Source organism: Tachypleus tridentatus, chromosome 11 (genome assembly GCF_004210375.1).
Source record: "Tachypleus tridentatus isolate NWPU-2018 chromosome 11, ASM421037v1, whole genome shotgun sequence".
Lineage (NCBI taxonomy): Eukaryota > Metazoa > Arthropoda > Merostomata > Xiphosura > Limulidae > Tachypleus > Tachypleus tridentatus.
Genome location: NC_134835.1, coordinates 86453819 through 86514766, shown reverse-complemented (window position 1 = coordinate 86514766; position 60948 = coordinate 86453819). Strand labels below are relative to the sequence as shown.

The 60948-nt window shown below is 33.1% G+C and overlaps 1 long non-coding RNA gene across 1 annotated transcript; it reads right to left on the bottom strand.

The window, feature by feature from the left end:
• Positions 1 to 7463: 7463 nt before the first annotated feature.
• On the bottom strand, positions 7464 to 28463 carry LOC143232681 (uncharacterized). Its single transcript, XR_013017659.1, has 2 exons — positions 28233 to 28463; positions 7464 to 9454 (listed from the first exon to the last, which is right to left on the bottom strand). It is a non-coding gene; the product is annotated as an uncharacterized LOC143232681 (long non-coding RNA).
• Positions 28464 to 60948: the final 32485 nt, after the last annotated feature.

Here is a 60948-nt window from a genome sequence, read left to right as displayed (position 1 = left end):
ATAAGCCTTATCTGACGTTTATTAGCATTAGTCATCACTATAACAACGTATATCTAATTCCAACGATTTCAAGCAGACGCACGGAGATACTTTTCAATTGTGAATAATTGTCTTTACCAATAGAGATCTCTGCCAGTCTATTTGGTGTTTGAATGTCACAAGTCAATGGTGGCCCTTCCACTCACAAGTTCGAATTTAAAGGGATAAGCAATCGAATGAACCTTTCAAGTTTGTCAGATGTTCTTAACTTTTACTAAATGAGAAAGACACTAAACAAAAGTAACTTTTCGTGTAGCACATAATTCTGGTACCTCTGCTGACAGTTGGCGTTCGGTAGATCTGCATGGCCAATAACGCATGCGCATACCATGCCTCACGACGCGTGGATATTTTCACAAGTTGTCTCTATTACAACGTTTTATGCTGATATTTTGTGAAAATTTATGGAGATAAAGTATTGTCAGGAATCTAGATTAAAAAATGTTTACTATGATTGAAAATTTCATATAAACTTCAACAGAAAAACACGAATGTTTAATTTTATGTGGTTTTGCAAAACCCGAAAAATAGATAATAAAAAAGTAAATGAAATTCATTTTATTTATTTCTACGTTAAATGCACAGGTACAGGGGCATTTAAATATCTATTTTATCAAAAATATTAAAGGAATAATAGTCTTTGTCTTTAATGACACTTAACAAACTAAATTAATCTAGCAATAAAGTAAGTGGGCGACTGTATTTCACAAATTATTCTCAATGTGTTATTTATCATAATATTTGTACAAAGGCTACCTGCCCATAGTCGTTTCTAATTTTAAATTGATAGACTAGAGGGAATCTACCTAGTCAACCCTCACAAGTTCTTGGTTTATTCTTATTTGACCGAATAGTAGGATTTGACAGTCACTCTTGAAACTGTTTCACGATCATAAGGTTCAAAACACGATTTTGCAGCAACAATATGTAAACCATTGACTCTCAGATTTATAATATGGTATGTTAACCACTATCCAATCCCAGGTTTGGTTCATACTAGGCACATGACAGAAGGTGTCGCTACTCTTTATTTCTACAAATAATTCCACACATCGACGTGTACAAGGTTGTAGTACCAGGGTGAAGTAAATAATTTATAGCATACACACCACCTTAAGATTCATCCACAATGTAAGATTTGCAAGCTTTCTTGCTTACTAGTTTTCACTCTCCCTCTTATTACACTCAAAAGATAAAATATAACTGTGACACTATTAATTTCTTTCCACGTGTATATAAGTATATTGATACCTCTTTACCAACTTAATTTTTCCTTAAGTAATCACCGTCCTAAAGCTCACAAAATATCTGCCGCAGATATCTTAAAACAGGATAATATGTTTTGTTTAGAATTAAATAGTTTTCTGCTTATGGGTGAGAACACATTGTTTAGTGAAATAATTCATTGAAACAACTGTTTTTATGCTAGGAACTTTCCGACCCTCAGAAATGTACATAAAATTGGTAACGGTAAGCCACTATTGTTGTATTAGTACTTAACCGCAATTGTCTATTATATATAATTACAGTTCTTGTTCATGCAAATGATTATATAAATAAAACTAAACCATAACATTATCTGTCTTATTTCAGTCAGCCTGGTGAGTCCTGATATTGAACGAAAGGCCTTGTCAGCACTGGATATGGTACATTGTACTTGACGTATTATTACATATATTTGTTTACTTTCATACATAAGTTGTTACAAATACTTACTGTCCAAACTAAGATTGATTAAACATGACTTTATTTATTTATTAAGTTTCTATCAATAAAGAAGTGTTGTCGGGAAATAAATCTTTATCAAACGAATACAAAAAAAGTAAGTTTAAAATATTCTCACTTTACAGAACTATTTCTATCGAATTACACGAAAATACTTTGTGTGGTAGTTTCTTTTGGTGACATCAGCCTGATTCGTAAGTCACCCGTAGAAACGAGCTTCTGATATGTTTAATCTACAAAAGCCCAGATCTACAGGGCGAATTACGAATGACAGTTACAAAACTGGCTGCTTGCAATATCCTTCAGTTACACTTTCGTTGTTATTATGGGTAGTCTACCCGATCACTATCACTGTATCTTCTCCTTATTTCACTGTTATTGTGGATAATGTACCCGATCACCATCACTATATCTTCTCCTTATTTCATTGTTATTATGGGTAGGCTACCCGATCACCATCACTGTATGTTCTCCTTATTTCACTGTTATTGTGGGTAATATACCATATCTTCCTTCATGTACATGTGCATGAAGATAATTTTATAGACTGCGAAAATACGAATTTGTTTCGTATACCATTCATTGGAGCAAATGCGATAACATGTTTTAACGCTTATGCAAGCTGTTAAATTGCCTTCTTTATGTATACTAGGTGGATTTTGCCTGAATAATAATAGAAAACTGAACCTTATGAAATCGTTTCTATTAATAACCGAGTTATTTGACTCAAATAATAGATAGAAAAATTAAAGAGCATTCTAGAAATAGTCTCACAAACAACTTGAACTTTAATGAACCTACCTGTCAATACTTAGAAAATTCTAAACGGTCTCAGAAGAAACCTATGTTGTAAAGTGATTTATGTTGATTATAGTTAATCTTTTCACTAGTGACTGAAGCTTTATTAAATTGTATTTGCTAGTTGTTAGCAATTTTACAGTCTTTTAAAGAGAAGTTTGCTCTTAGAAAGATATTAAAGTAGTTGTTATATCTCATGTCATTTATTCTGTTTACAGAAGCAGTGAAGTATGTGTTACTGCTTTTTTATTCCTTTTGTTCTGTCCTAGATAACAAGCAATCTGTTTAAAACATAGCTTGTTGATTTTTCCTTCATTAATTTACGGATACAAAAAATGTGTTTTAAGTTTGTCTTTTTTTTCATACAATTTAACACTTTCGGTTTATATGCGTTGTTTTGTTAGAATCGTCAGAGGAGTACAAACCAAACATTCAAAACATCGCAAAATACATTTGTAGTGGCTATGATTCGTGCCACGAAAACTAACTTATTTTTAATAGAGCTGTAACATCTATAAGTTTACTGTTATCTAGTTATCCGTCTTTACTCCATGGAATTGAAGATTATTCAACAAGACAAGGACTTTCGTTAGTACTAATACATTACAAAGATGAGCATGCAACATTTAAACCGAATACAGAATATAAAGTTGTACATACAAAAGTCAAAAGACAAGGAGAGACTTTTGTTTTTAAAATATATTTTTAGGGTCTAACTAAAAAATAAAAATCTCTGAATTGGCCCAGATGATTCTCGATGTCCCAGAGATACGTCTACAGGCTAACAGTGCACGCAAAAAATTCGGTGGACAGAGTCCACATAGCCCATTAAGTAACATTGCACTAACAATCTAACAACAGTGTTCATCCTCACTGTGGAACGAAGAATAGCTTGTACATATATGGTAAATAAAATAGTTCACACGGATTACAAAGTTTTAAATTTATATTGTACGTTTGGGAAGTATTGAACTATTCACTCCCGTTATTAATACGGGTTGGGGCTTCCCTCAGTATCCTAAACAAAGATAATATTTTCTCGTTCACTCAATTAGTTAATATTATTGTTCGGATTAGAGCTGTAACGATTAATCTGATAATCAAATCCGATTTGGTTTCCCACGGAAACTGATTTTAAAAACATAAAATCAGTAATCGTTTCTACACAAAAAGAGAATGAATAATTTTGTTTGAATACTAAAACTTATCTCTGAATACACAAACAAACTTATAAATGATTGAAACGAGTAATAACAGTAGTTACTACTATATGTCATACATGTTAGATTGCATTTTTAAGCCATTCACATAACACAAGAAAAAATTAACCTGCCAAATCAAGAACAAAACCATAGAGACATTATTTGTAGAAGAGGGTACAATATGTTAATTTCATGAACTTTCCTTCTTAGTTTATCTATTTTCACACATTCTTTATGCTTTCTAATGTTGGACTCAAAATGGTTGACGATTACACTGAAGAACGTTCACACTGGAGAAAAATGAAGTGATTCAGGTTAATTTAACGATGGTGATTTCAACTATGCAGTTAGAAATTGTCTATGACATCTCTATCTTGAGTTATTTTAATAACACATTATTTTATCAACACTGTGTGAAACACCATTCAATCAAACTCAGTACAAAGATTTATGCTATGAAATTAAGTTTACTTGGATATTTTAATGGGTAAAAGGCATACATTTTTGGTAACTCCAAACATTGACTGTATTGTACAGTTATGAAATTTCAAATACATTGCTCATATATGCTATTATTCTCCATTATTTGTTTTTGAATTTCGCACAAAACTACACAAGGGCTATCTGCGTTAGCCATCCTTAATATAACACTGTAATGCTAGAGGGAAGGTAGCTAGTCATTACCACACACTGTCAACTCTTGGGCTATTATTTTACCAACGAATAATGGAATCGACCGTCGCATTATAACGCCCCCACTGCTGAACGGGCAGGCAAGTTTGGTGTGAATGGGATTCGAACCCTCCACTCTCATATTACGAGACGAACGCCCTAACCACCTGATCTCAAAAACCATCTAAATGATTGTTAGTTTGGCATGACTAATGTTTTTTGATATTTACGAAAAACTAAAAAAATACATCAAATATCCAGATATTTCATCTGCAATGAAACCAGTACCTCATAGGGATGGTCTTTCAGTACCTCATTCACTAGCGAATTGAGAAAAAGAAGAGTCATCCCTTAAAGAAGACAATGGATCATTTTGATCCTCTTCTTTTAGTAATTCTATTTCTAAAGCACATTAACGTAAACTACCTCATTTGATCATACAAGATGAGCTAGATAATCTGATTCGTGACTTATCTCTATCAAAGCAACATGATGAACTTGGCTTTCGTTTACAGCATTTGCCGACGACGTCCATAAGTTAACAAGGTTTCTAAATATGTTTTTTTTTCTGAGATATTTATGAATCAATTTACTACTGTAAACCTATGACCTCGTTTATCACAGAATACTTGATAACTCACGAGTTAAGATAAATCGTTTTACAAAAATAATATAAGTATTTCAGTTAAACTCATAGTTAATGCATAGTTTACACTACAAATTAAGAGATTTTACCCATTTGTTTTGTATGTTCTTTACCATAAAATTGTTCAATATTATGTAACATGTGATCACAATGGGTAGTGTATTGTATAGAAATAATTGGTCAAAAGTTCTGTTAATATGATCAATTAATTGGTCAAAAGTTCTGTTAATATGATCAATATGGCTACGGTTTGAGTCATAGCCATCACATATTTTCAATAGTCATTCTGCTGAGTTCGATTTGTTATATGTATGCTGTGCATTGTTTTATTTATGAAGAAGCATCTTCATCTTGTCCTCAACTTTCCTGTCCCAATTAGCCTAGTTGGTTTGCGCCAATAAACGCTAAGCAACCAACTAACCAACTTTTTTCCAACATGCTTAGATTATTTTCAGTTTTTGTAGGTTTAAAGGTGTTTAAATCTTACATGGGTATATAACTTAGAAAACCCACTAAGCAGTTTGATTGAGGTGCATCAAGAAAAGAGACTGGCCTTTTCCTAACAGTATTTCAAGGAGAAATAAATTAGTAATTCCACTAATAAGTAAATAAATTTATATAAGAATCTACTGTTTTCTGGTCGTAGACGAAGTTTTAATATATGAGAATCATCAATAAGACATGTTTAAAATATATAATCACCCGCTGGTACAGCGATAAATCTACGAACTTACAACGTAAAGGTCAGCGATTTGATTCCTCTCGGTGGGCTCAGCAGATATCTCGAAGTGGCTTTACTATAAGAAAACACACACAAAGCATATAAATTATCATTATTTGTTACCTTAAGGTTTATCAAACGTGTAATAAATAAGGAAACTTTAAATATTTTATCATACTATCTGAGCTATATATTTATTTAATTATAGTATATTGTCTGAAATTTTCAGCTTTAAAATATACTTTAAATTTACTAGTTAGGTTATTTAAGAGGAATTTCACTAATCGTAATTTCTTTTTATAATGCATATACATTTCTTAAGTTATCTAGTTCTTGACATTTTATTAAACATTTTTCATTATTGAGAGCCCCTTAAATCTTGCTCAATGTTTTTATGAACATTAAAAAATTATAACCTGTAGTTGTTTTAGACAAATAAAAAAATAAACACATCAACATACTGTTTTACATTTCAATGTATTTAGTATCTTTTCCTTAAATTAAAAACTCTTGTACACAACTCGCACAAAAGCGTATCCTCCGTACAGTTTAAATTTTATCCACTTGAAAATTATTTAAGTATTATAGTTTCTAATCTTTATTTCTGAAAGTTGCCTTTCACTCTAACTGGATTTGCATCAGTAGTCTTTTTCACGTTAATGCAGATAATACCAGTGTATTAGAATTTATTATTATTTTTATGTTACTACATGTTACTTGAGATACCAAATACTTCTGTTCTTGGCAATCAGTTCCTGTGTTAAGTAACCCAAGATAAATGTTTGGTTTGTTATTTTCAAGTGTACATTTTATTAGAGCCGCTTACGTTCTTATTCATATTCCGATCTTTCACACTTTATGTTAATTTACAGTTCATTTCTATTATTAATTGAGCATTTACGTTAATATTGGGGGCATAACTCCCTTCAAAATCCGTATAATTTTACAGATCTTTAAATCACTGATAAAAGGCTGCTTCTTGTTTTACTTTTATCAAGTTCAAATATCTCATTTAAATATCCATCACTAAAAAAATTATATAACATTTTGTTACAGAAAACTAACATTTACTGTTATCATTTATCATTTTCTACAACCATTTCTATCTTTATCATCTTAATAAAAACAACGAAACAAGAATAAAAACTCAGCTTTTATAATAAAAGTTTTTATTATTGGTACAACAGAAAATGTTGACCGGAGACTTCATTCACAATTATTTATTATGTACGTGTGTGGCCATTACATAAAAAACAAACAAAAAAACAACAACTAAACTTTTAATTTGAAAAATTAGTGCAAATATTTTCGGGCTATGCTTTGTTCCTTTAAACTAAAATATACATATATATATATTTCTTAGAGATCGGTTATCTTATTTTAGAGAAGACATTAATAAATAACTTATTGAAACTTGCCTTATTGTTACATCTTACAGAATTCTAAAATATTTTTAATACTGAGTGCCTTATTATTATTTTGATTTGATCAAATTTACATCACAATTAAATATTGTATCTGAGAACTTACTTTCATATTCTAGTAACATTTTACTATTTATAATAGATTTATCCAGCCTTTCTTATATTGTTTCAGATAATAACTTTATTTTACACTTCAGGTTGTAGCTATGGCTTCAGGTTGTACAATAGAATGTTTGTTTTTGAATTTCGCACAAAGCTACTCGAGGGCTAACTGTGCTAGCCGTCTCTAATTTAGCAGTGTAAGACTAGAGGGAAGGCAGCTAGTCATCACCATTCACCGCCAACTCTTGGGCTACTCTTTTACCAACGAATAGTAGGATTGACCGTCACATTATAACGCCCCCACGGCTGAAAGGACGAGCATGTTTGGCGCGACCGGGATGCGAACTCGCGACCCTCAGATTACGAGTCGCACGCCTTAACACGCTTGGTCATGGCGGGCCACAATAGAATGAATCACCTTTTGCTTCCACACGTGTACAGTCTTCTCTCTCTCTCTTAATTTGTTTTTTTCTGTAAGTCTTGCATATCACTTCCATCTGAAATTGTTGATGACTCCTGCTTTTTTTTAAATTATCTCAGTTCAACATTTTACCTGTTAAAAATCTGACGCTCTTAACTTTCTTTTCGTTTTATATAATATATAATAATAATCTTCAATTAAATAATTAAATTAATATACTGTAACAGTGTCTTAGTTTGTTATAGTGTAACTGGAAGGTTTGTTAGGAATTAAGCACAAAGCTATGCAATGGGTTATCTGAACTCTTTCCACGCAACCCGTTTTTTAGCGTTGTACGTCCGCAGACGTAACGCTGTGCCACTGGGGAGAAACTTTTATGGAGATGGGTGTTAGGTTACTGCTTTCCTCAAAGTTTGAGTGTATAATATTTAGAAAAAAGGATTCCTCAATCTTTATATAACTTTGAATAACATTAACCTTCACTAACTATTTATTTCCAAAGAAATATTATGCCAGTCTTAATGACTTGGAAGATAAACAATTAAAGCATTCATTTTGTAGATAAGTGTATCAGTTATGGTAAGTAGAACTCAGTTGTAGGAACACTATCTAGCACCTTGTGTTTCCAAATTGCGCTCTGAACATATGTCTACATACAGTCCCACCACTTAGGCATTTAGCACCTAAACTATATGTTTAGTTGGTTAACGTAGTATAATCTTTGTCGTTGTTTTTCTTATGTAAAATTATGTGAGTTTAAAATAATGTTTTTACGTCATAATAATACACTTTTTACAATTTAGCTTCTAGATTTGTTAGTGACTTATCCAATCCATATAGTGAATTCATGACCTGTATAGAGGCGGGAATTATATAGACAGATATCAAAATAAGAAATAGTATGATGGTAAAAACATATTTTTCTGATATACTACATAATTATTATCATTTCTTTAAATATTACATCACATTTATCTTTCAAAGAACAACTTTTAAGTACAAGCTGACATTTTGCAAGCTTGCTAATAACATAAAACTTGGTTAATTGTTTAATGTTAAGCACAAAGAAACACAATGGGTTAGCTGTGATCTTCTCACCACAGGTAAAGAAACTCGCTTTTTATCTTCGTAAACCTTTGGAGGGATACAGAAGAGAAGGTAAAATAAAATATTTAATATTATAATTTCTTATATATCTGTATATAAACTGATATGTTGCATGTGTAAATAATTTTCTTTTCAGCAAACAATCAAAAATACTAGTAACGTAATCTTGATGTCAAGAGATATTGGATAAATGTTCCAAGTGATATATAAGTTTCAACATTAAAGAAAAAAGTACTGTATTATTACCAACTAATATAAGCTCTGGTTTCTAATCACGTTCCTCCAGCCACATTGTTTTTTAAAAGCATGCGAAAATCAGCTGATGGAGCTATGACCGCCAAATCGCCTTTCGCTCAACCTTCAAGAAAGCCGGAACTTTTCTCACGGTAACTGTCCATTCCCTACCACCTCGTTTTCTTTCTTGACTATCGGTTACAGTAATCAAGTTAAACATACCTTGGACGTCTCCCGAGGCGGCATGTATCAGGAAAAATTTAACAATAGAGAAGTAGAACATAATTAGATTGGCCGAAGTCCCTACATGGCAAGGTCTTTAGTAATTGATGCTCTCGTCGTGTGGGGGCAAACGCCAATAATCTATAAAATAGTTCGAACTTTGTTATTATAGAGACGTCGATAGACATAAAAATCTGTTATATTTTTTATAAGTAAAAATCAAGTCGGAAAACACAAGTAATTTCCCCAAGGCGGTAACAATAAAAGAGATAAACGAAATAAATCTTTCACGTTAAAAATTATTCTAAATGTTATTTTTAATAAGATTCGAGATACCCGAAATCAAAAATGTCTGTATGCCTATAAAAAACAAATAATATTAAGTTACCACAGAATGAATAGTAGGGACTGTTGCTGTTCAAAATCCATTCAGATAAGACAATATCATAATATTGTCGATAATACGATACAGCAACAGGTATGTACAATACTATTAAAATTGAAACAATGAATCAGTATAAAAACAAATGTAACTAAGCCTAAAATAATCCATAATTTATAAATGATAATTATTTTAAAATATTGGAATAAGAAAAATTATGTACAGAGTATAAAATCAGTTTTCACTGTTATCACAGACTATTTATTAAAGGTCTTGTCTATTGTGTAAACAATCTATTTTTGCCTTGACATATCTTAAACACACATAAAAGTAACTGCATAAATATTCTTGACAAGAGACAATACACCTTTACCTTCGATACATTTCGCGTGGTCTGTAAATTTGTGGGTTCATGGTTTGCTTTCCATTTCAGCTGAAAGAGAGACGATAAATTTAATATCCTATTATTCAGATTAATCCAAGAGTTGGCGGTGGGTGCTGTTCAAAATCAGCGACGACTTTGCTTAGACAACCTTGTGTAGTTTAGCGCGAAAATTATAACATTATAAACAAACGAAATAAATGTAATTAGATGTTTTGTCGTTCTGTGAAAATAAACATCAACTGAAACATGATTTCTTAAACTTAGACGATAACACGAGTACGTAGTTTTTGTTGTGAAATATGCGTTAAGAAACAGTGTAGTGAAACTAAAAATAAACGCCATTGTTAGTAAGGATAGGCGGTGCTTAAAGCTTAGTTTTGTTGCTTATTTTCCAGTTCTTTTGTTGTTACCTGACACAGATGTTTCAGGTGTTTTAATTTTGAATAAATGAAAGTATAGCACCTTTCTCAACACAACGTTAAAGTTTTTAAAGCTCTCAAATGACACTTTTAAGAGTTCCTTGCATTTAAGTGTATTTACTTAGAAATAAAAGCATCAATGATTGAAACATGGATCGTGGTATATAACGTAATCTTATAAGATTTTTTTTCATAAAAGTCTAAAGTTTGTAGTTTGGGAAAATTAAAATGGATTATTTTTCTCATACGAAAGACATCGTGCTTTAATATTGTTTTCATTTTTTAATTACGAAGTTCAAAACAAAACTTTTCCCTAGAGTTCTGATACTTTTTTATCTTCAAAGTTATGAAATAGCTAAAATATTACTTCGTTAAAAAATATTATTTAAAAATCAAAAATTAATTAAAAAAAGAGCTTCTGGTAATACTATTTTAACGTAAGATAAACTTTGTCTACATTTAACGTTATGTTACTGAAGATGATTAATCAACCACAGTCAATTATGGATTAAAACAGTCAATGAAAAAAAAAAGACTAAATTTGGAAATTAATATTTTACATTTTTTATCTATTTTGGGTTAACATAAATTGACTTTCATTTCCCAGTAATAAAAAATGCCTTATCTTGAATCTTTTGTTGATTGTTTTTCTAATTTTGAACAATTGTTTTTCGTATTTGGTGAAAACAATAAGAATAACAAGTATGTGTGAGTTTGGTTTGATATAGAATGTATATAAATGACATGTGTTTGTGTGGACTGTGTTTCAAATAACAGTGCTTGATTATAGAGTCTCATTTCTTAGAATATCCCAAACATTCAACAAGATCTTCCGTGTGGCACTGCGTGGATTAACTCCGCCGTGGAGCTCTGACTTTCGAAGATGGCGAGCCAGATTCGAATCAGTACGATACCTCTAAATATTTCTCGCATCTAAACAATGGGTGTGATGCGAGTGTAACACTCAATTCCTTAGCGCAGATAGAAGCTCTCTTTCCTGTAGTGAATAGTTTAAAATGATGGGTGTCTATAAGTAGCTTAACTATAAATATTCTTAAGGCAAATACTATAGAGAGCTTCGCTTCTTAAACACAGTAACGGGTAAACAATACTAGCGCGAAAGTAAAGTGTCTGTCAAGGTTTCTATTCATTTATGTAGTAAAGCACATTACACTAGGAGACCCGTATCTATTAAAATTTCTCATTTTGCCTACAAATCGCTATATCTTATTAAATAATTAAGAAACTTTGCCTGCTTCATCATAAAATTTAAAGTCACCTTAAATCTTTCATTATTAGTCCTTTACGATGTATTCCTCTTTTTATATTTGTTTATGTGTTGTTGTTTGTTTTAGCACAAAGCTACACAATAGACTATCTGCACTCTGTCAGATTATAGCTAAGTTCTAAACTAACAGCTCACACACTGGGATCTCCTCATTTATAAGAAAAATAATTATTTTTACAATTGAAAATCGGTGTATTACATATGACGGATAATAATTACTTTTAGTTTTTAAACAAGCAATAATTTCATACTAAGAGACAGTTATATCATATCTTTAAATATAAGACTATTATTCTTTAAATTAAACTATTTCAGTTTAGCCACGATTTATAGGAATAGACACTGTAGAATTTGCAAGCTATTTATAAGCACTCAACAATAACTTTAAAATCCAGGAACACTGAGCTACAAAAGTATATCTAGGAGATAAGACATCTGTATCATTCAACACTGTAATGTTTCGTAGACAAGGGTATATTACAAATACAGCGTGTAGTTATGGGCAGTGACCAACGACAATAGTGTTAAGAAGACTAAAGCTTTACAGCTATAGTTTCACTACAGAAGCGCCTACCCAAGCTTGACTTTCAGAAAATATGATATTGTCCGTAGAAGACTGTCGCAAATATTTAAACATGTGAGTAAAAAGAATTCGGTAAGCTGCAGGGTGAATATGTTGATGTTTTTGCAAGTTCTATTGGCCACTTTGGTTGAACATCCCACAAAACTACTGAGGACGTGCTTCCTATTAAGAAACCACCACTGATGCTTCTCTAGAACACTCTGAAAGACTATATTGTACAGCCATTGGAAAGAACATCAAAGTTTTATGTACACTTTGGGCAAGTAAAGTCAAATAAAGCGTAAAACTTAAACTTCCATTTGTGTATGTTATACAGTCATTTATAGTTACAACAAAATATTTTACAAAATATCTGACTTGGTTGGTTGGTTGTTGTTTTTTTTCGCGCAAAATTACACGTGGTTTACCTGCGTTAGCCGTCCCTAATTTAGCAGTGTAAGACTAGAGGGAAAAGGTAGCAAGTAATTACCACCCAACATCAACCCCTGGGCTACTGTTTTACCAACGAATAGTGGATTGATTGAAACATTACAATACCCTTACGGCTGAAAGGACGAGCATGTTTGGTGTGTCTGGGATCCGAATCCGCGACCCTCAGATTACGAGTCTTGCGCCGTAACCACCTGGCCATGCCGGACCTGTGACTTGGTAAACGTTTTCAAAGAAAATGATAATCAAAATTTTCTTCTGATTTCATCAAAAGGGTCGTTCATGTGAAAGTTAAATGTTTGTAAAATTCAAACAGAATATGTATATATACATATATATATATTTGATTTGTTCAAAGTATTTTGATTTTTATACATTTCATACTTGTTTATTATATTAGATTAAATACTGTACCTCCTTTGTGTAACGTTCAATAAAAACAATGTTAGCTCTTGAAATTAGTATGAGTCACTTAAACCATAACAGCGTAAAACTCATATCTCTTCAAAAACTAACTTCAAGCATATGTGTTATAATAGCATTGATAGCAGTTATTTTGTAAAACCATTAATTGTTTACGTTAAATAGCTGTGTAGATTATGCCTGGTCAGATATGGCCAAGTGGTTAAGTCGATTGACTTGTAATCTGAAGTTCGCGGGTTTGAATACCCATCGCCCCAAACATGCTCTCCGATTCAATTGAGGGAGCATTATAATGTGATTGTTAATCTCTCTATTCGTTGGTGAAAAAGCAACCCAAGAGTTGGCGGTGGGTGGGGATAACTAGCTACCTTCCCTCCCTCTAGTCTTATACTACTAATTTAGGGACAGATAGTCCTCGTGTAACTTTCCGCGAAATTCAAAAACAAACAGACATAGTGCGTTAAACATAGAATGTATATTAAGTTTACACGACAAAATATTTCGGTTCATTATGTAAATTAGATCGCACAATTTTAATTTAGTTTATAAACCATAAGTATCGATTTAATGCACACATTCTGGATTTTTATATCACATTTTACGTACTGAACTTATCGATATAAAAATACTTTACGACAAAAATATTTTATTTTAAATACGTGTTTGGAATTAAATTTAGATGAACTGCAGATGAATGGATTTTGTGCTATTACAATTTGGCCTCAGTGTTCAGAAAAACAAGTTTATTAGCTCATTTCGATTTAATATTTCAAAACACAGTCGTTAGGTTAAAACTTATTAAACGTATATATCAGTATCTCCTCATAATGTCATTAAGATATGAGCTTCTAAAACTGAAAGTCATTGAAATTAATTATAAGATTTAAGAAAATTGGTGTTTTTTTCTGAGAAACTCACATATCATAAACTGATATTATCCATTAGAAACATACGTACCATAAGGCCATAACATAACTGTTCATAATAAACATGCGTATCACAAGGCCATAAAATAAATGTTCATTATGAACATAGATACCTGAAAGTCATAACATAACTGTACATTAAAAATATACGTACCATAAAGTCATAACTGGTCATTAGAAGTACACGCATCATAAGGTCATAACATAATGTATTATATGTTTACTCTTATTTCCCCTCATGTTTTAGCACAACTAAAATTGTCGTCAAATTACGCTAATTATTGAAAGAATTAAATGTATCAGCTCACCAAAGCTTCAAGTAATCGTTACTGTTCTTCGAAATTATAGCCCTAACACAAAAGATAGTTGTTTATGATAATTTATTACCAGTTGCTTTTAAAGAGCTGTATAGAGATGGTGTAAACACTGTAATGTTTGTGTGTGTTACCAGAGAAAAGCTGACAATGCCAAGATATGATGCAGCAGACTTCTCAACACAGTGAATAGCCTTGGATACTGATGAGTCTCCGCCAGAAACAGGTAAAAATAATCGACAATGTTAATCATGATAAATTATTTTATCCAAAAGGCCAAAGCTTATCCTGTTGTTCACACTTTGGTATAGTTGATAAATGTTAACAAGATAGTAGATATCCTACTTTGGGATATCTGGAGAACTCCAACGGAATAAGGTATTACAACAAGTTGCACGTGGAATTGTGTTACATGTTAAATTTTGTAAGGAATCTTACTTCACTTTATAATTATAAGTATGACTATTTAGCTGAGAGAGCAATAAAAACTGTTAAGGGGATGCATTCAAATGTTGTTATATTAGAGTGGAGCGACTGATTTGATCATCTCCCATATACAATTAGTGCACATATGGCAACAGTGGAGTGGTTGTTCTTCAAACTTGTTGATGTTTGGAAAAGAAGTTGCATTCTTTTGTGGATCAGATGTATGGATCTCCATTTGGTTAAAATATTTCAATAGGAAAATGTATAGTAATTGCTACTGTTCTAACTGACAAAATAAATATGCGTACAACAAGTGGTAAAGTCAACAGAACACCAGAGAAGAGGTCATGATAAGATGTTATGCTCAGTTGTGGCGACTGGACTGTGTATGGCTGTGGTCTTCAGGATCTGGATGGACTGGACAATATTGAATTATATGTTAATGACGCGTCCTTAGAGCTCTGACAGTATCACAATGCTGAGAGATATACATTTAAGGGATCAAATACTGCCAAGAGTGAATCTTATAAAATTAACCTTAACCTGGTTAATAGTGAGAACAAAGTTGGAAGTGATGTTCTGATTACGTATGAAGCATCAGGTGATGGACAACTGATAGATAAACTGTTCAAAATAACTGCCACTATTACCTCCATCACCCTCCAATATAATATGTCTAGAAATTAGTAGCTAAAAAAAATGCCTTTACAACTAGTTTCCAACGAAAGAGTCAAACTTATAAAAACATCATGCAACAAGATGTGAGCCCACTGCGTGGTGTAGACCATGAACACAAGATGTCGAGGCATATTTTTGATCAGTTGTTCGATATATCGCGGAAATGTTCCAAAAATAACCACCAAAAATCTACAGAGGATCCAAAATCATATCAGATTCGTGTTAGAATGGGAAAGGCTGGAGCAAAAGCGGCATTCACTTCTAAAATGTTTGCCAATATGGCCATTCTCTATACAAATATGACTCAGGCAAATTCAGCCGAAAACGAGGGTTAGAAAACAAGAGATCTCAGTGATCTAAGTTGCATTTGTCACCACCAAAATAATTTGTTTGTCGAATTTCGCATAAAGCTACTCGAGGGCCATCTGCATAAGCCGTCTTTAGCGATTTCTTAGAGGGAAGGCAACTAATTAACACCATCAACCGCCAAATTCTGGAATACTTTTTCTCAACGAAAAGTTGAACTGTCCATCACTTTATAACGCCTCAAAAGCTATAAATACACGTATATTCCATGAAAAGATTCGAATCAGCGACTGGCAAATTGTGATTTGAGTGCTATAACCATTAGGTCTTACCAGGCCAAAATTGAATATTGAAGAGAGGCTGAGTAGATGGACAGATGACCATATAATTATATCTATTTACTTTTCTGTTTTGTGTTTTTTTTTTTTGTTTAAGTTTAGAATGTGTTAACGCCTTTGAGTATTTTCTAGGAAGATATTTTTATGTTTTGTGTTTTTGTTTAAGTTTAGAATGTGTTAATGCCTTTGGGTATTTTCTAGGAAGATATTTGGCAGTATGAAGGGGTATTTTTCAGTCAGATATATGCTACAGAGACTTAACTTTTTAAATTCATATCCAAGTTTACATTCATTGATTATTCATGTAAGCTACAGAGAAATTTGTTATTTTTTACCTGTTTATAACTATTACTTTCTCGCCCTTTCAGCAGTAGGAGCGTTCTAAATTTACGGTCAATATCACTATTCGTTGGTAAAGGAGTAGACCAAGAGTTGGCGGTGAGTGATGATAACTAACCGCCTTCCTTCTTGTCTTACACTGCTAAATTAGGGACGGATAGCGTAGATAGCCATCGTGTAGCTTTGTGCGAAATTCAAAATCAAACAAACTATTACTTTTATGATTACGGTTGATTTTTTGTCCAGAAAGAGACTTTCAAAAGAGATCATATTTCAAGATTCGTTTAACACCATTTAAGATACCGTCCTTGACTTTTTCTAAGAAATAAAGCAAACCGGTAATTTCTCACCTAATGCACTTTTTAATAATGGCACTCTCTTCATCCAAAACTCTCGATATTTAAGCCACAATTTGTTGTGAAAATTCCCACTTTCTTCGATTTTGGTGTACTTCTCAAGAAAAGAGAGATTGTTTGTTTGGTTTTGGAATTTCTCGCAAAGGTACACGAAAGCTATCTGCGCTAGCCGTCTCTAATTTAGCCCTCATTATAACGCCCTCACGGCTGGAAGGGCGAGTATATTTGGTTCGACAGGGATTCGAATCCGCAACCCTTAGATTACGAGCCGAATACCTTAACCCACCTGGCCATGCCGGGCCAAAAGAGAGGTAATGCAAGGGCTTTATGAGGAATTTTTCTTTCAACACTATTCAATCCAGAAAGTTATTACATGCGCATGTACCAATATAGGCACCTGCATGTACAGCCTACATGCACGTATTAATAAGATGTTTGTAGATGAGGTAAGAGATTGTGTTATAGATAATCAAATTAATACGTTCTGTTTATTTCGAATTTCGAGCAAAACTGCATAAGGACTATCTGCGCTAGCCCTCCTTAATTTAGCAGTGAAAGACAGCTAGTCATTACCTCTCACTACAAACTCTTAAGCTACTCTTCTATCAACAAATTTGAATTGACCATCATACTATAGCACTCCCTCGACTGAAAGGGCAAGCATGTTTGGTGGGGGTGGGGATATGAATATCCGACCCTCAGATTACGAGTCAAACGCCCTAATCACCTGGCCATGCCGGTTCTGATTAGTACGGTGGTTAATAGATGTCTTTTTCTTAATTACGGAAAGTAAATTAATAAAGTGGTTGTACTCGTAACCGTTTTGTGCTCTTTGATAAGCTTTTAAGTTAATATGGGTATATTCACGAAATTTATCAGATTATCAGTAAACATTACAATACTTTCATACGCAAATTATCAGATGTTTTTCATGCCATTTTTGCATTTTGAACAGGCAATATGCAAAGTAATTTATTTTAAGATTAAAAATATTTTTATGCATCAGAAAGTTTTGAAATTTCACATGCGAAATCCATATAATGTTCAGATAGTTATCGAAATTTTCTTAAGGTATAAATTTATATTTTATCGATTATTTTCACTAATCAATATCTATATGGGTTTGGTATATTTGACGTAACCACCATAGAAAAGTAGAAAATAAATCTAAGTTATGCCTTTTTCGTTATAGTATGACAACAAATTATAATACAAAAACATAAGTGTTTAGACTAAATAGTTTAAATCTCATGACAATATACATTTATACATATATATATATATTGACCTTCTAGGTGTGCCTTGCTAGCAATACAGAATTTACAATAATATGACGCGCATGCACTCGTGTTTCCAATTTAAAGCTGAAATGTATTCTTTACAAAGCAAACTTGTTGCGACTTGTTTTAGTAAACTAGTATTTTGTAAATTACAGTCACATTTCAATTATTATGCATTATATATGTAAATAGATTATAACTATTTACAAAAAAGGTCTCGAACTTATTTTTCTTAAAATATAGAACAGTAAATTTAAGAAGTAAAGCAAAAAAAAATATCTTTTTCTAGTTACGATCTTTATACTCGGTTACAACTTCTTCTAAGAAATTTCGCATGTGAAGAACGTGAAATGAAATAATTTTTAAGTTTTATTTATACATTTTAACAACCAATAAATCATGAATTACTGTACTGATATATATGGAAATCAACTATAATTTCTCAACTTTATTAACTAAGATATATTTTAGTAAAAAATATGAAATTTCGAACAAGCTAAAGACTCGAGTTATCAGCACGAAGATTTGTCTCAAAAGAAAAACAGGATACCTTTATATTAGAAAATGGCTGATAAAATCACTACGCTTTCGATTGGTTACTCACATGTCATATATAGAAGTGTATACAAGGAACTGTTTCCAAAAATGGAAAGAGGTGAGCAGGGTCACTTGTTTGATTCAGTACATTAGTGATATCGCAGCAAATTGAAAATACAGGATGTTCATAGTTTATGTTCTTGTTTCTTGGCATCGGTAACTTGTGTTCCCAATTTGTACAAAACTATGGACTTTATATTTTGATATCACAAACATCTAATTTGAACCAGTCTGAATTTAACATATCATGTAAAACACAAAAGTTGATGTTTAGATTTGTTTTAAATATTTATTTTTAAATTAAGAAATTGAATAATGTATAATACTAAAACCTGAATTATAATCTACAGTTTTATGCCAAGGTTAATGACATTAATTCGTAAAATAGTAGTTCAATAAAACTTTGAATGTAAGTAAACATGGCCTGTGACCTGTGAATCGTCTGGAAAGGGTTAAAGGAAAGTTTGACTTGATTTTCTTCCAGATTTTCATAATTATATTTTCCAATAGTATTTTCACTTGTGAAGAGATAGAAGCCAAGAATTAGCAACTGTAAATGAAAATATTGTTTAAAAAATCTATGTTTAACTTACAACTTCATTAACGAATTAGTTACAGCAAATTTCAACAAGTGCATTAGAAACTATTCTCAAAAGGGTAAAAATTATTTTTTGACAAACAAAAATCCTTATGATACTTTGATTTTAGTAAGCAATTAATTTTGTCATATATATACAGTCAACAAGTCTGCTACTTTGTCAGTTTATAACAATGTCTATCATTCGCAAGAAAAATTAACCAGATATAGATTTAAAGAACCACTTTCCTGGCAAAATATGAATTAACAGTTCTCTGAACACTACTTCAAAATAACCCATTTCCTATATACTACAAGCTGGTTGTTAACAAAGTGATTTTTGTATTAAACTGATCAGAGCTGTGATACTGTGGATTCCGAGCTTTAAAAGTAGAGGAATCTTGTGATCACGAAGTGCTGCATTTTATACTGTAGTGAACTCTGAATCATTATGGTTAAAGGCTGTATTGTTGATCTAGGGCTAATATGTTTGTAAACATGAAGTGCGAATGCCTGTATGAAATCTGCATTATTGGCAATACTCCGTACGTATGAGAAAAATTATGTTTGATTTGGATTTAACTTGCATGTACGGATTACTTTCATAAAATTTATTATTTTAACTTTATGACCGACTTTTCGTAATACGTATGTTCTGTGTATTTTACAAGTAGGCGCACTAATACTTTTGATTATTGTAAATAAGAGTACAATAGCTACTCCTCGACTTTTTATATCAAGTTAAATTAATACTTTATAGCGTAATGTCTTCAGAAATGTTAAAATTTCCAAGTAAAAAGGCCTGGCGTGGCCAAGCGTGTAAGGCGTGCGACTAGTAATCCGAAGGTCGCGGGTTCGCGCCCGCGTCGTGCTAAACATGCTCGCCCTCCCAGCCGTGGGGGCGTATAATGTGACGGTCAATCTCACTATTCGTTGGTAAAAGAGTAGCCCAAGAGTTGGCGGTGGGTGGTGATGACTAGCTGCCTTCCCTCTAGTCTTACACTGCTAAATTAGGGACGGCTAGCACAGATAGCCCTCGAGTAGCTTTGTGCGAAATTCCAAAAAACAAACAAACAAACAAACAATCCAAGCAAAAGGGTTTCGTTTCGTTTACATGTTATATACCTAATGTTTGTTATAGAGCAATTCACTTCTTCCCTTAACTGTTTCATTATAAACCTGTATGCACTTACAATTTTAATAAAGTTTATGAAATTTTAAAGCTCTATGGATGTTTTTGTGTTAAAACAGAGACCAGTGTGTTATGTAGCTTCTAACCGAGCATTATGAGTAAAATTATTCTTACATGGCATAATGAAAATCTTTCTTGATTTTTGCAGTTTGTCTGAGAGTTGCATGTTTCAAATTGCTACTATCATAAATGGTAATTTCTCCCAAGACACCCAGCGAAGGTGTTGATCAAAGTCTGAGAACCCAGCTCACTTTTAGATTATTTTATTCGATTATGTTTACTGAGAATAGCACCTGTTAGCTTGTTTGTGCTGTATTATCAATTAGCTGTGATGCGAATCTATCTTAGACTTTTCCTTCTGTTGAGTTGTGTGGTTACTTACATTCCATTGTTGTTTTCGGTATGACCTTATGTGCTTGTTTGAGATACGTTATTTGATTTAAAAATAGTTCAATGAGGCTCTATATGTCGTCTGATATCCCGAGACAAGTGTCTGATATTACAGATCTTGGTTTTAAGCTTTAATTTGTTTTAAAGTAAGGTCAAACAGAGGACCACATGAAGTAAATGAGAGGATGTTTTCCACTTTCTCAGGCCTCGCATGGCCTCGTGTTTCGGACATTTGACTCACAATCTACAAATGTTTGAACCAACCTTTTAGCCATAGATGGGTTATAATGTGATAGCTAATAATATTATTCGTGAATAGGAGTAGCCAAAGAACTGATGGTGTTGACTGGCTTCCTTCTCTCTAGTTTGTTAGTCTCTCACTTTCAAAATAGGAATGGCTAGAGCAGTTAGCCCTCGAGTAGCTTTGTGAGAATAGACACTTTCTCACAAATAGTACTTAATATTCTTGTCATGTTGTTTGTATTTATACACATAACTGTATCTCTACAAGTTTTCGTTACATCTTAATTATAGATTTACTCATACGAACTACCATACCAATGACTGACTTGCTAACAGTATTCGTAGCTTTAAGTCAGGGAGAACTGCTTGACTGTTTTCTCAATGTCTCCTGAGTAATCATTGAAGACACCAACCTTTTGATCTCTATCTTTCCTTAATTATAAATAGATAAAACAGCAGTAGAACATGTTTTACCGTATTGGGTTTCCTAGATTACTGTGTCCGATTAGTTTTACATTTATGTTGTTTTAATTTAGGCTGTATTGTGAGTTATTTGTGAATACGCTATTCTACCACTTTTAGTGCACTTACATTTAATTAAGAAGCCAGTTTTGTTTTATCTCTAAAATATTATAGTTATGTTTTCTCGAATGAAATTCTCCTGTCAGTTGTATAAGTTATTCACATGTAAAGTTTATTAAAGTATTTTGATGCTAACCCGTTATTGTTTCAAAGTTCTTTTCTCATCTATGCAGTAATATTAAGTCAACACTTAAGTACCTTGTTCTGATAATCATATTTCATTGTGTATTTCACCATTATGCTAAATATCCATACAACAGCCGCAATAAAGAATTTGTTTTATTAACTGTTGTACACTTCGTATTATTTTGTTTGACCGGCTCATACCTTGGGTATTGACAACTAGTTACCCGATAAATACTAACCTACATGACGAAACTCTTCTTTTTTCATAAACTTACCATAAGATCTTTAATATAAAAATCAACATTTTACAGATCAATGGCCACATCAGCCTTCTTCATGAGAGAACATTTGTTTCTGTCTTCTTCAATTTTAGAAGGATTGTGACACAACATGGCGGTATGGAATTCTGTGGGACCTCCATTCATTTAGATTCCATGGATTCCTGTACATGAGGGGACATAGGATCTGTACTTTCAGTTTACCTCCTCTGGGATCTAAACGTCAATCTATGTGTCTATTGTACGTGGCGACCCGTAAAGGGGAGGAGAGGGTCCTGGTTGTGTGATATTTGCGATACAACACAATAACCTTGAATTCATGTAGACGGGCGGCATTGAGGTGCTACACCCCAACCCCATTCTCAACAGGTGTTGTAAACATTTTGTCTGATACAAGTGTTGGGTATAATGCTCACGAACCCCTAGCTTTGCTGCAATGTCCTTGTTTAGCGTTGCAGTGCAGCACCTTGTAAAATTCCATAGTGGTTGGGGTCAGTAGGTCGAATCTCTCTCCCTGTATTATGTATTATTCAAATCCTAATGATATAAAATAAAAAACAAACTTATAGGTAAGTGACCAGGTACAGAAAACTCTGAACAGCAGTATCCACCTTATTCTGCACCTGTACCTCGTTTTTTCATAATATATTCTTTGTAAGACAAACATTTAGGACAAATCTCCTTTTTTATTCAGAATGGATTAGAAGGGCTTTCTGGCTCTCTAAAGTCAGCAAGAAATGCGCCCTCCCAGTGGCCAAGCGGTATGCCTTTGGATTCACACCACTATAAAATGGGGTTTGATAAGCATGGTGGGCAAAGCACACAAAGCCCGTTTAGCTTTATGCTTAATTCCAAACAATCAGCCAGTCAAGAGAATATGCTATGGACATACCTACTGAGGTTACCCCTCATGCTACTTTCAATTCCTCCGGAAGAGCGATCGTTGAGAGGGATTTTAAGAACATCCCTGGGTCGGAGATCCTCACTGATTTCTTCACCCACGGCATGTGCTCAGTGGTTCCCCTCATAAGGATGGAATTATGCTGCCTATCAATGTTTTTATCTTGACGTTTTCATTGCCACATTATCCTGTCTTTGTCAGGGAAGATTATCTCAACTTTAGGGTACAGCTTTATATTCCTCGACATCTTCGGCGTTTCTAAATTAAGCGGTTCGGACATTAAAAGACATATCGTCATGGGTCTTTGATATGTGTTCGTTGTGGTGTCAAACACCAAGTTGCCTATGAGTATAACAGGACCCTCACTGCGTCAAATATAGTGGGTTCTACCCCTCTTAATTTCGTTCTTACCGTAAGTTGGTGAAGGAAAAAGAGATATAGTGTTTACAAACCGTTAAAACTTTTCTTATCGAGAGGTTTAAAGGTTGTTATCCACTACTCTATCTCGGACATCTGCTACTGCACCATTTTTCACTACTACAGTTGGTGTGATTTCTGTGCCTCTCTCAGAAGTTTCTCGAATTATGTGAAGAGTCTTTAAATCTTAATAGATAATCGAGTTGACAAGTCAATGTCTACTTCTGTCTCTGTCCCCACCATTTCTTCCTGTGACTTCTCTGGACCACTTCCTTCAGCCCCAACTTTTGTTGTATGCTCGAGTTTATCCTTTTCGGCTCCGAGATGACGAACGAGTATTTGTTCACGCTCTCAGTTGCTTAAGACTATGACTTCTAACAGGGACCTGCACACTCGACCAAGAACAAGATCCATGGAGTTCGACAGATCTCCTTCTAATAAAGAAAAACATCACAGTTGTAAACAGAAGGATTCTCTGCTAAGTTCTCCTCCACCGAAATAAAACCAGCTGTTTTGGTACAGTGGAACTGTTGAGGTTTCCACTCTAATCTGGATGACATTGAGGCTTTGACTGATTCCTGTCATCCTGTGTGTTTTTTCTTTGAGCCGTTTTTTTATACTGGAATGACAGTTGTGTGAAAGAGAGTGCAAGCAGATGTGTGGCACTGCTGGTCGACTTAAACATGCCCACCTTTTCAGACCTTTATGCTCTCGTAAAACAGTTGCTGTCTCCTTTTGTAATCACGGAAGACTTTAATAGACACAGTCCCTTCTTATATTAGTGCTGATATTAATAGGACGGATCGTTTCATGGAGCATATGCTCTCGGATCACGACCTTTCTCTCTTTAATACTGGTTCCTTTACTTATTTTTATGCACTTAGTCAATCTTTTACTGCTATTAATCTATCTGTCTATTCTCTTTCAGTTTATACTCTTTCTCTTGGAGGGTTGAGAGTGATCTACGGGGCAGTGACCATTTTTCTATAGTTTTGAGTGAAATTGACCATGCTTGATCCCATCCAACCAGTGTGCCACAGTGGTTGGACCTGGTTGACAGGCCCTCTTTCACAATTCTCTCAAAAAAAGATTCTACTATCGTTAGTCTATCATTTATTAATGAATGCATGAAAGCGGTATATGATTGTATTGTTCGAGTAGCTGTTCATTCTATATCTAAAACATCGACATGTTTACCACAGTATCTTCGTCCATAGTGGTCTTCAAGCTGTTAATACGCAAAGAAGGCTCAGAAACAGGTCTGGAATATCTTTTGCAGATATACAACTTTATCAAACTGCATTGCTTTCCAACAGGTCTGCACCTATTCTCAGCAGGCTAAACGTAAAAGCTAAAAGAAATCTTGGAGTTAGTTCACAACTAGCATCTCTTCTAACACCAGTTCCAAAGTTACATGGGAAATATTCAAAACTACCAACGGGGTATTATTCCCATGCCTTTTCTTTTTTGCACTCCAATAGCCAGGAAGTTACTGATGTACAGAGCATCGCTGATACTCTTGGAGATAACTTCACTTATCTTTCCAGCACTTTTGTTTCTTCCCCTGCTTTCTTGACAACCACATCTCGATCAGGATTGATTATCTCTGCAACTATAATCGCCTCTTCACACTGGTGGAACTCAAGCTCACTCTTTATTGATCTCGCATCACTTTGATCGGACCTGATGATGTTCACTATGAAATACTGCGTCATCTCTCTTCTGCCTCGCTTGCTATTCTTCTGGTTCTTTTAAACCATATCTTGGAGGAGAAGCATTTTCTTGATACTTGGTGCAAGAATACTGTCCTTTCTCTAAACCTTGGAAGTATCTCAGGATTCCTCTAAGTATTATCCAACTGCTTTGACTAGTTGTCCCTGTAAAATCATAAAGAAAGTAGTTAATACTCGTCTTGTTTGTTCCTTGAACCAAACAACCTCCTTTCGCCCACCCTGTGTTGGTTCTTTCAACAGATTTCCACAATGGACCATCTAATTCGATTTGAAACGTCGATCAGAGAAGCCTTATTCATAAGAGAACATTTGTTTTTGTCTTCTTCAATTTCAGAAGGCTTGTGACACAACATGGCGGTATGGAATTCTGTGGGACCTCCATTCATTTAGATTCCATGGCTATTTTCCCATTTTTATTCGAAATGTTTTACTCGACAGACAATTCCAAGTCTATGTGGCTTTAACTCTTTCTTATTTTATCACACAGGAACTTGGAGTTCCTCAGGGCTGTGTTTTTTGTCACACTTTTTAGAATCAAAATCATTGTTATAATTATATAACTTTCTCCTACTGTTGCAAATCGGCTGTATGTCTACAACTTCTACATTTCATGTCAGCCGAAGAGTATGAGATTCCTTGAAGGGCAGCATTAGACTATTCTCAATCGCTTGTCAAAACTGAACACGGCAAACAGTTTTAGTTTTTAGTTTTTTACAAAACCGCTTGCAAACATTTTTGCCGTCAATACGATATATACCGTCATCCCGAGCTCCATCTTGGTGATAATGTTTTTTCCAGTGTGCCATGATGTAAAGTTTTTGGGGACTATATTTGACCATAATTTGACTTTAATTCCTCACATTAAACAGATATATGTCAAATGTATAAGGGTACTGAATATACTCAGTATCCTTTCTTCCACCTCTTGGGTAGTGGATCGATGTTCTATGCTCAAGATCTATAGTGGTCTTATTCAATCCAAAATAGACTATGGGTCTATGGTCTATGGTTCTGCCAGGGCCCCGGCCTTGAAGATGCTGGTCCCATTCACAACTTGAACCTTTGACTCTCACGGGGAGTTTGCACTTCTCCAATCTAGAGTTTGCACACTAGGTCCAACGAATCTCCTCTTCACTTCTACCATTTGTAATTTTATTTGCAGTATGCTTCTAAACTCCAGTCTTTACTATAGCACCTCACTTGGGATGTGTTTTCCCTCTTCAGTGAGGTATGCTCTTTCAGAATAGATGGTCTAACATTCTTACTTTTGGTCTTTGGCTCCAAGCATAACTGGCTGAATTGGATCTGTCATTGGATGGCGTTGTTATCTTCACTATCAGCCCATCCCGCCATGGCTTATTAACATACCCCACCTGTGACCTTTTTTTAGTCATATGAGGAAGGCGAATACTCCTAATTGAAGTACCGTCTTCTATTTGCTGAACATCTTTTTCACCTTTTATGTTTTGACCAGTTGTTTGGCGCAGATAACCTGATTTCTTTGCGCCAAAAATACCATACAACCAAATAGACCAATGGCTCAAATCTACGATGAAGCTGCATCAGTGGATTTGACAAGCATATGGTCGAATGTAATCGATACGATCCTGGTTATTTAATGATCCTTTTAGTAACATCAGCTATTGAATTTGAGATGTGAATGAAAATTTGTGAATATTTGGCCTGCCTGAGTTTTTAAGAGTTAAATTTTTGTTTGTTATGTTTTTAGTTCGATGATTTGCTTTCATAATCACCAACTTCCCCTTTTTGGGATGAGGAACTGCTCCAGGCTGACTTAAATTACAGTTTGGAGCACAATGCTATCTAGAACACTCTGATCCGCGAGTTTTTCCATCTACATGGATAATATTGAATACTTGGTTCCTTTTGTGGGTCGAAATGGTTTAATAACCTGTTACTCTGACCTCATCCATAAATACCTGTGATAATAATGCACTGTTTAATGAATTGGGTTTTTCCATGAATCAAATAAATATTTAGGCACTAAATATGTTTATCATAATCGTATGGATTGCATTTACGACAAACATTTACTACAGTACTCGTAAATCATTCTTATAACATGCAATAAATTATCTGTAATTTTGAAATTTGTTTAAACCTTAATACTGGTGTCTTTTTTTTTTCCACATTGCCCAAAAATCATCCACAATATCTATAAGGTCATATTCTCTCTCTGTTTTTGGTCATATATTTAAAAACTAAAAAATTGCACCAGTACACTGATAGGATACGGAGCATTTTCAAACCAGACAAACTCTTTCACAGTGGCACGGTAGTGTGTTTGCGTATTCATAACCCTAGAAATTGGGTTTTGACGCTTGTTACGGCTAAGCACAGATAGCCCATTGTGTAACTTCGTGTTGTGTAACAACAACTAAACAGATTACGTTATTCACTACTTGTTTGATGACGCTATAGCCTCACACTAGTGTGCTCACACTGAGACTAAAAACGTCCAAATACTGAAGTCCGATGGATTTGAACTTGCACACTACAGCAGTTTTGCTTTACTATTACAACTCTAAGAATCGATTAAACGTATATGCTAGGAGACAACAAAAATCAATTGTGCAACAAACAATATTTAAAAAATATATAGCCGTTTTCATCCTTAATTTTATCCGGATGTATAAATAAGAATAATTCAGATCACAAATATCTATTTTTCTTTTCAAACTATCATTGTCCATTAAAAATGGCATGACTTCTAAAGAAACTGGAAATAAAAATATTGCTCTTCTTACACCTTAACTCTAGCTTATTTAAAAGCTCACATTGCAAATAAGTTGAGAAAAAAAACCTCTTGAACAATATACCCTTTTTAAGAACTTATAATAGCTCACAAGTATATTGAATACCATAAACCAGCTGGTACCTACTTTTTGACGTAATTATACAATCAAATAAAATTACTAGATAATTTTAAGTTTACAAAAGCAACGTCCGTCTCTACATCGTAGTGGAACAAATCGCTAACCACGACTTACCAGAGCTTCTAGAAGTAACTCAGACGTTATTTTCCTTGTTGTTTTTTTTTAGAGTGTAGTTCAACTCTCAATTCTCTCGGCCATATCTCATAATTCATGTTAAGTAACGTGTATCATGATGGCTCTAGAAATCGCTAAGGAATGTTACATGTAAATATAAGTTTTGCTAATCCATTTTTAGTTCCACAAGACAACATCAATTGGTCAACTCGTAAATTGTTCCTCTGTGTATCGGGTAATGATTTGCTGTTCCATCACGTCTGCGCCTGTGCAGTTGCTACTGGAAACCGTAGTCACGTGATTTAATAATTTAACAAGTCTGAGTAAAAAAAAAGTTTCAAAATAGTCAACAAATGTTCGGTTTTATCGAACTTCCGGAAAGTTTTTATATGTTAATTAAAGCAACTGGCAACATAAAAGATTCACACTTCATTTAATAAAATTTATTATTAGATTTTACACACCCTAAGAGGAAAAGCGCAAGCTACCATGAATAACGATTTCTTATAAGTGTGAGACCATGTTTCAGCGAATCAAAGCAACATCTGACGACGCTTCATCGATCACAAGAACAGCAGCGCTGCCAAATGCTTGTCAGAAAGAGAATTTATCGATGGAGCTGCTATTGAACTTAGTCCATGATCAGTTTGAACTCAACTACAAAAAAAGATTCAAATTTACCAAAATAATACAGTAATAACAATTAACAATAAGCCACAATAAATACTAAAGAAGAAAGCATCAGACCAATATTTGCAATCTTTGCTCATTGCCGCTAAAGTTTGGATACTACGAGAAAGTCTCTAAGTTTTGTCGTTTTTCAATATGCAGCTTTCAAGTGTTTATGCTGTAGAAAAATTTCTAGTACTTATGAGGCTTTTGTCATAGAAACTATAAAGATAATGAAACATGAGGCTTTCACTTATGTTCATTGCATAAGTTGAAGTTTTTTGATGTATTTCTAACGGTACTTCGCATCGTAGTGGACACAAAAGAACTCTACTGTTTTCTTTTATGTGTAATTCAAACAAAATCCCGAAAACTTATATCTGATTGGATGATCTAAGGACTGAGACCGATAGACTTGTCTTTATTAGACTCAGTTCTCCAAATATGTAATGGAGCAGTGCCATATTCAGCCAGGATTTCCGAGAAGATGGAGTTCAGGAGTGCCACATTATATTTCGACAGATATTATGTGGGTTTCTTATAACAAAATCACATTGGGCTATCGGCTGTGTTCACTGAGAAGAATTGAGCCTCTGATGTTAACATTATAAATTCAAAGACTTGCTGCTGTCTCATCAGGGAACGTCAGCAGGGAAATGATCAAATTTATTCGAGATCCAGAAGAATTACCGCGATATATATATTTTTTTAATTTTGCGCAAAGCTACTCGAGGGCTATCTGCGCTAGCCATCCCTAATTAAGCAGTGTAAGACTAAAGGGAAGGCAGCTAGTCATCGCCACCCACCGCCAACTCTTGGGCTACTCTTTTACCAACGAATAGTGGGATAGACCGTCACATTATAATGCCCCCACGGCTGAAAGGGCGAGCATGTTTGGTGCAACCGGAATTCGAACCAGCGACCCTCGGATTACAAGTCGAACTCCTCAACACGCTTGGCCATGCCGGGCCATTACCGCGATGATGTTGCGGATTCTTAAACTTAAACAGTAAAAATCAGTCTATTCTGAGGCTATTCACTCGGATATTTCGTACATTATTTAATAATCATTCAAATAACGCAAACTACACGTCATTTGCGTCTCCTCTACTTTATCTAAACGGTGTTTTTGAGGGGATACTTGTAAGTCGAAAAAATGCTTAAAGCAAGAGAACAAAGCTAGCACTATTCTTTTATCTAAATCCCGATCGCCTTCTCGCCGGTTTTGTCCATGTAAGTATATCATACAACTTGGTTTGTTCTGAATTTCGCGCTAAGCTACACGAAAGCTTTCTGCGCTAACAGTTCCTAACTTAGTAGCTAGTCATCACCACCCACGGCCAACTCTTGGACTACTCTTTTATCAACAAATAGTGGGATTGGCCGTCATATTATAACGCCTTCACGGCTAAAAGGTCGAGTATGTTTGGTGTCATACAGACTTGAATATTCAACAAAATATCCTTCTAATCATGATATATAATAATCTAACAGTTACAAAGATTAAAGAAATTTTGATAATGAGTTAGCAAGTTCATTTCTTTTCCTAATAGCCATAAATTATAGAGTATTGCTACAGTAAAATATTTTCGCATATGCACAAATGTATTATTAAATGTTTGTTAAAATACATTAATAACTAAGCTTACGAAACTACATGCCCTCCCACCAAAAAATAACACATTTATTTAAGTTGTACCTCAATACGTTCGTTACCACCAGTAATATTAATGAAATACTCAAGACTATGCGAGGCCGGAGCAGTAAGTGTCCCAAGAGAAATTTGACTTTGAAGCAGGAATGTGTGTGACAGGGTTGTGAGGCCCGGCATAGCCAGGTGGTTAAGGCACTCGACTTGTAATCCAGAAGTTGCTGGTTCGAATCCCCGTCACACCCAACGAGATCGTCATTTCAGCCTTGGGGGTGTTATAATGTGACGGTCAATCCCACTATTCGTTAGTAGAAGAGTAGCCTAAGAGTTGGCAGTGGGTGGTGATGACTAGCTGCCTTTCTTTTGGTCTTACACCGCTAAATTAGGGACAGACAGCACTCGTGTAATTTTGCGCGAAATTCAAAACAAACAAACAAAAAAACCACCTAGTTGTAATCCATCGGTAGGACACATGGCAGTATACGTGTTAAGTTTCATCTTTAAACAAGAGCCTTTATAAAATAATGAACGTTATGTAATAGACATAAGTAAAGTAATGTAAAGTTTCAGACATTTCCGATTCAACATTGTTGAATTATTTTATGCTCTGTTAACATTACGTTATTATATGATGAATAAAGATTCAATTATTAGGTAAGATAGCCTCAGATGTTTCATAATTTTATTTCATGAAGTCCCGAAAGAGATATTTAAAATGAAATAATATACATTCATGCGTTGAAAGTTTCTATGCAGTTCACTGCATACAGGAAAGGTGTATAACCGACTTTCAGAGTCACATACACTCAATTTATGTGAACTAAGTATGGATTATAGTTTTAATAAACGGTTCTTTTGTTTTATTTCGTCAAAAAACGGTATAATACCATATGCTAATCAGTGATTTGTAATATTAGAACAGCAACATCTCTACTGAAATATAAAAATTGAGATGTGTATATATATGTGCGTGTATCGTTATTGAAAGAATCGTTATCTTAATTCAGTTTTGTTTTTTTTACAAGGTTTACTTGATTAATTTACTGGAAAGAAAAATTAAAACTTGACGCAATTTGAAGCTGCAGTTGGAGAAAATTCGACCTAGTGTTAGTAGCGGCATCTGTTGACAAATCCATTTAAAACGACTAAATATCAGCACAATGTTCCGACTAGTTAACTTGTATCATCACATGCAATTTGTTGGAAAACGTCTATCACACCACATATGCATGTAATTCATCTAGAAAAACAATAATAACACCAGTTATAAAAAATAACTCGAGAGTTTTTACGTGGGTGTTAAATTCATAGTAAAAAACTTTAGTACGAAAATGCTAAACATCTGAAATTTTGATATTTTGCTTCAGCATGTACATTTTTTTCAATTATTATATAAAGCGATTGATGTTTATAATTTATGCGCGTTTAATTTTCTGAACGAATTCTGTATCTCAGATAGTTTGTTATATCATCCTAAATGACTGGTATATAGGGAGCACGTAAGTAACTAAGAGTTTTTTGTTATTGTTGGAGTTTGTTTTAGTTTCATTGAATTTCACGCAGAGCTACTCGGGAATATCTGCACCAGCTGTCGCTGACTTAGTAGTTATAGATTATAGGGAAAGCAACATCAATTAGTTATTGTAGTACTCATTTACTAAAAAAAAAAGTGGGACTAATCGTTACATTATAATGTCCCTATAGCAGAAAGGACGAGCATGTCCGATAAAAGAATTCGAGCACGCGAGTCGATTACCCTAAACCAGTAATCCATACCAAGAGCCAACTGATGGAAAATAGGTAGTGAAACACTTTCTGTTTCCACTTCAGAAAGTTCATCTGAGAAATAGAAAAAATATGTTTTCGATATGATTGTTGTATAGTTTATTTGTCTGGACGTCAAAAAATAATATTTATTTATAATATTTTAATTTTGTCCGTGCCCACGTATTCAGCCGAGTGTGTTATACAGAACTAGTACCTTACATCTGATATGAACTCTACTGAAAATATGCTTAACATATCGTGAAATACTGCTATTTGAGGATATTATGTCTTGGTGTTCAATATTTACTGAAAAGTATTTTAATATCGATAAGCGCAGGGAAAATCATATTAGCACAGTTACTAGCACAACATAATATTAAATGTATTTCAATAATTACCGTATTAATAAACTCGATACACATAGCAAGTGGAGGCAAAATCCAGTCTTGTTTCAATCTGAGTTTTGCTATTATATATACAGGGCATACAACAGAAATAGGAACCTGTCATTATTACAATGATTCGGTGTTTGCTAGTAGACGTACAGAACATACAACAGGAAAAGTAATTATCATAGTTGCAATAACTTGTAATTTGCTAGTATATGTACAGAACATACAATAGGAAGAGGGTCCTGGATTGTTGCAATATCTTGAGATTTGCTAATATAGCACATGCAATAGAAATAGGAACCTGACACTGTTGCAGTAACTTGGGATTTGCTACTATACGTACAGAATACAGATTAGAATAAAGTGATCTATCATTGGTGCAATAATTTTGGATTTGCTAGTGTATGAACAGACCATACAATAAAAATAGGACTCCATCATTGTTGCAAAATAAATTAAAACTGCATAACGCTTGTTTGTTTTGGAATTTCGCACAAAGCTACTCGAGGGCTATCTGTGCTAGCCGTCCCTAATTTAGCAGTAATTAAGACTAGAGGGAAGGCAGCTAGTCATCACCACCCACCGCCAACTCTTGGGCTACTCTTTTCCAACGAATAGTGTGATTGACCGTCACTTTATAACGCCCCCACGGCTGGGAGGGCAAGCATGTTTGGCGCGACGGGGATGCGAACCCGCTACCCTCAGATTACGAGTCGCACGCCTTAACACGCTTGGCCATGCCGGGCCAGATGCATAATGCAAAATAAAATTTATACACACAATAAACACATATATTACATTTTAAAAAGTAATTATTTTCAAGCGTGTTATATTCAGATATAATGAAATAATTTCATTGTATTTATTGCTTCACCGTTTGTTAAAAAGAAGTTTATAAAAATATTTGTGAGAACTTTACTCCAGTCATCATTGATTAAATGTTAGCTCTGTATAACGTACCACGGAAATTAACATACTCTCTAGTGCAATGAAAGAAACAAAGTATATAACCGGAAACTATCTCACATTGGTAGATACTGCATGTGTTAACTTGTGGGTTTTTATTTGATAACGTTTTTGATGATATGGTGTGAGGCAATGAACCTAATTCAACTGTGTGTTTGATTGGTATAAGGTAAGTTTCAAACAACTTGGTATGTTAATTCGCCAGTTATTTTTCATTGACAACAAAGATACTAGTGATTAGATTGGGAAACTGGTTCACGCGAATCTGTCAAACCAACCGGCGTGATAATTAAACAGTTTCAGGATAAAAGACAACCTGTATAGATACAAAGATAAGAACAATTTTCTTAATGTTCACTTTTTTACAATAAAATCTTTATGACTAGAAAAAGTAAAACAACAACAACAAAAGAAAACTTATAAATCCTTCCCAATCTGTTTTTGTAGAGTAAGGCCACATTGGGATGTCTTCCAATTCCATGACCGAGAAACGGACCATGGATTTAGGCATTGCAACTCCTTAAACTTACCGTTGTACTACTAGGCGACTCCTCAGACTAAAAATTCATTTGTGGAACCGTGGAGTATGCTTTTGAGGAACGCCATGATTGTTTTTTCGCCAATAAATAAAACATGGAAAGTTTAACTACACGTACTAAGCGACATGGATTTTGCAACACTTTTCATATAAATCAGTCTGAAACATGTATTTTCTCTATAAAAAACAGTTAAGTTACAAATGTATATACCTATATTAAAAATCGGTAATTTCTATAAAATAGATTGTTTCAGAAAAAGTATGCGATAAAATTTAGTATTAAATCAGGAATAAAGTAGTGTCAGTACCTACAAGTTTATGTCCACGTGATTTTATGAACTGATATTTCAGATAACTGTAATCCTTAGGAATTCAGTTTTGGGTTTGAAATGTAATTGTACACATTCAATCACTATTGATAGTATACAGTCCGTGTGATAAAGTTTTAGGTAACGTTCTTCTCTGTGCACGTGCGAAGTCTTCTGTTGTTAAAAGTAAGATTGGTTAAACGCAAAAGTGTCCGTTCTCAAAGTTTCAATGGTTCTTGTCTTTGGTGTTTGTAAATAAGATGAATGAAGAATGAATAGGACTAGTAAATTGTAAACTAGAAGGATAGATAATGTTCGTAGATTAATTTTATTGATAATTTCAGTTTTTCATATTTTGTTTGTCAGGAGTCTACTCAGTAAATACCCCCACATATAGCTTTACAATTATTATTTTGGGGTAACTATCCTGTATTACTGCTCATTAAGTCTTTAGTTACTTTATCTTCCGTGATGACGAGAAAACTAACTTGTAGAGAAAATTATATATTTACTTTTATCTTTCTTGAGGCCTCTCTAATGGTTAGATTGTTAATCAATGGATTACTTCTACTTGTTTGTTTATACGGCTATCTCAAGTTAATTAATTTTAAACTGAATAAGTGACAGCTGTGGGTCACCAAAAGGTCAATACATTGTTTAATTAATGAACTGATTTTATAAGTTTTAAACATGTTTTATTTAATTTTTGTATTAGACGATGCCATAATGTGATTCAGGTAAGAGTTAACAGTTTACTGTGTTTGGTTAAATAAATTGCTGCTTCGGACAAAGTGTTAATATCTTTGTGTAAGGTTCATTCAATTTTCGCTATAAGTAAGAGCTAACAATCTGTAGGCACATAATTCGTGAAGAAACACTAGTCATGGTTTACTTTATTTTGAGTTCACATTACAACGTTCATGATAAGACCTGTCTAACTTAGGATCTTTGATTTTGTGACAACTAAATAATGTTTTTCTGTGATTCCCTTTATTCTGGTGACCAAAGCCTAAATACCGTAAGATATAATGATTTAAAAAGTTCGTACAAACAAGTATTGCCATTTGTATCTACTTTAACCTGTATGAAAATATTCAACTTGTGTTATATATCAAATATTAACAAACATGCTCTGGGTGTCTGCTACATACTTCATGTTATTGGTTAGATAATGTAATGTGCAGAAAATAAAAAGATATAGTATAATATTCATGAAGCAACGTAGTCACTTCAACTGTACTATTGAATCATTGTATTGGATAAATATAGTAAGGTGAATTAGTCATTGGTGCAGCATCTTGATGAGGATCAGAGACCTCAAGTTATTTAGAAGGCGATCAAGTGATGGAAGCAACTTTTATGGAAGATGAACCTTTTTGTCAATGAAGTCATAAGCAACAATATCCTGGGTTTAAAACCTAATTACTTGTAATATATGGAGATGTAAAATATGTTTCAAAGGTAATATGATTATACAGTTCACTAGATGGTAAGCTGATGTGAAGAACCAGGATCATTAAAGGAAGAAGAAATTAAAATATGTGGATTGTCACCACAGATCATACAAAGGTGATGAATAGGAAGAAGAATATCTTCTGACATTTAAGATATAACACCATCACGACACTAGTCTGTGTTACATGTTAGGATATTAGAAAAACTACACTATGTATTTGTAGAAATGAAGAAACTGAAACGCTGCAATATCTTTAATGGACATGCATGTGATTTGTATAATTGACTAAAGAATATACTCCACGCGTTCGCAGATATGTTAATAACTTAGTCGATATGTAATAGTTTCAAACTATTTATGTGCTAATTAAAAGTAGCAATGTACCATCTTCTAAGAACTAGGCTACAATTTGAGTATTTTTTTCTGTTTGTGTTATTATTTCCTTACCAATTCATCATTACAATAATAAATAATCTACCTTTTTGTTAAATAAATTCGTAATAAAAGTTAGCGTTATTTTGGTACGTTGTAAAGGAGAGAGTTTCTGTGAAAGGCAACCTACTTGTATGTTGATACATGGGTGTGGTGGATTATAATCGAGTGTGAGGAAAACACCACCGTCTTTGGAGACTTTAACATTTTTCTACTACAGTTTCAGTTATTCGTCTTGATGTAGAATTATGCATTCACAAATAAATATATTACACTGTATTCAGTTGCATCGGGAGAAAAAATAAACACGATTCACATAATAATGTATGAACAAGTTGTTATCAGAGTTTTCATAAATATCGAAAAGTGTAAGTAATTTAATTTTTCTCTGGAAAACAACAACAAAAAAAAATGCCGTTAACCTGCTCTAAGAGTCAGGTTTGAAAAGTATAGGATTTATTTTAATCAACTTTGGTAAATGGATTTTAAAAATTCTAAAGTTGAAGGTTAAATGTGAAACATAATGGTAAGATATTGTGATGAAAATATCTTTAGTTGTCAGGAATTTTTTTAATTATCGTTTTTAACTTACAATTAAATAATCATTTAAATAACATAAATTTCAGAATGTAACTCATTAGATTAAGACAACAGCTTTTTTATTTCACGATATTTCACATCTTTTTACTAACACTTGTTATAAGTGATAACAGATGGCGACGTCTGCGTTTTCTTTGATCTTGAGTGAAGAAGGGGGGGGATAGGACCGAAAATTTAATACACTATGTTAGATACATCTAATAAAAAAAGGGAAAAGAATCACATAAGTAGAGGTGTATGTCTAATATTTCTGAAAGTATTTTTAAAAGACAATAAAAAGACACTCACTATTTTTTCAAAGCAATAAGTTTTATTTTATTCATAATACAAACAACTTGTGTATTTGTACAACAAAAACTTGTGTAATTTAATTAATGAATACGCTATCTGTTTTTACTGTCCACGATTATGATGAACAAATAAAAAAGATAAAACAAACAAAGATTATATTGCTTAGATTTTATACTGTTTAATATGATAAATTTCATAACATTGTGAATTGCGATTTTTTTAAATACACTGAATGAACAATTAATATTATTAAATAATGTAAAGTTCGTTTGAGAAAACTCATGTGTTATACTTAATCAACCTTTAGCTAACTGTAATTTGCATACATGATAGTGAGTCACTAATATCTAGATGAACAAAATGGGAATACTTATGATGATAATTAATGGATGATTAAAATGAACCTCAATCTCAAAACTGTTTAAAAAACAGAATTACACAGAATTTTAATGAAAGTAAATTTAAAAATCCAGTATGGTCTTTTAGTAGGGTAAAGCAAAGTTAAACTTTTGAATCACTGTTTCAACGTTTTTTCTAATTTACATGATAGGTTCAACTCTAAAATATTTAGTGATTTACCTATGCATAATGGAACAACAAAAAGAGATATGTAAACACAGTAAAGAAATTTAAAAGATCACCAAAAATGCTTTCTGAGCCATTTTTGTAATAGTTCAAGAGAAAAATTATAAGTTGAATATTGATATGAGCTAGCGAAATAAATGTATTACACATTAAAAGGAATTTAACAGTAAGAAACAGAATCTAGCGAAACAAAACTAGGATAAAATAATCTATAATTAATAAAATAAAAAATGATTTATATTTTTGCAAAATAATATAGGTAATGTCCATGCCATGAGACTATTCCGAAAGGAAGATCTAAGAACGAACTGCTGTTCTATCATAGAAGTGGAACACATTCGAAGTACAGCAATGAAAGCAAAGATTAACCAATTTAAACTACGATCCAGTCGTAACTAATAAGATTCCAGTTTTGTGGATAAAAAATAGTCTGTTTTTTTTACCTAATAATTTATAAACACCGTAATCTCAATATCATAAAAATCATAGCGAATGAAAAAAATTGAGAGAATTGGTGGCGATTTTCTATTCTATAATGATACACACTCGTGGCACTGTTCATGTATTCCAGTTTAGTTTTCAACCGGCGGTAAGCTTAGTTGCAAAGAAAACGTTTTAAGTTTTACAGGATAAAAAATTATGCTGGTAAAACGTCAGTTTCGTTTTCAGGTATGAGTTTTTAAGAATTTATTTAATGTAGTCTATACACGTCTTCATTCAAAACAGTATCTAAACTTCTCTCTTTGTTTAGTAAGTATAAATTGTCCCGGGTAGGGGGAGGGCGTTTTGTCGTTATAGGCAAACATGCAACGTTTCTTTTATTTCTCGATCATTTTACAGAATTCTTTACAAATATCTGTGACAGTGATTTTTTTTTCTGTTATTTTTTGTTTATTATTATATAATGTGTCAAATTGAAAAGTAAAATTTAACCTATAAATTGATTCCTGATTAAGTTACTGTTCTCTTCCTGGTTATAAACCTATACTACCTCACTCCAGCGGCATAGTAGTAAATCTATGAAGAAACCGAGTTTCGATGCCAGTAGTGGGCACTGTACAGTAAGTGAATACTAGTTCTACCTAAATATACAAAACTTGTAAGTTTCTGCTTAACTGCAAACAAACCTATAATGCAACTTTTGTAGTTATATTCTTTATGGCCCAGCATGGCCTAGCGCGTAAGGCGTGCGACTCGTAATCCGAGGGTCGCGGGTTCGTGCCCGCGTCGCGCTAAACATGCTCGCCCTCCCAGCCGTGGGGGCGTTATAATGTGACGGTCAATCCCACTATTCGTTGGTAAAAGAGTAGCCTAAGAGTTGGCGGTGGGTGGTGATGACTAGCTGCCTTCCCTCTAGTCTTACACTGCTAAATTAGGGACGGCTAGCACAGATAGCCCTCGAGTAGCTTTGTGCGAAATTCAAAAACAATATATTCTTTATAATAAACTTCTGCTATAGTTTTGTATCTTTTTTGAGCAAATCTTGCAATAGCATCCATATAATAGTTGTAAGCACAACAGTTTCTTACTAAATGTATTACTTGTTTACGACACACGTTAAATATCAGATAAATGTGAAACTAAGTACAACTAGAAAACCATACTTCGTATATCACGTAGTATGAAACGTATATTCACAGATACATTATTATAACTTTGTTAACTAATTGATTTTTTTTATATGTAATTAAGTTTGCTTCACTCCAGTCGTATATATATTTAAATATGTCCTCTTCTTTCCTCGTTCATTCTCACAAATTAGGTCTGTTTATATGTAAGTACGTACACACACATATATATATAACTGATATATTGCTACAAATAACAGGTTTCATACGTAAAGCACGGAACAATTATAGACATACGCCTTTACTGTCTCCATTCATTATTTTTCTCTGACAGGCAACCGTGTACAATCAACCTGCTGTAAGCATTGCCCGTGGGTGTAATAAATCACATATCCAGGTCTTGAGCGTTGGTAATAGGTTTCTTTGAGAAATCACTTCTGTGAAAATAAACCGTCAACATTTGAACATGGTATAAAAGTATTAAGTGATAGGTAAGACTTAAAACGTATACCTAGTGATATAAGAGTTTATGCTAGCGTTTAATGACCACATTACTAATAATAATAAAAAAACTTAAGTAAATATAATATATAAGAAGAACGCCTTCTTCATGATCTAATGTATAAAAAACGCATTAAGAAAAGGAGGCTGGCCAGTAGTTTTGAATCGTTTTAAACAACTGAGTTGGTCTTGGTAACTATTATTTTTACCTGCTGTTTAAATTCTTGTTTGAATGCATTTCTACTGATAAAAAAATGAAGCAGTAAAATTTACAAGAAATGAAAACTTTTTTATAAATGTTGGAATTTTGTTTTATTTCTTAAAACCTATGAAACCTTCAGGAACTAAACCTGTAACATTTCCCGAACATTTCTTCTTTCACTTCTCTAGCAATAAGTTTCAAAAGGCGTTCAAATATTGCTTCCGATTAATTTTTATGATAGTTACTAAAAAATGGTTTAAAATGGTTACATCGTATGATAAATGGTTCTGCTAAAGGTTAATTAATGCAATTCCTGTAAGATTGAAAAGATCTCCCAACTCGATAAATAGTTTGACCAACTTTAACAACATCAGTTAGGTTTGAGTGCAATAGTAAGTTAATATTATTAAATTGTTCAAAACACGAACAGATATTTCAGACGCCAGAGATGAAAAACGTAATTTACGTCATCATAACTATTTCTTCATATGTCAACCAAATAATACCATCCCTATTACATTATAGAAATAAGACTCAGAGATTTTTGGGTATTCACATTTTAGTCAAAATCTTATTAGTTATGGCGTTTTCATCAGCTGATTTATCAATGAAACCTTGTAATGAATTCTCATATTCCTAATATGAACTTTTGAAATTCGAAGATTTTCTTTTATACCCTTTAGAAAAGTCAGACAATATAATCTAAGAATGATATTTTAAACTGTAAACAAGAATTCCATGTACTTCAAATCTACACTTTCCTAATTTTTCATGAAAATTGTATGTGAAATTACAAATTTATAGTCCAAATTTGGACTGGTAACCAACTCAGTATAGTGGAAATCATGATTCAGTTGTTCTTTTAATATTCAAATACCAACATAATAAAAATATATGAAGTCTAGTACCACAGTGCTTTTCACAGTTCTCGATTTTCTTGATCAACTATAGTCATTACACAAGTTGCAAGTAACTATATAATAAGCTAATGTATAGAAAAGCAACAACTCAAAATGTAACAAGAGAAACATCTCACGATGAAGTAAATTTATTTTGATAAAACTCAGACCGTCACAGTTACAGTGTTAAATAAATATGTCAACAACATATCTAGGACACAGGTAGGAATGAATATCAACAACATATCTAGGACACAGGTAGGAATGAATATCAACAACATATCTAGCACACAGGTAGGAATGATTATCAACAACATATCTAGCACACAGGTAGGAATGATTATCAACAACATATCTAGCACACAGGTAGGAATGATTATCAACAACATATCTAGGACACAGGTAGGAATGAATAATCTGATTGCTTATAATTAGGGTATTCATTTCTATTAGATGTGTGTTTAAAACTAACATTATTTAATTTTTTATATACTGCATATTGGTGTATAGAAGGCATATTAATACTATAGACAAACGACCTTATAACACCATAATGTTGTTTTTATTTAAGTAGGCGCCGAACCTTTTGCTTTACAGCTTCTGCAGGCGTTTCGATTGTGTTTTCGTGGAAGGTTCCAAAGAAGCTGTTGTAACACGAAACTTTGAATGCCTAATTAAATAACGACAACATTTTGGTGTTATAAGATCGTTTATTTCATGTACTGAGACTGGCATTGTTTCAGTTTTATGGAACAATTTGACTATTATATAAATTACATTTACCTTTTTACCCATAGTTTTTAACTATAATTTAGTAAAAGCTACTATTCTCATTGATTCCTCTTGTATTTGAGCGATAAATACTTAGTTATGAAATGTTGGTCTTCACAAAAAATTTGTAGCTTATTATATCTGTGAGGCTTACAGCTTATTATATTTATCTCATATCCTTTGCATATATTCTGACGTCATTAAATTGGTTTATTATGAATTTCGCGCAAAGCTATACGAAAGCTCTCTGTCCCTAATTTAGCAGTGAAAGATTAGAGGGTCGGCAGCTAGTCATCATCACCAACCGCCAACACTTTTACTAACGAATAGTGAGATTGACTATTACATTATAATGCCCCCACGACTGAAAGGACGAGCGTGTTTGGTGGGATAACACACTATCCGTTGGTTGCCAGTCGAGCGCCCTAACCACTTGGTCATGCCAGGTACGTAATTAAAAGTCTTTAATGTCTCTTTGTTTTACAGTAGCCTTTGATTTGTTGTATGTCTTGACTGTTACTAGCAGATAAGATAAAAATATTTAAACCTCAGACTCAAGACATAATTTCACAAATTTTTACCATTTATAACTTTAAACCTCTTATTATTTTCACGGTAACATAAAATCCGTTATATTAATCAAAATTCAGTTGTTATTTTTTCAGTCCATTTATTAAGTAAAAAAAAACGGTATTTTCTATTAACAGCAAGATTTTAAATTTTAAAAGTGATTAAATTTTAAACTTTCTGAACGTTATTACATTCTAAACATCTGACAGCACTAACATTTTAAACTTCTAGACAAAAATAATATCTTAAACTCAGTGACATTATAATAATTTAACATGCTTTTCCATTTATAAAGAACGAAAATATTTGTTCCTCATAAGTAAGTCTTAAAAACAAACGTTTCTTTGAGAGCAATTATACAAGTAGGCAAAAAACACAGAAGTTAACCATTCACTGGTGAAACGGATATAGAGGAATGATGCTTAGCTATTCAACAATGACTCTTGAATCACATTTCAACAATTACATTGCTTAGTAATAATTACATTGTGTTCCTGGAAAGGGAACTTTTAAATGTAAAGTAATAAAAAAGGTGTATACATTTCTCTAAATGAATTGTTTGTAAAATGAAAGATTTAAGACTAGAGGGAAGGCAGCTAGTCATCACCACCCACCGCCAACTCTTGGGGTACTCTTTTACTAACGAATAGTGGGATTGACCGCACATTATAACGCCCCCACGGCTGAAAGGGCGAGCATGTTTGGTGCGACGGGGATGCGAACTCGCGACCCTCAGATTAGGAGTCGCACGCCTTAGATGCCAGCAAATGTTTCTATTGTATAAATGTTTTATTTTTCTTTTATATCTCTGGTTTGAATTTGTTTAAGCTAATAACTATTTGAGTGCCAGAGCTAAAAAAAATACCTAATTATTCTACACGAGTTATTTACGAATAACGTGTCTTTTAATGGCTAATGTCAAAAGTGGTGTCTGATATTCGGGAACTCAGTTTGTTTGAATAGACGTATATGTATAACAGCAGCTACACTATAATTTTTTTTTATTGTAAAGTTTCTGGATTTGTTGGTTTTAAGCTATTATTTTGCGTATTTTACATTTTTTGAGGAGGGATAAATAAAGTGAGAGTTTAAAAAATAAATAAAATTGTACTTATTTTTCGTTGAAAACTTAAAAGTTAATATCAAATACTTTTGATTATGATGAAGTTATATGACTGAAGATGTGATATCTTTTAACACTATTCCTATAGAAGAGTTATTTTACCATTTTTTTCGACGAAACAACATGTAGAAGTGAAACATATACACTACAGGTCATAAATTTGGAAGTAACAAATGACGAGCAGGAGGACTGGGGTGAAAACAAAATTTGTCATTCTTCTTTGTTTTAATTTTTAAACAGCTAAAATATTTGCTTTCTTAAATAGAAAACTGTCTCCTTTTTAAAAATACACTACGGACGTTAAAGGCAAAGCTCTCTCATAAGTGTACTGGCATCATAATGGATACAGTTTTTATTAAGTGAAATGTACCCCTGGGAAAGGTGTATGTGTACGATAACTAAACTTGCACTTTAATTTTGTTGGTTTCTCTAAACAGATAAAAATTTGATTTTTCAAGTCATGTAATGATTCACCAGGTATGAGTCACTAAAATAATTATAGTATGATGTTTTTCAAGTTCAATATTAACACTAACTGTCTGGTAAATTATGCAATAGACGTAAAACTTCGATCGGTAAATCAAAGCTCAAGGTACAATTTTGGTACCATAAGGTTACAAAAAATGACGACTGGTAATTTTTACTCTTAAGACCTTAGTGTCTGACCTTTGTCACGTATTATAATTTATTTCAGACAAGTCTCCAATTTATTATGTTACGTACGTTATGTATTACTATTTCAAATAACCGGAAATATTGATTTCAATTTAGAAGTTAATTTATATCAAATTTATAATGTTTGCCAGCAAGATTGATACACACAATTTTCTTTTTAACACAAATGTATTTTAATATACGAACAAAAAATAATACAATTTGTAATAACGGTTATTACTAATAGTTGGTAGAAATAACGATTTATATACAACAGCCTTACAAACTTACAAACAGTACAGAGTCATATGTCCGGTCTAGAACTGAATATTTTATCGACGATCCAGGTCCGCAACGAGCAAATTAATTCTGAGTTGATATTGTCACACTCTGTTTAAGCTAGCTAGCTTGATTGGCCTTACACCGGTAACTTTTACCGATAATGATATTTAATGTCCTTGTAGAAATTCTAACATCTGAAGTAATTTACTGAACTCGAGCAGTTTGTAATGTTCGAAATCTTCAAACGTTCCTGGTCAAATTCTGTAGTTTCTTCCAATTAATAGGTGTTAAGCACAATTATAGCTTCTTAGACCTATAGCAAACTGACTGTAACTGACTAATAATAATTTCAAGTATCTCAGCTAACTGCTTTTTATGGGAATCACGCAAGTTTGTAGAAATTTCAACAATGTTCTAACGCATTTTCGTAAAACAAATATTGTTAGTTTTCAATCTAAATAATCCTCTACAAATTTGAGAACAGGCGGGACTTGTGCAATACACATCAAGAATATACGTCACATGGAAAAAAGAAAGCTATACAGAAACAAGCGTAGCCACAAAAATAAATATAAAAATAAATTCTGTCACATAGTATCAAACGTTCAGTAAGCAAGGTTAGGTTGAATCGTTTAAAGAAAAAAATAACAAATGTTGTCAAACTTGAGGAAGAGGAACCCATTTTGAAACAGAAAATGTCAAGACAGTTTGAATAGGTAACGAATAAAATATTATTGCAAGTTTAACACAGTAACAAATGTACAACGTTTCGACAAGGTTTAATCATCATTGGTTAATTAACTGATATTGTGTTGATTTCACTATGCTTTTTTACAGCCTTACTCATCTTTTTAAATAATGTTTTACTTGATCAGAAATAAGCGATGGGTCATTAATTACGATTTCTAGTATTTACAGACAAAAATATAGCGCAGTAAAAGGTCAGTGATTTTTTGTCCATACAATAAATTCGCCAATTCTTGTCTGTGGACTTACAACACTAGAAACAGGGTTTTGTTTTTGTTTAACTTCAAACAGACTCTAGTTCCATATGAGGAGGTAACTTTAAAAAAATTAATATATAAGGAAATACACAGCCTAAAAGCTGTATTCAGTGTAATATTATATGGAATTTAATATATCTCGTGTGATATAAGACTTCCTAATATCTATTTTTCATATTTTATTTTGTTTTATAGATTTCAGAACAAATGTTTATTACAAATACGAATAGAAATGTTAATGAAATAAATGAGTTTGGAACTAGCCTTATTACAACTATTATTATTTAAAGTCAAAATACCTCAAAAATACTTTCTGAATGAAACTCTAGAAAAAATAATAATATAAACTGGAAAATATCACATGTATTCGTTATTATTATACTTGGAGTTTAAAAAGTTCTCATTTGTAAACAGATGTTTTTTTAATGTTGAATTTGTTTCGACTAACCTACTGGAATAAACATGAATTATGGTTTGAATAAAAGAAGATTAGCATTTATATAAAAAATAATATTAGTGTTTATGTCTCTACAAATAAAACAAATAATTGTTCAACACGTTTATCGAAGTTTTTTTTAAGCAATTTTAAATTTACAATATGTGGAGATTTTACGCATGTCTAAAAGTTCGTTAAAGAGTATAGTAGACATTAAACCTAAGAATATTACCTTGCTAAGCTTTGGTTTTATAAATGTTTTGTCATAGTTTAATCCTAATTTTCTTCAAGTGAAAATAAGCCTCAAGCATGCAGTTTCAGGTTGACACTAAATGACTACCATACTCATGAAAACATCACTGTAACAGTTTTAACAAATGCGGTCTCGTTAAAACCATGGAATAATGTTACTATTCGGGATCTGTTTTCGACTAAAACATTCAAACGTTTGTTTTTAATTCGCGCAAAGCTACACGAGGACTATCTGCGTTAGCCATCCCTAATTTAGCAGCGTAAGCCCAACTCTTGGGTTACTCTTTTACCTACGAATAGTGAGATTTACCGTCACATAATAAAGCCCCCACGACTACAAGGGTGAACACATTTGATGTGACGGAGTTTCGAACTCGCGACCGTCAGATTACGCGTCGAGCACCCTTACCACCTGGCCAGACATTCAAATAAATTCAGCTTAAAGAATACATGTAGTTATCTACGTACTTAAATACTTTGATAAAAATTCACATAAATGTTTTATTTGAATAAAAAAATAAAAATGACATTTGTAATAAGTTCAAGGTTTGCTATACTTTAAGAATGCTTAAAATTATAGTTCTAATTCTTTACCTTTAAGAAACTATTTAAATATTTCTTTCTCTAAGGTTAAACAAAATGCCACCTCTTTTGGAAACAAAACACAAGCAAGAATTAAATAAAATATTTAACTAAAACATTTCAAACTAATTTTAAGAACGGGGATGAAAACTTTGTATTTTTCTCAAAATCATCACTCACAACAACACCAATCAAGGAATAGTTTACTTGAAACATAATAAAACTAATCTAAGAAACTAGAAAGTAAAATTCCAAATGCGCGATAGTGCAGAAAATAGTTATGTCAATACTAATTACACTTGCGATTACTTCTAGTCTACTAATATTTAATCACATATTTTGTAAGATATATAACACTGATTTCTTCAGTGTTAACTGAGAGGTTATATATACGTATTATTTTTTAAGTTGAGCTATATACAAACAAGAACAATGTGCATGTGTGTATTTTCTTCTAGCAAAGCCACAGTGAGCTATCCGCTGAGTCCATCGAGGGGAATCGAACCCCCAATTTTAGTGTTGTAAATCCGAAGACTTACCGCTGTAACAGCGGGGGACAAAGAACAATGTTAGGTATAATAAATGAACGCAGTATTCCAAAAATTGTTTAACCTGATATCAAGCAAAGTTAACTTTGATTAACGTGTATTATGGGGCAGTGAAAAAACATAGCAAACGGAACAAAATTATACATGTAAAAACGGCTGGTATGGATACAGAAAGCACTATGTAGAGGAGCGAACAACGTTTCGACCTTCTTCGGTCATCATCAGGTTCACAAAGAAAGAAAGAGATGTTCCCAACATCAGCATAAAAATAACCAGCATTTGGCAAAAACTAGTAACAAAATATAACATTCCACTTAAAAACAAATTTATTTAAAAACCAGACACAAAACTAAGGTCTATGCTATGTAAAAACTACACTGACAAACACAACACCAACATTATTTATAAAATACAATGTGATAACTGCCACGACTTCTATATTGGAGAAACAAGTAGGAAAAATGAAACCAGATTCAAAAAACACAAAAAGTAACCTTCACACGTTTTCGAACACTGCAAATCAAATAAACACAACATAACCATAAAACAACACTCAAATACTAAATAAAGAAACAAACATAAACAAACGCAAAATTAAAGAAACCTTACTTATACAACAACTCAAGTCCAAAACAAACCAATACAAAGGAACACCTTTATACCTATATTAATAAATATATCCAACATCTAAGCACGCCCTCTACATTTCAACACTCAGTTACACAACCGCCTTCAAACATGTGGTCAGCTATCAGTCAGTTACCTCTTTTTTTCTTTGTGAACCTGACGATGATCGAAGAAGGTCGAAACGTTGTTCGCTCCTTTACATAAAACTTTCTCAATCCATACCAGCCGTTTTTACATATATATTTTTCTTTACAAGTGGGTTTTCTCGTCATCGAAAACGTTTACTTTGTTTCTCATTAACTGCTATACACAATATTATCATATTTTATCATTATTACTGTGTTACTGGGTTATACCAGTTTCGGAAAAGTAACACAAGTTACCCAAAGCTGGACGTATATTATAGTGGAAAATATCAAACATACTGTTGATGTGAACGTGCTTTGTACTCACTATGAACAAAACCTATATACTGGCTAGACAAAGTGTATAAAAGTGTCATTGGTGCCGCTATTCAATTCTTCATATTACACAGTCGCACAATATATGGTATCATAAATAAACTTAGTATTCCAAAAATTGTTTATTATCGAAGTCTAAGTTCAAGGAAGGTTCAATTCAATCTACACTTTGATCAACGTTATACTGAATAGTAGTCAATGACACTTTTTCTTCACTTCACTTCTCCAGTGTACAGGTAGTTCTCACAGTAACAATAAAGTACGTTCGCACCAATCTGCGAACATAACAAACAGTGTGTTTGAATATAGCTTATACTTATGAAGATAATTATTTCACTTTATTTTCTATACTGTAGTTATGTTTACATATAGTTAAATTTGTATTTGTTTTCAAATATTGAGAGCGAGCTATTTTTACAGGTACTTGTTAAGTTAATAAAAATATTTTGATTACATGCGATCTATGGATTTAGTGTTTAACACTGAGAACACCAGTGAAATTGATAACTTGAACTTATAGTGTTTACAGTATTTGGTTTCAATGAAACTAAACATTTCATCGAGTCGTCAACAAATATTTTGTGGGAATTATTTTTTCAATAAACTTGCACACATACCGTCTAGTGACTCAGTAGTAAATCTGTAAGCTTACGATGATAAATAATTTATATATTCATGGTGGGCAGAGCACAGATGGCCCATTGCGTAGTTCTATTCTTAACAATAATAAAACAAACAAACAAAGAGAACATTAGAGAAGCAAGTACAAAAGAAACCAAAATATTTTGCAAAATATTGTTTTGGTTATAGAGCATAATTTACTTATTTCTTGTTTTTCTCCAAAGATGTGTTACCATGTTACGGAAAGACGAGATCAGAGATTATTACATTACATGTAACATTAGAGTTCCTTTCGTTCTGCCAAAGTAAGAAACGTTTATATCAATATAATCGACAGCGAAACGAAAGAAAGTGCTCAATACATTAAAGAAACCATTCCAGTTCAGCGTCTGAAATATGAACCACGACGGTATTAAAGTATTATATAAAAGTCTGAACTAAGAACGAAATAATGAACAGGAACATTTAGTTCCATACAGGAAGTGTTAGGGTTCATAACTGAATCATTGCAAAAATCCTATAGCTTATGATTACAGCTGTATATAAGATACAATATATATATTGTATCTGTTAATTTTGGTATAAATTGAAGTACGTAAAAGTTGAATAATATATTGAATGGTTGGGAACTGTGTATTTATTAGTAAACTCCTACTTACAAATTACGCGATAAAATATTATAGCTTTAATCTTTCTGTAGACAAGTTGGCGCGCCTGAAGTGCAGAACATGTTTAATTATCACAAGTAAAAACGAGTCACAGCTGTTTACAACAGGCTTTAGATAACGTTCCAATGCCTTACTGCGCACATCTAGATAATGTACTCTGGCTACTACGAACAAAATAACAAGCGTTTTCCAACCAAAACAGACTCCCTGAGCAGCTAGTTGTACATAGCTCTAGCTCATTCGAACTGGAGAAAGATGAATTGTCTCCTGGCCTGCGGTAGACCGATGGGCCTTCCTTACTGCACGGAAAATAGCAATTCATCATCACGTGCTTCGGGCTTCTCACAGGTGCGCGCAGACGCACATCTCTGAGTTCACCGTGCATTAAGAAAACCTCTGCAATCACAGAAAGTTGTATTTTCAGGTATACAAATATTCTGTTTTTGTTTTGTCACTACATGATAATGTGATCAGTAACAAATGATGTCAATACTCATATATATACACATAAGTATAGCTTTAGATAATGTTCCCAAAACATATTTCTAGACGGGTATAGTTAATCATCTATCTTTCCCTTCTAAGGGAGTTCTAATCACTCACGATCTCTAGATTTTCGTCATATGTCTTTCTCCACTCAACAGTCAGCTACATAATGCACTTTCTTGTTCTCTGTATGTTTCATTTATGTTTTCATATGGAATTGTTTATATTTCCAGTTTATTCTATGACTAAAACAAACAAGGTTTTACATCACACATTCCATGGAGTTTTGTAATTTATTTACACCTATGCAGCTTTATTTATATCAAATTCTAAACAACGATTTATGACTCTAATATAAAGAAGGTGGTTTTAAGTTGGTTCAAGCGAATTACTAGATTTATTATCATGGTTAAGACTTTTCAATTTCAACTATTCACGTCTTTAATTCGATTATTTGTTTTTCAATAAATCCTTTATTTTTCAAACGCTGTGCGACCAAAATCAATTTTTTAGCTTTTTAAATATGTTACTGAACCAAAAGGAAAGAAAAAAATAAAAATTATTCAGGCGTAATTCTAAGTGAATTACTGTTTTGGTATTTATATTATACATAAAGGGAATATAAGTTATCATATGTAGCTAGTATATCCTGTTTTAAATAGCCTTCAATTTGTTTAAAAAACGCACAAGTATCAAAGAGGCATTATTTATACAAGTTTTATTAAACATAGATTAGTAATTATAAACCACAAATTCTTAAATACTTTGGTTTTGTATAAATAAATCTAATCTGAATTTATAATTATTACGATGTACTGAATCATCTTTTTGGTACGCCTTCATGTTTAACAATGATTTTGACTCTACTAAGAATATTTAGTAACTTATATCTATATTGATTTGATAAAAACCTGTTATATTTGTTGTATGTTTTGAGAGAGTTAAACATGTGTCAATATAAAAGCGTTGTTTGATTTTCTTTTTTGGCAGGTGGTTTGGGCGCTCGACTCGTAATCTGAGGGTCGCGGGTTCGAATTCCCGTCACACCAAACAAGCTTCCCCTTTCCGCCATGAGTCATTATAAGATAATGGTCAATCCCACTATTCATTAGTAAAAACAATAGCCCAGGAGCTGGCAGTGAGTGGTGATGACTTGCTGTCTTCTTTAAAGTAGGGACGGTTAGCGCAAATAGTCCTCGTCTAGCTTTGCGCGAAATTAAAAAACAAAGAATCAAACGACCTGTATGTTTGTTTTAAAATGAAGACACGTTTGGCTATTTGTTGTGTCCACCGAGGAGGATAAAGCATTAGAACTTAGGGTTGAAACTTCATACACTTACCAATGTCACCCCATGAGACGTTTTTTTTTTTATATAAAAGGGTCCATTAGGCCTCAGTAGAAAACTGTTATATTGGACTTCTTTTATGAAAAGGTCCAAGAGGAGTTACTGTAAATATTTTATATTGGGTTTATTTTGTGAAAGAGTTCAAAAGATTTTCTTTTAGTACAGCCAACAACTTTATTCAATTGATAAAAACACCAAAACACAAATTTTAAACAAAGATCAAAATATTGAGTTAGTATGAAATAAATATGACGCAATTAATTAAGTATGAATTTCAGTATAAAGGTGTATATACACAGGTAAAAATTATGGAAATGAGTGAGCTTAAATTATATCATAAGGATTACAGAGCTATCAGAACACATGAATATCTAGTCAATACTGTGACTTCATTATAATCGCGTACAACACAGCAGCACTAACATCTCTTTGCTAGACATTGTTTTTAATTTTCCTTTGGTTGTTGTAATCGCGAAGTTACGTAATGGGCTATCTGTGCTTTGCTCGCCATGAGTATCGAAACCATTGTTTTAGCACAATAAGCCATCAAACTTACTGCCGAATCATTGGGGGGGTGCTATTTTTTTATAGTGAGTATAGTTGTATGGTTAGAGCGCTTGACTCTTAATCTGCTTGGCGTGAGTTTGAATCCCCGTCACACCAAACATACTCGTCCTTTCAGCCATGCGGGTGTTATAATGGTACAGTCAGTCCCATTATTCGTTGATAAAAGAATTGGCAGTAGGTGGTGATTAGTAACATCCTTTCCCCTAGTCTTCAACTATTAAATTAAAGACGAATAGCCCTCGTGCAGCTTTGCGCGAAATTCATAAGAAATCAAACTCTTTTTTCGTATGCATGAGTAGATAAAAAGTTAACGAAAACTCATGGGTGAACACAACTTAGATTCTGAAAACACTCGTGTAACTTGTTTGAAACTCTCATTTTTCTCAAAATCGATATAACTACACATATGTACAGTTGTATTTAGCAAAAAAAAAAAAAAAGCTTAATAAGTCGATTTATCCTAACTCTATTCTTAAGTCTGGTTGATTTTATATATCACCTCTGTAATATATACAAAAAGAAATAATTGAAATTACTGGTTGGTAATTATTTGACTTAGATTGCTAAAGATTAACGAAATACTTTAAACCACTATACATAAAAACTTGTAATAATCCCTGGATTATTAACGTAGTGTAGAAGAAGGAGAAATAACTAATCAGTCTTTGCCCTCTAACGTTATCAGAAACATCGCACATAAAACAGGCAAGCTTATCTCAACCAATCAACAATCGACTTTATAGCTCACGAACCCTGACTCATGCGTTATTCTGTATTCCCTAAATTAATTATGAATATAGTATGCGGTAGTTTGTGTCTGTCGCTCTAAGCTAGATAATTCAAAATTCAATTAAATACCTGTCGCTCCTTCTGTTGTCCATGAATAGTTTCACACAAGTTTCGGTGGAGACATATTTCAATCAGACTTTGACTTGCTATAACAATTAATCAAAACTACTTATAATAGTTTAGTCTTGTTAAAAGCAGTGTTTATGTAAGGCACACTTGAAATGTGTTTCATAATTAAATTGGTGATATTGTTTTACTCATATTCACCTGCTGTGTTGTGACCAGTTTATTCGGTTTGCCTTTCTTCTGATTCCAATGTAAACTTCGGGCTGTAAAACATCGTACAAGAATAACCTGGCAATGTTTACTTCAAAGAACTTAATAATAAAATGTTAATTCACTATTTCCATTGTTATTAAAATTCACTGCCGTTGTTTTACGGCTATTACAGACATACTTTACGCACTTCGTAAGTTCTTTTCACGTTCTTTTTTTTATAATTTTTAATGGATAAAGTTCGATTGCAAGCACCAGAAGAATTATCCAGTACAAATGTTAGGGTTAGGGTGCTTGACTCTTAAACTGAGGATCGCGAGTTCGAATCCCCGTCACACTAAACATGGTCACCATTTCAATCGTGGTGACGTTATAATGTTACTATCAATCCAACTATTCGTTGGTAAAAGAGTAGTACAAAGGTTGGCGGTGGGTGGTGATGACCAGCTTCCTTCCCTCTAGCTTTATACTGCTAAATTAGGGACGGCTAGCGCAGATAGCCCTTGTGTATGTTTGCGCGAAATTAGAAAAATAGAAAACAACACACAAATGTTAGGTGTTGTCGTTTGTTTTTTCTTTGAAGGGGTAGAGAAACGCTACAGTAACGCTACGCATTAGTGAGTTTAGTCTGTAGTTCTGTGTATATAGTTATTTAATGTTAATCAATGTATATATATATATTCAAAACATAAAATATGCAAAAATCGTAAGTATACTTTTTTTTCTTTTAGCCACGACATAGCGGATCGGTATAAACCTCTAGCTTATTGCTCCTTCCTTTGACCGATTTGAGATCTAATCAAAACCGCGACTACCCAGGATTCCCTATTGTTTAAACTTGAACTAAGTCGATCCTATAACAGATGAATTAGAGAAGTATATAAAATAGTTTGATGACACAGTCGAGGTCTCCAAAGCATCCTGTAAGTTTGAAGTTATTCGGGATAGCTCAAATTATTTTTTATTTCCTCTTTGCATTCGAGTTGTAAGCTCAGACATTGCAAGCACAGATCATTTATCAGTCTCGCGTCATCCATGGTGGTAAATAAGGTACTCGTACAATCAATTCTCCCATGAGTTCCCATTGATAGTTTGAAAAAATATGAAGACCATAACATTCTATCCCGTCAGGTCGGTCGCACGCGTATGGGGCTATACAAGCCTTGTAGAAGGTTTGTCGTTCATTCTAGAAATACTTGAAGGTTAACGAGGTTAAGATAAATCAACTAGCCCAGTGAAACGATTGACTTTAAAAAGAAACCTTTTTGCAGACACGTATAATTCCTTATTAGCGCAACTCAACTGCTAGTGATTAATCATACTCCCCAACGATAATGACAAGGTTTCTCAATGGCTCGCTGACGGCAACAAAGAGTTGCTATTCCCCCATCCTGTGCACTCTCGCTATTACCTTACCTTAATAGCTTTAGTCATTACCCGTCGAACTGAACATTTCCTCCGTTTTAAGTGCTTGACAGGTGAGAAAGTAAGGCTTAACACGTTCATGCTCAGTACAGGTACTCAAACATTTATCATAAGTAGCAGGCTATGTTGTTTTAAATAGAAATTGTGTTGTGACATGTTTCATTTTGTATGTAAACTGTTTTCCTGTCCATAATCCAACATACTCGCCTCTTTTTTTTTTTTTCGTTCTATAACAATGAACGTTCATCACATGTGTCAGTGTAGAGAACTTTCTATTCCAACCAGCTTTACCACGACTGGGGAACACAGAATTAAAAGATAAAACGCACAATGATTTCTAAGCACCATGCGTGTAGCTCAAAACAAACCAAATTGGTAAAAAACGAAGAATATTCAGTTTTAATAATTCTCTGTCTTAGCATTTAGTATCTGTCTGGTAAAAGTAATATTTATCTACAAGCAACCTTTCTCTCACACTTTCGAAAAATACACTTCTTGATTTCAATCTCAAATTAGTCATTATACAGGAACATAATTCTTTAATAGATCTTTATGAAAACAATAAGTACTAGTTTTAAAAGGAATGCTTCAGATATGTGTTCGACTCACAACTCTCACCGAATGTTTATCAAATTTCAGGGCTGTTATAATGTGATCCTATAGGTTGGTTTTCAGATCTTGGTAGAGTTCAACTATTGATCTGGTTTGAGCACTGGTACGTTCTTGAATTACTTAACCTAACTCCACTTTAGTTTAGCTTAAGGATAACTTACATATTACTGCAGTAATTTTTAAAACATTCTACTTAAATCTTCGAAAGTCTTTCTGCAAAAGAAATAATTATATTGCGCTGATTTTCTTGTGACTCAGCAGAACGATTGAGGGCTTATAACTCTAAAATCCACGATTTGATCCACGCAGCAAACACAAGGCAGATAGCCATTATGTGATTTTGCGTTAAAATGAAAGAACAACTACTGCTGGTCTATATAAATATACGAGACTATAACCCTTATTTAATACATTTCAAACTAGCTGCAGAACTCGTTCCCTGGACGGAAGCTATGCAATAACGAAAGGTTATCTTAAGACATAAAAAAGTTCTTTCCCTTATGTGTAATTGTAAAAAACGTCCATACAACTATAAAACATAAAAGGTAAAACCGCATATTTTCATGTAGCTTTGCATGGACCTAAAAATCCTTCATGTCAAATGCTACGAATATTCATCAACAGGGGGCGAAGTTGTTGTAAGCAATACAAAATGCCCATAAAAATCACAAAACGCAAAATGTAAAACTGAAAAATTATATGTACCCCACATGGACCGAATAAACTTCCATACCAGTTTTCTTAAAGATCAATCTACATCCTGCAAAGTAGTTACGTGGACAGACAACAGATAGGAATATTATATTTATATAGATACTTGTGAAAAACCAAACCTTTAAAAGAAGTCCCAGGTGGAACGAACACCCCAAGAGTTGGCGGTGGGTGGTGATGACTAGTTGCCTTCCCTCTAGTCTTACACTGCTAAATTAGGGACGGCTAGCACAGATAGCCCTCGTGTAGCTTTGTGCGAAATTTCCAAAAAAAAAAAAAGGAACGAACACACATACACATGTATATATATATATATATATATATATACACACACAGTTTTTGGTATCGCAATTAAGTTTACTGGAAAAGTACACTATTTCTACAAATATAAAATATAAGTATACGAACTAAATTCTAAAGAAATAAAAATATGAATTAAGGTATCAGTTTAATTTTAATTCCAAGATTGTAAATGTTATATTAGGTCAGTTTTGTTTGTTTGTTTTTGAATTTCGCACAAAGATACTCGAGGGCCATCTGTGCTAGCCGTCCCTAATTTCGCAGTGTAAGACTAGAGGGAAGGCAGCTAGTCATCACCACCCACCGCCAACTCTTGGGCTACTCATTTACCAACGAATAGTGGGATTGATCGTCACTTATAACGCCCCCACGACTGAAGGGGCGAGCATGTTTGGCGAGATGGGGATGCGAACCTGCGAACCTCAGATTACGAGTCGCACGCCTTAACACGCTTGGCCATGCCGGGCAATTAGGTCGGTATTAACTTTGTTCATACGCTGAGTTTCATTCAAAATAAATTTAAATAGCCGTGCAATTTTGTGTACACTTGTCGTCAAAAGCTTACGTAAACCAATGGAAATTACTAGAAACAAAGAATTGTATAGAAATTCAATTTCCGGCAAAAGTTTTGTTTTTTGTGAATAAAGTAGAAAGGTCTATAATTATTTATTTCAGCAATTTTTATTACTTGTTTTCTATTAAATTTCGCGCAAAGTTACACGAGGGTTGTCTACGCTATCAGTCCCTATTTTAACAGAGAAAGACTAGAAGGTGAGGCATCACCCACAGTCATTTCTTGGGGTAGTCCAATTTTATTTTTGGAAAACTCCTAAAGTGCTAATTCAAAAATATTTATACCTTTTGATACTAGAACAATATTGTGTCCACAATGTTGGAAATTTCAAGAAAATAACGTAGTACCTAATTTTAAGAAAATCTAGGAAATTCTGGATTGTCGATGAACATTCTTAAAGACTATAAAGGTTTAGGTATAGATGCTGTCCGTACCAACGGGCCATTATGGGGAAAAGTAAAACCTTATCTGACAAACTTAATAAAAGAAATTATTAATTTTCATAAAGCTGGAGAAGGGCTTATAAAGATTTCAAAGCACTTGAGTATTTCAGTTTCAACTATTATTTGGGTTAGAATACTTATGTTGCTTTCATTACGTTCTTTTAGTATGGAAAAAATAAAAGGTTATTTTACCAAGAACAAGCAAAAGATTTCTGAGAAAGGTTAAGAGCAATCCGAAGTTGACTACCAAAAATATTCCAAATTAAATTTGCTGCAACTGGGCTTGTAGTTTTTATTTCAACAATAGATCGAGTATCGTATAGTTAAGGTCTCAACGGTGACAGGCCAAAGAAAAAAAACACTCTTAGGAAAACGACAAGAGTGCAATCGCATTCAAACAGCATTTGAATAATAAATATTAATTCTGGTCAAGTGTTTAGTAGAGTGATGTAACAAAATTAGAATATTTTTTCAGGCTAATAGTCATTACATTTTGAGAAAGTCTAGTGAGGCGAAGAGAGAGAAAAGAACACCATACTTGCTGTCAAACATGGCAGTGGTAACATCTTTTTACGGGCTATTTTTTTTCCTACAATGGCATGGGAAGTTTTTTTTCTTATACATAATAAATTGTATTCCATAACATACCAAAAAAGTATCGGCCAGTCGTCTGAAACTCTCTGCTGCAAAACGTGGTTTAAAGCGCAACTGGACACTTCAACACAACAAAGACCTAAAGTACATATCTAAATCTGCTTTGAAATAGTTCAAGAAGAATTAAAATCAATGTTTTGGAATGGTAATGTCTCACTACTGATCTAAACTTAACCGAGAATATGTAATACGAGTTGAAGAAGGCTTAGTACAAGAGAAGCCCTCGGTATTTGAATATACTGAAAAACTTTTGTCAACAAGAATGGTCAATTATTGCTAACGAATCACTCAAAAAGCTCATTGTCAAATATTTTAATAAACTAGCTATTAACTTCATTTTCCATGTCAGGCAATGAAAACTTTTAAATCATCATTTTTGGAGTTTTGTAAAAACTTACTCAAATACATAATTGTAGGAATTTATTTTTGTTACTTTTACTTCATCCTTAAAGATAAAACTTTTGCTAAAGAACTAACGACTTTTCTTATATTCGTTTGTTTTAGACATTTCTATTGAGATGTGTGAACTTTTGACAACTGTCTGTATAACAAGAAGTGAAACGGGTGATACACAAATACAATAATCTGTGAATGAAATATTTCGCCTTGTCACAAACTTACACAATTATTTGCGGTTTATATTAAAAGGATTATACATTTGTCGAGAGTATTAATTTAATTGAAAGGTATGACGCATTTAAAAATGGGCTTCAAGATATATGTTTGATAAGGCTCCAACAAATCTATTTGTGTTGAGCTACTTTATGAGGGCCTCATTTTTGTTTTAATCAATAGAAATAGAATAAAGACTTATAAATCATGTTTAAAAAAAACAATCAGCATGTCTCTGTTTGTGAACTAAACGAGGTGATTTACTTTTACTTTTTGGTATATATGTACGCCACACCACAGTGACAAATATTCAAATGTGTATTTCCTCAGCTTGGACGTAATAAAAAATTGTCAAGTTCCATTTTCCAGTCTTTTAACTATTCAAAAGAATAATTAACAAAAAGTGTTTCATTGTTAAACACACGAAGCTTTGAGTGGGTGTTGTTTAAAATTTGTTGTAATGATTTTAACAAATGAACATGGATCTGAAATACAAGTACTTCGCGTTTGTTTAAAATTGTTTTATTATTTATTTATGTTGCATGTTTTAATACATTTATGAATTACAAGTAAAAATCAGTTTTAGGAATAAACATTTTGCACTGTAGAAGGCAATGTTAATAATGCTATTCTTTCATGCTACGCTTAAGAAACACTTGTACAGCGGTAAGTCTACGAATTTACAGTGCTGAAATCTAGAAATCGTTTCCCCTCGGTGGACACAGCAGATAGCCCGATGTGGCTTTGCTATAAGAAAACACACACACACAGTTATAATATATAGTTACAATAATATGGAAAAGAATGATAAAAATGTTATAAACATCCGAAACAAAGCAAACTTTTACTGTGAATTAAATGCATATCACAAAGTTCAGACAAATATGAAAATAAAAAACGTGGCTTTAAAACAGCTTATTGTAATATGTACAATGGTTACTACACCTTGTCGCTTAAAATAAGTGTCGGGTGACAATCAGTGAAAATACACTGAGATAATCGTTACATGGATGAGTAGTCTCGAATTAGTAGTAATGGAATTGCTACAAACTACTTGTTCAGGTTATAAGTCTGTGGTGTTAAAGCTAAACAGAACTGTCTCGGATTATCAGTTGTGGTACAGCGATACAGTATTAATTCAGACAAGTAGTTGAAATAGACACACAACAATGCCTCAGTTATTACGACTCTACAGTGTTTACTAAGCTGTTTCATTATATGACAAGATAAAAACCAGTAATAAATGACAGTATTAAACATTCGTTTTTACTTTACTCAGGAAGTGGTTTTAATTTCATATTTTCATTCTTATCCTTAGTTTTTTTGACAGCTGTGTCTGTTTGTTTTTGAATTTCGCACAAAGCTACTCGAGGGCTATCTGTGCTAGCCGTCACTAATTTAGCAGTGTAAGACTAGGGGAAGGCAACTAGTCATCACCACCCACCGCCAACTCTTGGGCTACTCTTTTACCAACGAATAGTGGGATTGACCGTCACTTATAACGCCCCCACGGCTGAAAGGGCGAGCATGTTTGGTGCGACCGGGATTCGAACCCGCGACCCTCAGATTACGAGTCGAACGCCTTTACACAGTTGGCCTTGCCGGACCAATAGCTCTGTCAACAATATCATGTTTAAAACATCTTTCTATTGTTATGTACTTAATTAATAATAACTCACTGTCAATATTATTCTGTTTAAAACATGATTTTAGTATCCTATCAACGTAAGAGTAAAAAAAACAATAGTTTTTTTGTGGGATTTAGCGTGAATAAATATTTGTCCGGTATATATTCCTATAAAAAGTTGACCAAATTCTTAATATAACTAAAGATGAAATTGACAATAACGAAAAGATTTGGTACATATATATATATACATAATATTATGAAAATTAAAGAAACGTTTTTATATAGAATAAGTTAATAATACATAATGAATGTGGAGAAAAGAAATATTGAAAACGATGGCATTGCTATTTCACCATTAGTATAAAATATTAATAAAACTAAACACAAAAACACTATTGAGCTGATCAAATTTAAAAGTAAATTTAAAATATTTAATAAGTATGATAAATCTAATGGAAATGTTGTCTATAGATGGCATGATATCATACAACATACAAATTGTATTATGATTATTTTCAGTAAGGGTATAAATACGTTTCATTCTTACGAAACGTTATACTTACGAAAATAATTTAATAAATAAGTTAAAACATTTTGTGCGTATGAAAGTGTTGTGCGTATTATTTGATATTTTAAATTGTATTCTCTATAGTAAGTTATGTTTTATTGTATTTTTAAGCCATCTAAATTTTAGAACTGAGTACATTATATCGTTGTTTATAGCAAAGTGAATTTTTAACATTACTGTTCCTAAAGGCATTAAGATCTGTAAGAAGTAATTACATAAAATGATGTTTTTAAACACTCCTCAAGAAACCATATAAACAAAATCAACTTCGAAAGGATGTGTTTAAGAACTAAGTGCTT